The sequence below is a fragment of the Pinus tabuliformis genome, chromosome 1_1 (genome assembly GCF_031772625.1).
Source record: "Pinus tabuliformis cultivar Carrire ecotype Pingquan chromosome 1_1, CPIR1, whole genome shotgun sequence".
Classification (NCBI taxonomy): domain Eukaryota; kingdom Viridiplantae; phylum Streptophyta; class Pinopsida; order Pinales; family Pinaceae; genus Pinus; species Pinus tabuliformis.
The window spans coordinates 691,024,454-691,096,542 of NC_142297.1; the positions used below are offsets into that span (position 1 = coordinate 691,024,454).

General features: G+C 36.9%; 2 protein-coding genes across 2 annotated transcripts; both read left to right on the forward strand.

Moving 5' to 3' along the window:
• Positions 1 to 38,083: 38,083 nt before the first annotated feature.
• LOC149215300 (receptor-like protein 54) lies at positions 38,084 to 38,614 on the forward strand. The gene has a single exon (XM_089389688.1). The coding sequence runs from the start codon at positions 38,084 to 38,086 to the stop codon at positions 38,612 to 38,614; it is 531 nt and encodes a 176-aa protein (XP_089245814.1).
• Positions 38,615 to 46,610: 7,996 nt separating this feature from the next.
• Positions 46,611 to 49,577, forward strand: LOC149215301 (uncharacterized). The gene has a single exon (XM_089391068.1). It carries the CDS (start codon positions 46,616 to 46,618, stop codon positions 49,523 to 49,525), a length of 2,910 nt encoding a protein of 969 aa, XP_089247194.1. The 5' UTR covers positions 46,611 to 46,615; the 3' UTR covers positions 49,526 to 49,577.
• The last annotated feature ends 22,512 nt before the right edge of the window (positions 49,578 to 72,089 follow it).

The window sequence follows — 72,089 nt, forward strand, 5'->3', positions numbered from 1 at the left end:
ATCTGGTCACCCCCTTCCATGCAATCATACACCTTCCATGTTCCGCTGGTACCCCCATCTCGGTTAGTCCATCCCTTGGAAAAGGCTTCCTTGCATTAGAAGATACAAAAAACAAGGCATGTCGCTGCATCAAACCATCATACCAATCATAGCATGCTCATGGAAATAAATGGACACTATTGGGTACCAGTGTCACACAATGACCTTGCTCCTAAATTATTTACCAACATATTGTTGCTTTTTCCAATTCCTTTCATTGTTGTTGCTAGTTCTTGCAGTCGACTTCAACCACCCAACCGAGAATTTCTGTGCTTCTTGTACCAATCCAATAATTTCCATTAGATTTAAAATAAATTCAAATCGTACCTCATTGGTAGCTCATTAATAAGGTACACTTGCAATCCTATATGCATCCTATCACAACAAGTCAAACTAGCATCTTTGACCAAATCATCATGTATAAACATATCACATCAGGTTAGCTCAAAACATAACCATCATAGATCAAAATCATAAATCACATGCAATCATCATAAACCAGAATCATAGATCACATGTAATCAGCATAGACCAGAATCATAAATCTCATGCATAATAAAACTAAACTAAAATACTGATACTTATCCTTTAATTAATCCTTAGCTTCTACCTTTGTCCTTATTTCATACGCACACTAGAAAAACATCCAGTGCCTTCTCCTGGACCATGTGCACATACACATAGTGTGCATCACACACATACAACCACACATGACATACACCACCATGAAATACATGCACCTACACCTGACATACCACACATACATATACACCCAGTGTACAACAAAACACAATATATATGCTTACATCCAATGTATGCCACCACATAATACACACACCTACACCCGATTTACAACACAATACATCATCTATACCCAATGTACAACACCACACAATACATGTACCTACACCTGGCATACAACACAACACAATATATGTACTACATAGAGTACAACACAACGAGTACACATGTCACGATACCACAACTACATAATGCACGTACATAGTATTGCATGCATGCAACATAACATGTATGACATGCACACAATACCACATGTACACCAGTAGCATATGTACAACATGTACACAGTACTACCTATAGAAAGCACCACCTGCACAATGTGTACACAACATCACATGTACACGACACCACTTTCACAACATGTACATAATGCCACATATACATCATACCATCTGTACAACGTGTAAACAAAACCATGAGTACACAACACCACATGCATGACATGTATACGATACCACATGTACACAACACCATATGCACATGTACACAACCCCACCTACACAAAACACCATATGTACAACATGTACATGGCATCACATACTCACAACACTACTTGCAAGATCATGCACAAAATACCATATGTACATATTACCTCTTGTACAACATGCACACAACACCATATGTACATAGCACTGCATATACATATGCACATATCATCATATGTATACAACACCACATATCCAACATGTGCACAACACCATATGCATACAACACCGCATATCCAACACGTACATTGTAAAAAATGTACATAGCACTACATATCAAACTTGTACATAGTGCCATATATACTCAATGCTGCATATGTAATATTCACACAACACTATCTGTACCACCCTGCAAGTAACATTGCAAAAACAACATGTACACACACTATATATAAACAGCACCACATGCGCACAACCTCGCAGATGCAACATGTACAACATATGCACAACATTAGTACCACACATCCAAAACCACACTGTCTCTATCAAGCAACATTTCTTCCAGTATCTTATCCATGCTTCTCCCAGCATGCCGCAACGCACACTGCTTTCATTTCGCTGATGTATCCCTTGGTATAGCCAGTCCATAAGATAGACATAGTATAATCACATAATATCAACTCATAACCACATGATACTAACCTCGTAGATTTGTCAGGACTACTCTCCCACTTGATTCCTCATAAACCAGGAACCTCTTCATGTCATTCACCTGCATAAGCAATCATTCCTCCACGAGAATGATTCCTAACGACCCTGTCAGACACCAACATACATACATACACATATATACATATAAATATTAGCATTAAACAATCATGATATTGTCAGACAACGACATACATACATACACATATATCCATATTAACATCAACATAAAACAATAATGATCTAGTCAGACAATGACACACATACATGTATACATATATAAACATCAACATAATCGTGATCACAACATAATTACCAGATATCATAAGGTCACAGTTAAGAGAACTTCATTTTTTTGTGCACACCATGCATAGCATTGAGAATGATTGTTCCCACATAGCCAACGCATCCAACATCTCAAATCCATTTCCTTTACCTTTCTTGATTACCTTTCCCATGACTTCCCTGCTATCATCCATTTACACTAATGGATCCAACCAGTCTAATTGGTTTTCATACTCTTGTCTTTAATTTCCATTATACATGCACTAAGCTTCATCCAAACCTTACAACGCCTGTCAGGTACCACACAACTCTCCTCGAGCTACATTAAATTCCTCCTTCCTTAACCAATTCCCAAGACTCTTAAAAAAATAAGGAAAGACCGAGAAGGAAACAACAAGATAATAACGTAAAGCCAACAACAATACGACACCACAAACAAAGTGGCATGGTCATGCACAAGACACAAACAAAGTCACAATCAAGCACAACAATTCACCAAAAGACTAAAAGCACAAGACTAGTAACAAACACCATGACTTCATCCCCAAGGTTCCCAAAGCCTCCAAGGGAAAGCTCAACCTGAGCCTTCTTCAAGATTTCATAATCTCTTTTTCCATGCAATCCCCTGCATCATACTACCATAAACATGTAACTGTCAGTGCATAAATAAACATAACAACCTACTAGTTACCTCACCTTGTTGTGCCAAACATGTTGCTTGAAACTGAACACATACACGCCATTTCTCAAGGGACTCCAATTCCCTTGACAGATCCACTTGTAACGAGAGACTAGCTAATATACCTGTCAAGTACATGTTCATGATTATAGCACATATCCACATAATGTCAGACAAGATTAAGGTTAAGAATACTTCTTGTATACAAATCACTCATTCGTTTGGAACTATGGTTTCCAAACATAGCCAAAGGAATTATTGTTCAATTCCTTTCTTTTACCTTTTGACCTTTTTGCAATTGAGGCTTACTATGTATTGTCACATCACCCAACTGTTAGTTATTTAAACACATCAACTATTACCTTGTCATGTTAATACCAAGCATGTTTCCTACAATTCTTCACACATGTCAACCACACGTTCCAAATATCAAGACAATCATATCTATCAATTTGAAATCAACTTTTAATAAGACTAACAATCATGTCATAATCCATAGTCAATTCATAGTCATTAGACATAATGCTACAACTATCACCTATTACACTCAAGTACATATCAACTATCTCAACACATATGTATTAGTACAATCATCCTAAAGCAAGATCATTGGAACATACTCATATTATGCAATTAATCAAACATTCAACCAAATTGCAAACATACCATGTTAAATAAATCAACTAGACCACATAATAGACACCAAACACTCAAACACCAAATAGACGCCATAATAAAAAAATCAAGCACAAAGTAGACAACATAAGAAAGTTCATACCTTAATGTATCTTAGGGGAGGTAATCTTGTCTGCACAATCAATCTAGATTAGCACGATATAACTTCACAACATATCAACTCAACCACAAATAAGGTCATGATATCCATAATAGTCACTAGCTAACATGTCAACATCGAAAGATCTTAAACATTTATCATTCATACATAATAATCACATTTGCACAGTCAGTTTAGATTAGTATGACATAATATCACACCATATTAACTCATACTTGAATGTCATAACCCTAACCATTCACATAGACCAATCCAACTTAGTATGATACATATAACATCAAGATCTTAATGTAATAACCCTAATGATCAAGTTACTAGCATATAACAACAACAAGTTATATATCATGCTCATCAACAACATATAACATAATCATCAAACTAACTATCATATAACAACAACAAGTTATATATCATGTTCATTAACAACATATAACCTAATCAATAATCTAACTATCATATAACAACAACAAGTTAACCCATAACGTTCTCATCAACAACATATAACATAATCATCAAGTTATCTAACATAAAACAACAATAGTAATGCATACAACCACATGTTACTATCATTCATGACTATCTGACATGTGCATATGACTATACTAATAAACTAGCATCTATCTCATATGTAACCATAGAGTCAATAGAATGAAAGACATACACAATCCTTAACCTACATACCTACATGCCAAACATGCAATACCTGTATGACGATCTTCTTTTACCCCAAAGTCTAGTACTAGAAACTCACTTTGATGATCTACATCTCCTTCTCTATATCAACCAGCACATTAGCATCATAACATACCAATAGCATCATGATGACCTAATTTCATACAATGACCTCATGCATACAATCTTCACCATGAAAATGCAATCACATAGACACCGACATGTATAACAAATGCATATACAACCATACACTCATAACGACACATCCCACAACAACACCATCAACCTTCAAATGGAAACATCACTACAACCATGATCAACACCATGAACATGCAACCAGCACATGGACTACAAGAATGAGCAACACATATGCAGCCGATATGAATGTATAACCAACACACCACCCATCCGAGGGGTGAACCATGCTTTGATACCACTCTGTAACACTCTCCTCCCACATCTACCAAAATAACCTGCCAACAGGGGTAAACATGTGACGAGAAGTTACTATGATATGATTCAACCTCCTAAGTCATGTTAAGGAAGTGGAATTGATGGAAACACATCATACAAACCTTCAACATCAGCAATAGGATCCCTAGGAGCCATCCCAACCTTTCTGCTAACTAGCCCCTGGGCCTCATTGAGTTTTTAAGGTATTAAACCTCTGGATGCTCCCATGCTATGGGCATTCTAGTGTCCAGAGAGCTCTGGGTGCTCCCACAACCCTGCATGCCTGCATCGAGGGACTATTTCCAACAGACCTGTGCCAGAGTTCGGGGAATTTAAGGCACTTTTCAAGCCTAGAATTGAGGCCACTGCCTAAAACTTGTTGTAACTTTTGGAATCCGTTAAACACATGCTGAAAAGGCTAATAAACCAAAAACTTACTTCATGAATAGGCATGTCCATCCCCAACTGGGACTGACATTCTGTCAAACACTTGGCATCAATGCAATCTACAGGTTTAAATAACATATCTAAGCATAAGGGTCTCATACTTATTTGAGATTCGCTATAAGGAATTGTTTCCTTATAACATTAGTTGCAGTTTCATCAATTAGGTCATAGATACATTGTTCATTCATTTACAAGTAAAAACATGAGGAGAGCCATACATAGCCATTGTCATAATACATATTCATAACCAACATAATAACAACGGAAATACCAAGGAAACAAAAACCATATAATCCACATATAAACCAGTATAATAATCATGAGATAACAAGGATAAATGACCTCATATTAATTATGCAAAAGCCAACACGATATGGGACTACCATGTTCCACCCAACCATAGACATGGCCGAGCCAAATCTCTCTTCAATCAGTCACCCCACTGCCATATTTCAAGAATGAATGTTGGATCTCATAAAACAAATCAATCAAAACCATCTAGGGCTTCCAGAGGCCAAACCACCTCAACCCATTAAACAATGATTCCACCTCACAATTGGACATCATAAAACCATCATCAAATTGGTCTCTACCTAAGCCTTCTAGGGCTCTAGAGAATTTGTTCCAACCAAGGATTCCAAGACTAGTAACTCAACCCACAACCACCATTGGGCTTCCAAAGCGTTTTTCCAACCAGGGCTTTCAGGCCTAATAAATCAACCCAACAAGGGCTTCCATAGCTTTTGTCCAACCAAGGCTTCCAGGACTAGTAACTCAACCCAAGCTGTTACAGGGATTCCAGAGCATTTTTCCAACCAGGGCTTCTAGGAACTAGTAACTCAACCCAAGCTAAGGAAACATGAGAACCAACTAGAAAAACAAAGAAATGAACCCACAACACCATGGCTATCCAGGAAATAGCAAAGATAGGAAAATACACTGTCAATCTAGGTAATTCTCCATGCCAATGATAGATCATAACAAAGAATCCACATGCATGTGCCATACATGCCAAAACTAATGAGTACAACATACATGCAACTTAGTACCTACAAGAAAAACCCATTGTAGCTTTTGATCCGGATGTCCTATTTTCCTTTCCTGCTCTTCGCATTCCTTCTTGATCCAAAACTCCAAGTATGCCACACTCTCCAAGAGTGCTCGAAGAAAACTCTAAGTGTTAAAGAATGAGAAGGAGAGAGAATAGAGAGAGAGCTCCAAAACTGAATTGACCAAGCTTACACTAACCAAGCCTACCCACTTATCCACAGAAGCATTTTTTATTAATGAGGCCTCTATTTTCTTCATTTTCCACTAGTTTCCTTCAATATTCTCCTCACATGCACCTCGTGACATTTCACCTTCATTTTCTCCTAATTTCCATTATTTTCATAACTAAAATGCCAATAAATGCCTCATGCCTTTCCAAAGCCTTTGCCATTTCCTTTAGCCATAATAATTGAATGAACACCCACTAGTATGTTTTTCCCACCATTCAGCTTGGAATAAGTTTCCCATAAACCGTCGTCTTATACTTTTTTTACATGGATTTTTACCAGGGTTGTTACAACTACTTACCACGTATTTCATTTGAACTCCCTATCAAGTCTCCATGTTTCTCCAAAAATAGGGAAGGATTCATAGGACATGTCCATTTGAAAATTACCACCCACATTGGATGCCCAAGAACGAGAAAGTAACATTATGAACCTTAGTGGTATATCTTTCACCACATCATCCATCACAATACTCTTTGTTGGAATTTGAGTCAAGTTCACAACTTGATCTTTCATCAGCTCTAAACACTGCACCTTTCTTGAATCAAATGAAATAAATCTTTATAAGGTCTAGTGATATCTAGCCCTAGATTATCCATAATAATCTTGGCCGTAAAATTGTGGGAATCCTTTGAATCAAGCATTGCATTATGTAAAACCATATCATGAATTTTAAAGCTAACATAGAAGGGAGACACATCTTCATTTATCTCAATAGCATGAGGACAAATAAGAATGTAGTTGAATTGTCTTGGATATTCAAAGAATCATGATTATTGATATTCAATGTTTGTCAACTCATGAGCCCTTTATCATCTTTATAATATGTTCTTTATACTTCATATTCTTCAACAATTCAACAAAAGGAATTGAGATCTTAACCTTTCCTATCTCATTTTCCAAATTGAAAGAAGGCTGAAAGTTTTCTAAATCCTTGAAATTTCTTTGTTTTTTTCTTTAATCACCCTTCTTAGATGTATCTTTCTTTAATTCCATTGTTTTCTTAGGTTCCTCTGCTTTCTTGGGCCCAATTTGTTTATGCTCAATTGCAACTTTCATTGGAGGAGGTTTCGCGACAAATATATTTTTACCTATGAGGTTATATTGTCTCTGGAAATCAACAACAACATTATTGTACACTTGCTGATATATTTCCGAGTCAAACATCAATTCCTTACTATCCCTTTCTTCTAAACATTCAACAGACCTGTCATTCTCTTCTTTCGTTAGAAATACATGAGTTTCTTCATCATCAAAAAAATTAATTTTTTTTGTTTAGTCTCTTTATTATCTGTCATGAAACCAACTCACAAAAATATAGAAAATTTAGATCAACGCCTTATAAATAAGCCTCTTAGAGGGGGCAACCTCCTTTATATTACAAAAATGAACAATTCTTAGATGATACAAATGACAAGACCTCCTTTCTATATATAGGAGTCTAAGGGGTCATAATATAATTAGAGTCGACATAACAATAATAATGTAAGGGCACAATAATAACAATAGTGGGCTTGTATGGGGCACAATAATAACAATATGGGGACTACATGGGTACACCAATATAATAAGGGGGTTGTACTAATAACAATAAGGGGTAACACTAGTAGTATAGGGGCCTAACATGCCCCTCTCCTTCAAAAAGTGTTGTCCTCAACGCTTGAGTAGTTCTTGATGCTTCTATATAAAATTCTTGTCCTCCCATGTGGAATCTTCAGCGGGTAAGTTCTTCCACTTGATTAGATACTCTGAAATTGATCGATTTCATAGCTGTTGGGTTCTTGTTTCTGTGACTGCCCCAGGTTCCAATATGATTTTTCCTTCCTCTTCAAGTTCTGGCAATATTGTTTGAATTGGGATCTTTTGCAACTTTTGAATCAGTGGCCACACTTCTTCATCCTTCTTCCATTCATCCCTTGCTTCGTTTATCCAATTTGGTTGGATAATAGAAATAGCACAAGACAATGCTTTCACATCCTCATCCTTTCTTGAGAGTGCATTTGCATCAAATTTTTTCTTCCCTTTTCTGTAACCCAACATATTTGTGACCCATTTTTTCTGTTCTTCTAAAGATAATATTTGTTCTAAAAGCATTTAAGACTATCATGATCCATTTTTACCTTGAAGTGTCTTCCCATTGGGTAAGGTCGCCATTTCTTAAGTGCATGTAGTATTGCCAACATTTCCTTCTCATAAATAGCTTGCTTGAGATGTAGCTGTAAAAATACCCAATCACCTACATCAAAACTTTTTTCACCATGGTGTTGATCTACTTGTTGTTTCATTTGATTCTGCACCAAAGTGGTGTTATCCTTTAAAAGTTTAAGAACTTGTTGTTGATGCTCAATGTGATATTTCACTGCTTGAACCTTTTTCTTATTGATATGTCCTTCTATCTTGAGAGTTTGAGGAGTGGTAATTTCTTCCAATGCTTTACAAGATATGGTCGGATTCATTTCTTGATGCTCAATGTGATCTTTCACTTCTTGAACATTTTTCTTCTTGATATGTCCTTCTATCGTGATAGCTTAAGAAGTGCTAATTCTGTCCAATGCATTACAATATATGGTTGGATTCATTTCTTCTTTCTTGATGTGATCATTCACTTCTTGAACCTTTTCTTGATTTCAGGAGCTTGATCTTGAAATGACTGTAACTCTGTACTTTCAGATCTCAAAGTTCTGAAATTATCTCCTGAAGTAGCCCTCTGAGTCCTCTTTCTAACCCCACAAGGCTGATCAAAATTTGATTCTCCAAGAAAGAGTTATGCCTAATCTCCTAAGATGACCTGATTATATACGGTTTTAGTAGAGCGAACTTTCACGACGTGCCACCTGTCACTGTTTCGACCTTCGGATTTGAAAAATATGCACAAAATACTACAGTATGTCCTCTTTCTGTAACTTCTTATGAAATTTCAATTTGTTGCTCAGAGAGAAACTTATGACGATTTTCCCAAGGTCACCTGTTTAGCATGTAATTTGGGAGTCTGCAAAAATCTTAAATTCCTCAGATCATATATCGGAAAATATAGCGAGTCAAGATCTGAAATTCAGACCCAATATTTAGAACGAATTTTTCTCAAATGGGTTTTTTCTTTAGCTTTTGAAACTTTGTAGAGAAAATGTTATAGCGAAAATACCACGATGACCTGTTTTAGATGAAATTATAGAGCTTGCCAAAACCCTAACTTCCTCATATCATATCTCCTACAATATAGCAAGACAAGATCTGAAATTTGGACCCTAGCTTCAACGCGATGTCTTCTCAAATGGGTTTTTTTTTCACTTCTGAAACGTTGCAAAAAAATAGTTATAGCAAAAATACCACGATGACCTATTTGGAGCAAAGAAACCCTAGAATCCAAAACTCTGATGCCAAATGTTATGAAACCGGCTCACAAAAAGATAGAAAAGATAGATCAACGACTTATAAATAAGCCTCTTCGAGGGAGCAACCTCCTTTACATTACACAAATGAACAATTCTTGGATGATACAAATGACAAGACCTCCTTTCTATATATAGGAGTCTAAGGGGTCATAATATAATCAGAGTCGACATAACAATAATAATGTAAGGGCACAATAATACAAATAATGGGCTTGTACGGGGCACAATAATAACAATACGGGGACTACATGAACAATATAATAAGGGGGTTGTACTAATAACAATAAGGGGCTACACTAGTAGTATAGGGGCCTAACATTATCTTCCTCATGAACAAAATTTTCAGGAAATGGAGACCTGACTATTTGTTGTTCATATGGATTCTTTTGGAGACCCTGAGGTCAAGGTGGCCTTCTAAACTTTCGATTTCTAACTTGGGGTTGAGGCTCACCTTTGGAAGGTGTTAACTTGTCAATTGATTTCTACGTTGTCTTTAACACAGTATCAAATTTGGTATTTGCTAAAGAATATGGTTCATCCTTAAATTCTACTCTTCTCTCGGTCTTCATTTTTGCCTTCCTAGAAAACAAAATTGCGTCCACTCCTAAAGCATTCATATCTTCAAATGTAATAGGATTTATTTCTCTGAGTTGATAAGATAACTCAGAATCAAAGCCACCAGGATAGTGAAGTAGGGCTAAATAGTGGTGGAGTGGGGCTTCATATCAGAAAGGATTGAAATGTAAACCCTATTGAACCTAGATAAAAATTGTTTAATAGTTTCCCCTAGGTTTCTCTTCAGATTCTCATATTAAGCCAAGATTTGCAAAGGGTTTTTCTTCACCTCCCATCTATCAAGGAAGAGTTGTTCAAACTATTGAAAATTTGCAATGCTTCCTATTTGCAGTCCTCTAAACCATTTCTTGACCTCCCCTGAGAGACTTTGTGAAAAAAATCTTAGTTTAGCTTCTTTATGATCTACCTCCTCCAAATCTATGAAGTCATTCAATTTATCTACATGTTGTTGAGTTGTAAGGGGCCCTGTACCATCAAACTAAAGTAAATGCTGACCATAATTCAGAGGAAGATCATGTAGTGGATCTTGGAGATTGAGAGGGGCACATCTAGGAGCCATGGTTGTGTGAGGTGAGGTTGAACCAATACTAGGAATCTTGAGTGCAGATGATAGAGGAAGTGAAACTGTTGTTGTAATAATTGATTAAAGGGGTATAACAGATTCAACATAAATAGTTGGAACATAATAGTATGGAATGAAGAATGGAAGTGAAATAGTTGGAGCAGAGAATGGTAGGACATAATACTAAAATGTGGTAGATTTAGAAACAACTACTTGAAATTGATGAACCAAATGCTCTAATTTGTGAAACTTTAACCAAATATATTTTTCTTCTTCTAAAACATTTAATCCTTGAACAAGTATTACTAATATAAGGTTTAAAGTTTGTTTCCTCAAGAACAGTTTATGACAAATTAGACTATGATTTTGACCCGAATAAACTATGCTCAAGTTTTGGATCAAATTAAATGTCTTCAACAAAGTATCTCTTTAGGTAGAGACAAAGACTATTCTAAAAGAATGGTACCTATTTCTTTTGTAGACTTCCTTTTCCTAAAGAGTTTTTCCAGGTTTGCTAGGATCTTTGGTGGATTAGGATTTGTTTTTCTCCTTGTGTGAATCCTTCTATATGTCAGAATTTCTAATAAAATCACCTCAAACTTTGTGTTATGGAGTTGATAAAGAAAATAGAACAACTAATGTTGTTATCTAACCTTATGTTTGCCCTCTGTAAGTAGATCTGATCATTAAAAGGAAAGATATACTTTTGTATCCCCAGTATAGTTTCTAAGATATTATCACTCATAAAGTTTTCTTGGATGTGACAAAGAACTCCCTAAGGTGACCTTTTCAAAAAAAAAATTGTAGATTTAAGGCTAGCCGCTTCAATCCAGAGAGGGCTCTCTTTGACAACCTAATCACTTATCTTAGCAACTAGTTGTGTCTTCAAATAATTGTTAGATCTTCAGTAGGGCTTTTGGATCTTCATTAGGGTAAGGATAAAGCAAATAATCTATTTGGAAATGGAGTCAACCAATTAGGTTTCAGAAGTAGACAACAAGATATTGACTTTATGACTTAAGAGGGACAGAGGCAGGGAAATGGGAGAATGTTGACCTATCAAACAATTTATTAATATTAGTAGAAAAAGAAAACAATCAACTATAGGAGGGAATGAAACATGAATATTGCAAGCTTTAGGAGAAATAATGTATATGACTAAACTATATGAACCATAATATTTACTAATGAATTCTATCACATAATCTCATTGAAATATCAGAAGAAAGAAACTAAATGATATCACATAGAAAAGGGAACTATCATAGTAGAAGAACAGATTGATCACATGATCACAAGAATATATGTATCATGAACATATTCTCCTAATACTCTTGGAACTTAAAAATCAACAAATTGATCACACAACAAAAAGACTATTTTTGTTTCTAAAATCTAACCTTTTTCCCTCCTTTCTGATGTATTATATAGGGAAAATACATAAAGTTTTAGATCCACAAAGTGTGGTTGCATAACTATGAAATATTTACAATATCTTAGAGTTTAATTTACAAAACACTATTAAAATCCTTGCTTTGTATCTATTCAGATCTCTATTTTCCATTTAAACATAGATCAAATCATCTCAAAAAAATTGTATGCATCCTCTTCATTTTTTCTAGGAAAAGGAAGAGTCATCACTGAAGTGTAGGCTTGAAACTATTCACACCCTTGTAGGCTTCATATATGGAATTGTAACTTTTATTCCTACTTGGTAGCAAAATTGAAACATGAACCTGTGAAATCTATTGAAACTGTGCAATTGTCCCGTGTAACTGTTTACTCCTTTTAAGGCTCTTTTCTTTTGTGTTGACTTATATTTTCTTCCCTCCCTTATCCACAAAACCCTTTATGACATATTACAATAGTATATCGAAAATAAACCAACTATCAAATAGATTAAATGAAGCATGCCAAAATACTACAGTAGAATTAGGGTTTTTCAACAAAATTAGGGTTTTGTATATTTCTTTTCCAACAAGCTAATTTGATCATACTTCCATAGCCTCTATAGTCTGAGCAATAAGGTTTAACTTGTCTTGGCTTCTTGTCATTCTTCTAGTACCTTCCTATATGGTTTTGCTAGCTTTTAGGGCTTATTTGCCTTTTCTGCCTACATGCTCTGTTTTTCTCTCTTTGTTGGCCTTCTTTTTTCTCTTTGAAACATTCACAATTACTTCGTCTTCATCAACAATCACTTCCTCCTTTAGCTTAGGTTTGAACTTTTCCTTCAAACTCAGCATTAGTTTATTTTAGGAAGAATATGGGGTTTTCTACATTAAACCCTAGGCTCTGTTTCTATTTTTTCATCCCATGTTTCCCTATTTTGTTTACGTTTTTTACTTTTTCACTTTTTGTTGTTTTATGTTTTTCCTCCTCTTCTTCTAGAATTTTCTTTTGTTGTCTTCTTGTTCTCCTCTCATAGACCCTAACCTTTGGTTCTTTTGTTCGGTTTTCAAAATGTTCTTCAACAGGGATATGACTAGATTCTCCCTCTGTTTCTTAAGCTAGGGTTTTAACATAAATTTTAGTTTGACCTCTCCTTTTCCTTTTGGGTGCAAGGTTTCTAATATTTCTTTGTCTCAGTTGTTCCACCTGCTTGTTCAACTCATGAGTATATAATATCTTTATTAGGTCATGATTACATATGTCATGAGGTAATAACTCAGGTATGGTTCTAGCTTTTGTAGAAATTTTTAGCAGACTTTGATTAAGAAAATAGGACAAATCCATTGTCCTAAAACTTTCTGAATGACACAAAAACCTCATGTGATACAAATAAATTTAAGAGTGCCTGCCTTCATAAGTGAAGAAGTGTCGCACAGTCCTTAGAGAACTAGACCATTCAAGCTTCATCATGTTTTGGGGGACTCCTATATTCTAGCATTGGTATTGACAGTCCTCATTCAAGAGGAAATTTAGGTCCATGTTTTGTAGTCTCTACTTTTCAAACCATCTTTCTCTTTTAGTAGGCAAACATGTGGCCTCTGTAATGGATTCTTTGGTGATTGGAAACTGTAGGGTTCTTATTCGGGTTGTGTTGCCATTAAAATAATATATAAAGTCATGACACCAACTCAGGTTATGTTCATTGAAGTGATTGAAGACTGATTCCCAGCCCACATTTCAGAAAAATGACAATATTTATTTATAAACCTCAAAATACATTCCATCCAACTCAAAACGTTTCACATGACGTGATCTTCCCATCTTGCAAATGCTCTTATGTTGCAAATCCTTCCACAACCTTGAACCCACCTAGCTAGATGTTGTAAACCCTTCCACAACCTTGAATACCCTTGACTGGATTTTTAAACCCTTCCACAACCTTGAATCCCCCTAGTCAGATACTATAAACCCTACTACAAACTTCCTGTGCATTGCAAATGATTTTTTGGGTTTGCTGGAAATTACAGTTTAGGGAAAAGATTTTGTTTTTAGGGTTTGATTTTAGAATTCTTTATTGCGCTTTAAAATGGTGCTAAATGTCAAATTAAGGAGAAAAAAGGTAGAAATTTGTGAAAAACCACTTAGGCATTTGGAATGATAAGGGTAACAAATTGAAAACCAAACTTTAAAGTTTTTCTGTGAGCGCGCTAGTTGTAGGCTTGTGTTAGGCTCATTTCGTTGCAAAAAACTTAGGGAAATATTGGGGTTAGGTGAAATGACTTGCTTTTACATGTATCTAGGTTTATATAGTAATTTACACAAAAAAAAATTTATAGGCCCTTACACCTTGTACAATTGATTGAAAATAATAACTTGTGAACCTTTAGGAAAGTACAAACTTGGTGCTAACAAAATGTATCCAACAAATTAGAGAACTTGATTAAACCCATTTATGAGAAATAAATTTTGGTCATACTATATGTGGTTCAAAAATGACACCATTACCTAATTGGAAGACAGTTCAAAGTAGAAAAATATCATGATAATTTAAAGTACTTCTTGAAACAATGATTATCTTCATATGAAGAAAAAAAGTCGATTACACATATGCTAATTTATGATTTTGATATTATCTACAAAAAAAGGAAAACAAAATATGGCGGAAAATGCACTTTCAAGAAAAGAAGAAGAAATAGAGGGTTTACCATGTGATATTCTATTCCATGATTTCACTAGGTGGAAGAAGCAAGGATAGAATGGAAGAAAGATAAGAATGTATATGATATCATTCCACAACTACAGGAGGGCCTAAGTGCATTAGATAAATTTGTGTGAAAGGATGATATGTTGTTGTATCATGATCACCTATATTTATGTAGGAATTCCCATCTCAAATAAAAGTACATTTTGGATTAGCACGCTTCTCCAATAAGAGGATATTTTCTTGAAAACATACCACATGATCAAGAAGGAACTCTTCTAGGAAGGTCCTAAAAATTATGTTAAATTTTGTATGGAAAATTGCATGGTCGACTAATAGAATAAGGGAGAAAAATTAAGACCTGATGTATCCTACAACCATTAGTTATATGAAGTCAACATTGTAAATAATTTTCAATGGATTTCACTATAGGATTATCCAAATTTGAAAGAAATAATTCCATTATGGTAGCAATGTATTGACTTGCAAAGTATGTCCATTTTTTGCCTCTTTCTCATCCTTTTAAAGAAACTACATTGGAATCAACATTCATGGAAATATTCCAAAAGTGACATGGAATTCATAAGATTATTGTAAGTGATGAAGATCGAATAATAAATGGAAATTTTGGACTAAATTATTTTCTTGTTTGGGTACTCATATGATAAGTGCCTCATAGCTCATCTTATCATCGATCCTCAGTTTGATGGGAAAAATGACAATTTTTATAGATGTTCGGAAGGATATCTTCATTGCTTTATATCTGATAAATAAATAAAATGAGTCAAGTGGTTTCCCTTGCATGAATGGTGGTAGAACACATCCTTCCATACTTCAAAAAAAAATGTCCCCATTTATGACACTTTATGGATATCATCCTCCATCCATCACATCACCCTTGAAATAAGTTTCTAAGGTTTAAGTAGTGTAAAACTACGTAGGACACCAACAAGAGGTTGTCAAACTATTGAATGACAATTTTGTTATAACACAAAAAAGGATGAAACGACAAGCATATCAACGTCATAATTAACAAGAGTTTGAAGTGGGAGATTAGGTGTTTTTTAGGCTATAATCAGATAAATAGAAGTCCCTCGAAAAACAAAACAAGGATAATAAATTAGCACATATGTATTATGGTCCCTATAAGGTGTTGTATATGATTGAAAGTGTGGTTTACAAATTGGATTTTCCTTCATCTTCACATTTACATCCAATCTTCTATGTTTCTTGTTTCAAGGATATAATTTTTGACAAGATCCCAATCCAAACTCTTTTACTAAAAATTAATGAACAAGGGAAGATTATACTAGAACTAGAAACAATCCTCTAAACAAAGATTAAGTAGCTATAAAATCAAGTAATTATTATGTACCACATCAAATAGAAGAATTTGCTAGTAGAAGTGGTGACATGGGAAGATGAGTTATTCATGCAAAAACATCCATAGTAAAGTGTTAAAGGGTTTTTGTTTTTTTTTGGAAGGGGAAGAGCATGTTAAGCACATAAATCTCCCTATTAATCCATAAATATTGAGTTATTACATTTACATTTTTATGTATTTCAAAACCTTTCATTGTGCCCTTTCATTATAATTTACCCTCTGTCTACCATATATACCAAGGAGACCTAGTCTTAGCATCATTTCATATTGTATTTTGTAATATATTCATTGTGAAATGAGGTTTCCCCCTTGAATTTGATTATATTCGTTAACTTTTTTATCATTCTCAAGGCACTTGGATCATAATAAAATATTCCTCCACCCAATTTATAATGACAAGAGAGTCTCAAAGACTTGAATTTTCTGACCTCCTTTTCAGTTGCCAACAAAAGAGTCAATTTTAACTCTATTAACTCCAAAACATTATTGGTTCTTGTCTCGAAACCTACTTTGAATTTCAAATAATGGGAGTATGACAAATAACATATATATCCTACTCCATAAATAATAGGATTTCCTTGAGCAAAACCATCATAGTAAATCTAAATGAATTCTTCGTCAATGACCCTAGGGATTTTAATGGTCATATTTTGTGGAAAGTTATTGAGAATATTCCAATTATATAAACCACAATATGTAGGGATAATGACTCTATCCTCAAATAAGGTAGCATTCCTTGATAACCAAATTCCCCCCAAAACAACAACATGAACATAACCTAGCACAAGACCCAAAGTCCACTCGAAATATTTATATAATAGTGTTAGTGAGACTTCAACCTTGATGGAGGCTCATTAGTGCCTTTACAAATTGGTTAAAAAACCATACTTTTTTTTTGTGTAGTCCCAAAATGGTTGGATTTATTGGTGAGGAGCAAAATTTTTTTCACCAATGGATGAGTTCAATTCCTATGATGGATTCTATTGGAGCCATGGGTCACATTGGAGTGGTGATCAAACATGTGGTTGACCCTAAAGAGATCATATCACATGGTCTCATGTTACACATATGTGGATTAAAGCCCATTTCTATATCCAATAAATTTTTTTAACTCAAAAGGGTCAAATTTGTTGGAGAGGAGGAATGTTCAATTTCCATGAGAGTTTTTCCTAGAGCTTTTAGAGTCACCTAAGGTATTGGTGGGACATGTGGTTAGACTCAAAGAGATTATATTAAATGGTCTCATGACTCATGGATAGATAAGTGGATCAAATCCCACTCCCACATCCTTTAATTTAATCCACATAATTGGATAAAAATTCTTTACATGTCCTTCAATTTTGTTTTCCCAAAGGATTTGGTTCCACTGGCAAAGAACAAGGGGCATTCCACTACTAGGAAAAATTTAATCCCCATGAGGAATTTTCCTGGAGCCGTGGTTCACCTTGAGTTAGCAGCCAAATGTATGGTTGCATTCAAAGCAGTTATATTGAATCATGAGTTGTACACCCATAAGTGGATTAGAGCCCACTTCCATGTCCTTTAATTTTTATTACTGGATCCATTAATGAGTAGCAAGAGTTTCACTATTGGGAAAGTTTCAATTCTCGTGATGGATTTTCTAGATCCATAGGGTCACTTTGAGGTGGTAACCAAACATGTGGTTGCACTGATAGAGATTATATTAAATGGTATTGTGACCCATGCATAAATAAGTGGATCAAAGGTTACTCTCATATCCTTACTTTTTTCTGTTAGATCCATTAGGGAAGAGCAAGCAGTTTATCACCAATGAGAATTGTTCAATGAATTGAAAAGGGATTTTCCTGGAGCGACAGGTTCACCTATAGGTAGGGATTGAATGTGTGGATGCACATAGATATATTATATTAATTCATCTCGTTACCTATGCATAGATAAGTGGATCAAAACCCAATGTCCTTCAATTTGTAAGCACATGAGCTCATGGTTTAAATGTAAAGTAGGTGGAGTAGCTCCACACCCATCGAAGCTCAATTCTCATTGAGGCTAGATACTATAGCAAAGAGTGAGGATGCTCCCTTCCACATCCATGACAATCTCACAATAATTGGCTAAATTTTCATATACTCAAACATGAGGAGTTTGTGCTAAATTACCATAAAAATGTTTATATATATATATATATATAATCAAAATCATTACTTTAAAAGTTCTACATATCATTTGTAAAAAAAAAAACACTCATCTCAATTTAATATATAACCTAAAAAATTTAAAAATAAATAAACCATTTTAATTTATTTAAAATATTTTATTAAGAATAAATTTATTTAAACCATTATAATTATTTATGAATATTAATATAATGTTAATATAAATTATATTTAAAAAATAATTAAAATCAATATTGTTATACAATTAATAACAATATACATAAAATTAAACCAACATTGAATTCGACACAATATCTATTTTCTAGATGGATGCATCTAAACCACTGTTAAATATGCATGTATTTGGTATTATTTGGAATTGTACTCTCGAATACATTGATTTTACCAAAGCATTATAAAAAAGCCTTAGTAAATTCACCGTGCCATAAACCATCACTCATTGTTCAATTGCTCCATCACTTTTTAATTCAATCTTGTTTGGGCCATCCCCAAACTTCTGGCATTTTCAACGACATCACATGCTTCATACCACAAAGCTCTTAAGGTTACCGAGCCAAGGTGGAAGCTCTTCCAACAAAGTCTCTCAACTCATAACTTTCAAATTGCAGAGGTCTCCACTACCTCCTAGCAATTATTTTAAGTCGCTTTCCTTCAATAATAATTCTGCCGAGTGCTATTGATGTGCGATATGGGGAAGCCAATTCTTTCACCTGCCCACAATATCACAATATCAAAGATCCAAGCATTCCAGCGTGGTGATATTTCAAAGTGTTCCGTTGGACATGGTCAAATTGGAGCAACTCCCCAAATCTTAAGGCAGCGACATTCATCTTCCACAGCAGCTGAAATCTTAAGGCATTTCAAGGAGCACGAGTCACAGAAATTTTCCGGCAAAGGCTGCTTCCGAAAATGGATAATATTTGAAATTTTTTCGAGGTGCTTCAGCTCCCCTATGGACTTAGGAATGCCTCCAAGTGCCGGAGAGATGATATTTAGCTCTCGCAACTCAGAGGGGCCTGCCATGTTTGAGCTATAAGAAAGAAGGCAGGAAAGAATATGGACACTTATATCAGCGGGACCATATGACATTTGGTCACCGCGCCCTCCTGAATATCCATTCTAAATAACCATCTTCAATTGCAACAAATTGCAAATTCACAATACCACCACAACCGAAATCCCATCACTCCATCTTTTGTGCGAGGACATCTCTGATCTCATCATCTTGTGTAGATTGGAATAGCCTACTGCGTGATTAACCGTCTTGATTCCGCCGACATCAGTTATTAGAGTTCATTGATGAAAAATATACGTTTTAGAGATTTATCTTTTTCTTGATTCTCAAAGAAACTAAAGATTCATCTCTAAAGGAAAAGGAAAGCTTTAAATGATTGAAGCACTCATACATGACGATCGTTCCAACAAATCATCATCAATGTTTTCTGTCATGTCATGCCAGACGGAAGGGTGTCGATACCCCATATTTTTATTATCATTTCTTTCTTCTCCTATGAAATTATAAGCAATATCTAAGAATAACCAAGAATAACCAGTGATCCAGCTCCTCATCGAGTTTGTCATGACTGATTTAAATCTTTGTTATATCTCCACAAGTAGTGTGTGGTGAAGTCGATCTAATTGCTCCTCCCACTAATTTTCGTCATTTCCTCATAAATAACTGCCCCCATATTTTCAACGACGATGGCAAACCATCACATGCCTTTACAAACAGACCCACCCCATCTTCAATTTCAGGTGGTGGAAGTAGTTTATCGATAAACGTATACAAGCAGAAGAGTTCTTTGGAGTGCAGTGTATTCAGTCCCACTAAATTATAAATTGACGATCCTAACAGTCCTGAGCTCTTGGGACCTCATATTTACAATATTTTTAATTGGCAAAAGCATATCTAGCTGTTCGGCATTATCTACATCTTCTACAATGATAATAGCGTGATAATATGAGAGATGCCTTTCAAGTATCCATATACGTTGGCTACTACTCTCAATTTTGACGCCTATACCTTTCAAGTCCTCAATAACCTAGCTCTGCACAGAGTTTAGAGACATTCGAGCTGCCCTTTCTCTAAGATCAAATATAAAGATGCATTCATTAGAGGATTTATTGTAACATGATCTCCTACAATTGAACAATTTTTTTGTTGGGGATTTTTCTGATAAAATCCCAAAAACAAAAAAATAAACTCCACAGAGGCAATGCTCTGTTTCACCTCCACACGATCTTTTGTGCACAGGGAAGCTTTTAAAAAAAATTACTGAGGAACAGAGTATTTCACCACCATAAAAACATTTCTATTCATTAAAATATATTCCTGATACATATTCATCCTCTTTGCTGAGAGGGATTTACCACAAAAAAAAACATTCAGCCATCAAACAACGAACTCTGTCTCCTCCTGAGTATTTACACTACTGGTGTGTAAAAACCCATTTACATTTACTGATGTAAAACTAATTTACTCATACTACAAAAAAAAATTTATATATGAAGCTCAAAACATTATATGTTTGCTTCACTCCCCACGCTGCTGTGCATTTCCTTTTGCAAAAATCAAGAAAGTTCACCTCATGGAAAATACATGCGCTCCACCCTCTGTCTTCATGCACTGCTGTGCAAAACTATATTTCTTCAGAAAAGTCAACACAAACTTTTCGCTTCAGCCACACACCTTTTGTTTCTTTGTTGCAACAAAAATTACGGAGCACATTTTTTTTACTTGGCTCGTAATATATATGAGAAACTTAAAAAAACACAACATATATTTCAAAACATACAACGAACATAATTAAATGCTTTACGTGCCCTATATAAAAAAAACTTAACTATTCACCTAAGCTTATGACACTGCATTAATGAAAGGTGTGATCAACCAAGCTTTTATTTTACTCCATGCAATCCTTGATTTGATGTGGGCCCGTATGCAGCTTCAGGCGATCGACGGCGGAGAGCGCGGGAGCAGATCGGACGGCGGAGATCAATTTCAAAAGCCAATTTTGGGTTTAACTTTACCTCCCGAAATATTACGTTGGCTGACGTATGGGGAGAGCCACGCGTCAACTCGAAATTTTATCGGGCCCTTGTGTACGGAAACCACTCCATACCAAAGAGCGGTCTGATATGCCTCAAACGGGTTTGTGGTTTTGCTGCGGTGGTTTTGGGGAGCGCAGTTGAAATTAGATTTCAACACTCCCCTTTAATTTCAACTGCTGGGCATTCGGTCATACCCAGACACTTTCTCAAAAATTCAAAGCTTTTCTGATCCAATGGCTTTGTCAAGATGTCTGCAACCTGTTCTTGAGTCCTGCAATGTTCTAGGACAATTTCTCCATTGTTCACCAATTCTCTGATGTAGTGAAACCTTGTATCAATGTGTTTCGTTCTCTTATGAAACACTGAATTCTTTGACAATGCAATAGCTGAGCTATTGTCACAAAAGATCACTGTCGCTTTTGCCTGCTCTTGGACTAAGCTTCTCAACATTCTTCTCATCCACACTGCTTGACATGCTGCTGCTGTAGCTGCCACATATTGAGCATCTGCTGTAGACAATGCTACAATGGACTGCTTCTTAGAAGCCCATGAAATGGCTCCTGAACCCATATGAAAAACATAACTGGAAGTGCTTTTCCGATCATCTACACTTCCAGCCTAATCACTATCTGTGTATCCAACCAAATCTGAATGTTCTGAGACATTATATAAAATTCCAAACATTTTGGTACCTTTGACATACCTCAAAATTCTTTTTGCTGCTTGCCAATGTGCCTCCTTTGGCCTCTCCATGAATCTGGAAATTAAACTAACAGCATACATAATTTCAGGCCTAGTAACTGTTAAATACATAAGGCTGCCAACAATACTCTTGTACAAACTAGGATCAAAATCCTTGTTGTTGTCCTCTCTGCTGAGTTTTAATCCCATTACTGTGGGAGTGATCGCTGCCTTGCACTCTTGCATGTTAAATCTGCCTAATACTTGATTTACATATCTTGCTTGTGAGATAAAAATTCCTTTTTAATTTTGATCTACTTCTATGCCTAAGAAGTATCTCAAGAAACCCATGTCAGTCATTTCAAATTCCTCTTTCATGACTGATTTAAAATTCTCAATGCGCTGATCATCATTCCCTGTGAAAATCACATCATCAACATATAAGACAACAATTAAAATTTTACCATCTTTTTCTTTGACGTAGACGGTGGGTTCTCCTTCACACTTGTCAAATTCATTATCCAATAGATAAGAATCTATCCTGCTGTACCATGATCTTGGCGCTTGCTTCAGCCCATAAAGAGATTTTTTCAATCTGCACACTTTGTGCTCTTCACCTTTCTTCTCATAGCCGAGAGGTTGTTCAATGTACACCTCTTCTTTTAACACTCCATTTAGGAATGCTGACTTCACGTCCATTTGGTAGACTTTCCATTTGTTTTGTACTGCTATGGACAACACTGCTCTCACAGTTTCCATTCTTGCAACCGGGGCGAAAGTCTCCTCATAATCTCTCCCATACTGCTGTTTGTACCCCTTGACAACCAGCCTTGCCTTGTGCCTTTCTATCTTGCCTTCAGCATTGATTTTGGTCTTATAGACCCATTTCACTCCAATAACTTCTTTACCTTTTGGTAGCTCAACCAAATCCCATGTTTTGTTTCTCTCTATGGCATTAATCTCCTCATCCATAGCTTCTATCCATTTCTTATCTTTAATTGCATCCTCGAAATGAATAGGATCATCAACATGAAAATACAAGGCAAATAAGGAATTCATTCCTTCATCATAAATGTCACTTAGATTTCTAAACTTCTTACCTCTTTCATTTGGTGTGCAAGTGCTTGAAGACGCACTTGAATTTCCTCCTTGTGGTGTGCTTGGAGAAGCACTTTAATTTATCCTCAATGATGTCCCTTGCTGTCCTTGTGTTGGCGCTGCTGTTTGGGGATGCATTTCAGCTACCTCCTCATCATCTTCATCATGAGACAAACAGTTCTTGACATTCACTGTTTTCTCTATGCTTCCATCCCAAGCTTCCTCTTCAATGAATTGAACATCTCTGCTGACAAAAAACTTCTTGGTAGATGGGATATACAACCTGTAGGCTTTGGATTCCTCACTGTATCCAATGAAGATACATTTCTCCCCTTTGCTGTCCAACTTCCTCCTTAGCTGATCTGGAATGTGTGCATAGGCCACACATCCAAAAACTCTCATGTGGGTGACTCCTTGCTTTCTCTCACTCCATGCCTCTTCCGGCACTTTGTTCATCATTGCTTTTGTAGGACACCTGTTCAAAATATACACTACACAATTTACAGCTTCAGCCCAATAGTCATTTGACAAACGCTTTGCCTTCAGCATGCTCCTCGCCATATCCATGATGGTCTTGTTCTTCCTTTCAGCAACTCCATTTTGTTGCGGAGTGTACCTTGCTGTAAATTGTTTGTGAATTCCATTTTCTCTACAAAATCTTAGGAATTCCTTGGAGATATACTCACCTCCTCTATCAGTTCTCAAAACTTTTATATGCAGCCCGCTTTGGTTTTCCACAAATGCCTTGAAGTTTTGGAATTTCTCAAACACTTCACTTTTTTTTTAAGGAAATATACCCAAGTTTTTCTTGTAAAGTCATCAATGAATGTTAGGAAATATTGGCTGCCTGCTAATGATGGAGCTTGCATTGGTCCACATAAATCTGAGTGGATGATCTCTAAGGGTGCTTTTGCCCTTATGCTCTTCCCTGATGGAAAACTTTCTCTATGTTGTTTTCCCAAAATGCAGCCTTCACAAAGGCTGTCTGGTTTCTCTATCAGTGGTAATCCTTTTACCATTCCTTTCCTACTCAACAAATTTAGACCTCCAAAATTGAGATGTCCAAATCTCAAGTGCCACAACCAATTTTCATCCTTTGGCACGCTTTGGAAAGCCTCTTGGGTAACTGCTGCAATTTCATTTTGTTTTTTTAAATCTGCCCTTATTCTAAGAGGGAACATCCTATTCCTTGTCATCTTCACTTCAGCAATGCATCTTTTGCTGGGTGCTATATCCATGATGGTGCATACATCATTTTTAAAGAAAACATTGTACCCCTTATGAACAAGCTGTCCAATACTCAAGAGGTTACATCTCATTCCGGGGACATAGTAGACATCTGCTATGGTTTTCCTTTCTCCTTGCTTTGTGAATATTTTTACCTCTCCTTTTCCCATAACAAAAATTTTGCTATCAGTTCCTAGTGTGACTTCTGATTTCACATTTTTATCTAGGGCAGAAAAGAAGGCTATGTTTCCTGTCATATGGTTGCTGCAACCTAAGTCTAAAAACCATATGTCTTCACTGTTTGTTTCAGCCATGTTACAAGCTAACAACACATTATTTTGGCTGATGTTTTCTCTAGTGACATTTGCATTTTTTCTATTAATCATATCATGCTGCTTCTTCCTACATTCACTGGCATAATGCCCATATTTTTTACAGTAATAGCATTGGACATTGGATTTTTCATACCTTTGTCCTTGAGCATGATGTTGTCCTCCTTGTTGGCTGCTGCCTTGGCCTTGGTTCTGATTTGGATTGCTACCTCTTCCTTGAGCATTTGCTGGGCTGTTCCTTCCACCTCTGTTCTGGCTTCTGCCTCTTCCTCTATTGTTCCCTCTGCCTTAACCTCTTCCTCTTCCAAAGGACATCTGGGTCTTGAAGGCTTGCTCTAGAGATGAGTTTTCATTCCTACTCAACCTTTGCTCATGTGTTATCAGTGATGCATGAAGCTCATCAACTAAAAATTTTGAGAGATCCTTTGTCTCTTCAATGGTGGTGACAATTGCATCAAACTTTGAGGGTAAGACCTTTAATATTTTCTCCACAATCCTCCTATCTTCAAAGGTTTCTCCATGAGTCCTTATCTGTGTGACCAAACCAAATACATGTATGAAGAATGAGTCAATGTTGTCTGACTCCTTCATGCACAGATTCTCAAAATCCTTCCTCAGCAATTGTAGTTTTGTTGTCTTCACTCTCTCCATGCCTTGATAGGTTGTATTGAGGGTTTTCCATGCTTCATTGGATGTCTTAGCTGTTGCTAACCTTGGAAACATGCTTCCATGCACTGCTTGATACAAGAAGAAAAGGGCTTTTGAATCCTTCTTCTTGTAGCTCTTTAATAGATCCTTCTCTCCTTGAGTTAATGCATTAAACTCATTTTCATCTGCTGGTTGTTCAAAACCTTCCTCAACTATTTCACATAAGTCTTGGGAAGCAAACAAGGCTTTCATTGTTATTGCCCAATAGTCATAGTTTTTACCATCAAATAATGGGAGTTGCATACCCATGCTATTACTGGTGCTTGTGCTAGCCATTCTTGCAGCCTCAACTATGCTTCAATTTCTTGACTGTGTATTTTAAAACTGACTGACTGCTTCTTCAGCAACACATAAAAAAGCTTTGTGAAATACTTGGAGAAATTCACCGGCAAGAACAACTTTGCTCTTTAGAAACTGAAAGATAGGGATTTGTTGGTGCAACAAGGGTTGTACAAAGCTTTGGACAAGGCAAATAAGAAACCTTTTAGCGTGAAAGATTCGGACTGGGAGGACTTAGATGCCTGAGCTCTCAGTACCATCAAGTTATGCCTGGTGGATGAAGTTCTCTTCAACATTGTTGAAAAGAGTATAGCTTCAGGCTTATGGGAAAAACTGGGAAAACGATATATGACAAAGTTGTTAACCAATAAAATTTATTTGAAAAGACAATTGTACAGTATTCGAATGAAGGAGGGTTCAAAAGCTGCAGAGCATTTAAATATTTTTAATACACCTATATGCCAATTATCAGATATGAAAGTTAAAATTCAGGGAGAAGACAAAGCTATAACCTTCTTGTGTTGTCTTCTTGAGTCATGGGACCACTTCGCAACTTTAATCCGTTTGAGCACCTCTGATTCTTTCAAATTTGAATCAGTTGTGAGAGCCCTTTTGTTTGAAGAAGTACGAAGGAAATCTAGCACTGAAATAGCTGCACCAAAAGCCATGATAGCTAGAGGATGGTCAAAGGAAAGAGAAGAAAAAACAAGGCGATCTTCCATATCTAAATCAAAGGGAAAGAAGTATAAGGAAAAATGTTGGCACTGCAACAAAATTGGACACCTTAAGAAAGACTATTGGAAACAAAAAGAGTCTGATAAACCGAAGAAGGAAACAAATCAAGTTGATTCATGTATGACAGACGAAGTTTTATCTGCTGAAGAAATATGTATGATAGATGAAAATTTACCTGTATGTAATGTCTCTCAGGGTTTTGAAAGTTCATTGTTAGACTCTGGTGCTTCTCATCACATGTGTCCACACAAAAATTGGTTTACTTCATATGAAGATGTAAATGGTAGTTCTATGTTTATGGGTAATAATGTATCATGTCAGACTATTGGGATGGGAAATATCAAGATTAAAATGTATGATAACACAGTTAGAACATTAACTAGTGTTATACATGTACTTGAATTGAAGAAAAATTTGATTTTTTTGGGAGTGTTGGATTCGGATGGTTATAAGTTTACAGGTCATAATTGAGTGTTGAAAGTCTCTAAAGGCACCTAGTTGTTATGAAAGCAGAAAAGGTTGGAAATCTTTACACGCTCAAAGGAAGTACTCAGGTCAGTGAAGCAACGATTGTGTCAAAAAAAGAAGAAGAACGTACTCGCCTATGGCATCAACAATTGGGTCACATGAGCGAGAAAGGTCTTCAAGTACTGATGAAACGTAAATCACTTCCTAATCTGAAATATTTGAAGTTGGATTTCTATAAACATTGTGTGTATGAAAAATAGTGTACACAAAGATTTAAAATTGGAAATCATAATAGTAAAGATATTTTAGACTACATTCATTCTGATCTGTGGGGACCATCTCCTGTTATATCATATGGAGGTGCTCTATATTTTTTAGTGTTTATTGATGATTTCTCCCGTAAAGTTTGGGACTTCATGCTGAAAAAGAAAGCTGATGTATCCAATATATTTAAACAATTTCAAGCACGATAGAGAAAAGAACAGACAACTCAATTAAATGTTTAAGAACTGACAATGGTGGTGAATTTACTTCAATAGAATTTGAACAATACTGTAACGATGAAGGAATTGTTAGACACAAAACTGTTGTTTATACTCCTTAGCAAAGTGGTGTTGCTAGACATATGAATCAGACTCTTATGGAAAGAGTTAGAAGCATGATCAACAATGCTAACCTGCAAAAGGAGTGGGCGGAAGTACTATCCACTGCTTGTTATTTAGTTAACAAATCACCTTCAGTAGCAATTAAATGTAAAATTCCTGAAGAAGTTTGGTTAGGTTAGTGTTGTGATTATTCACATTTAAGGATATTTGGCTATGATGCTTATGCTCTTATTCCTAAAAATCAGCGTTCAAAATTAGATCCAAAATCGAAATGTTATGTCTTTTTTGGGTATGACTATGTGGTGAAAGGATACAGGTTGTGGGATCCTACATCACGGAAGATAGTCATCAATAGAGATGTAACATTTGATGAATCTTCTTTTTTAAAATCAAATGTTGAAATAATTGAATAGGAACAGGTATTGCCAAATCAACAAATTCAGTTGGAGGCTAGACCTTTCGGTCACAGTCAAAAGGAAGAAGAAACTTTTAGAGAAAAAGGTGTTGAAGATACAGAGGATGTTGTTGAAGTTTCTAAACAATGGTTCAGCAACCAGTCACTCTAAGAAGGTCTACAAGGGAAAAAAAACTCCCAAAAGGTATGAAGATTCTGCTTCATCTTTTGATTTGATTACTGAAGATGGGAACCTTCTTGTTATCTGGAAGCAGTAGATGATACGGATAGAAAAAAATGGAAAACGATTATGGAAGAAGAAATGGATTCCTTAGCCAAGAACAATACCTGGGATCTTGTAGAACTTCTTAAAGGGAGAAGTGTTGTTAGATGCAAAAGGGTCTTCAAACTCAAACAGAAAGTTGATGGAAGTATCGAAAAGCATAAGGGGAGACTGGTAGCAAAAAGGTATTCTCAGGTTGAGGGTATCGACTTTCATGAGATTTTTTCACTAGTTGTAAAACTTGTTTCTATTCGCACTATGTTGGCACTTACTGCATTACTTAACCTTGAGTTAGAATAGTTAGATGTTAAAAAAAAATTTCTACATGGTGATTTGAATGAAGAGTTATATATGGAACAACTAGAAGGTTTTTTACAAGGTCGCAACAGAAGATTAATTTGCAAGCTCAGGAAATCATTGTATGGTCTAAGGCAGCCTCCCAGACAATGGTACAAGAAGTTTGACTCCTTCAGGTGAGCCAAAAATTTATTAGAAGTGAGTATGATCATTGTGCATACTTCAAGAGTTTCAATGGCATATTCATTGTCTTAGCTTTGTATGTTGACGATATGCTTATTGTAAGCAAAAGCATGGAAGAGATCAATAGGTTAAAGGCTCAGCTCTCTAGGACGTTTGATATGAAGGATCTTGACGCAGAAAAACATATCTTGGGCATGGAGATACACAGAGACAAGAAAAATGGTAAGCTTTGGTTATCACAACAGAAGTATGTGGAGAAAGTACTTGAAAAGTTCTGTATGAACAATGTGAAACCTGTTAATGTTCTATTAGCTTCCCATTTTAAGCTTTATTCGGTTTTGAGTCTTAGAACTGATGAAGAAAAGTAAATATGTCTCATGTACCATATGCAAATGTTGTAGGCAACTTAATGTATGCGATGGTATCTACAAGACCTGACATTTCACATGCAGTTGGAGTTGTCAGCTGGTTCATGGCAAATCCAAGTGAAGAACATTGGCGAGTAGTGAAATGGGTGCTTTGATATCTAAGAAGCACAAGTGACCATTGCATCATCTTTAATGGTAGTGAAGGATCAGTTTGCGGATATGTAGATGTTGATTATGCAGGTGATTTGGACAAAAGAAGATCTACTATAGGTTATGTCTTTACTCTTGCAGGTGGAGCAATTAGTTGGATATCAAAGCTTCAAGAAACAGTTGCGTTTTTCACTACTAAAGTAGAATATATAGTTGCTTTAGATGCCAGTAAAGAAACAATCTAGTTAAAGGGTCTACTTGATGAGATTGGAAGGACGCAGGAGAAAGTGAATGTACTTTGTGACAGTGAGAGTGTTATTCACTTGGTTACAAATCCTGCTTATCATAGTAGAACCAAGCACATTGATGTAAGGTATCATTTTTTGAGACATGTGATTGGTGGCGGAAAAGGAGCTCTTCAAAAGGTCCATACATGGAAAAATTGTGCAAACATATTCACAAAGGCAGTGACAGTAGAGAAGCTATGATGGTGTTTAACTTCTCTTGGCTTGTAGAATAGATGATGAATGGGCATGGGCAAGGGATTGAGAAAATTGTTGTCAAGGTAGAGTTTGTTGGAAATTGACAATTAATTAATGTAAATTTGGGTAAAATTGTATTAGTTATTGACAAGTTAGTTTTATACCGAAACAACAGTTATGTAATTGAGGAGGTTCATATAAAACTGATGAATGCCCGAACTATTGTAATGGAGAATCATTTATTGATTGAATAGAAATTCCAATCCCTTGCCTCGTGGATGTTTCATTGACACCTTGTCAGGGTTTTACCACGTAAATCTTGAATTTTTACTTTTTTGGTTGTATTCAGTTTCATTTTCTTTCTTGTTTAGTAACCTCTTGTAACTAAAAATATGCTCTTGTCGTGATGGAAGATAACCGGCCATGAAAATTACAAATTGCAACAATATTTAAAAAATTTATTTGGCGACCATTCGTACCGAATTGAATTTTAGTGAATTATTGACCGAATCGAAACAAACCGAACCGCCAAATTTCCCAGTTCTTCAGGCCGATTCGGCCAAATTTGATAACTATGATTCCATATTACCACTTTGGAGTTGAAACTTTGAAACTAATGTGACGTAGTTGTGTGTATGTAGAGAGTAGCCTAATCTTGTAGTATCGAGGGTATTTTTTAAAGCTTACATGGAAAAGGGACGGATGGCAATGGCGCAGGTGGGTTGTTAGGTTTTTTTCCACTGGAATTTGGATTTGAATGGAAGACTAGGAACTACAATAACATCAAGCAGAATGTCCGTGTCTTCAAAGATGCGCTCACCAGTTGGTACAGTGAAAGAAAACAAATCTTTATGCCCAACTCTATGATGTGGGTATTCATGGTCACGATGCGTGGAAGATTCAGTTCACAACTTAGACATTTTTTATTAGCTGCATTTTCTATATTACAAATAATTTATTTTGATTAATTAATTACATGCCTCTCGCAGAATTTTCATGCTTTTTATTGAAAATTTACGCATATTTACGCCTATTTTTTCATGCATACTTAAGCCGAAGGCGTTTTTCAAATAGAGGTTGTACAGCGGCCTTTCGTCTGTCGATATCCACTTGAAATCTACCACGAACTTTTCATTTAATCTAGTACAATTTGTTACGGGTGAGGACGGCATTGCGTTAAGTTTGTGGCACTACACTGAGAAATTCGATACCCTGCGAGTCTCACCTCACAGGCCAAGGACCAACGCGGGGAAATTTTCTTTTTCAGGAAGATAAAGACGACAACGCCGGGAATTATCACATCCTGCTCATTCATTGTCCTTACCATTGCAGCACAAAACGTAGCACCCATTGCCCATTAAATGGTTGTTTATACCATGTCATGTCATGCCACTATATTACCCTTATGAATGTCATTGTTTTATTTTTTGAACGATTTTGTGTGTTCATAAAACACTCCAAACTTCCATTTGTGACATAAGCAAGAAGTGATCAAATAATGATTCTACGATTTTAAAACTATATTTTTATTTTATTACAATTTATAAAAAAAAAAAAAAAAAACTCAAAAATAACGGTGAGTTAAATATTTAATTAACAATGTGGTTAATATATTTTATAAGTCTATATTAATATATATTTATTAGGAATGTGGTCGTTGCATTATATAATCTTGCGAAACCTTAAAACAAAAATCACCAATGTAGTGCATAAGATTATTCTTGAGTGTCAATTGCTTGTCTGTGAACACAATTCAACGATATACCTGTTTGTGAACGCAATTCAACATGCACATAATCTTGTTTGTCATAAGTCCTTACCAAGTGCCAATGCTTGAGGTATAGGGTGTCGCCATTAAAAATATTAAGATATTTTAGGAAATTACCTTGGTATGTATTGTTTGATAGACTCTATTATTAATGGTAGAGGAAGCAACACACATAACTTCAACCCCACCATATTCTAATTCCATCAAATGATCAGAGTACAAAATAAGATGTTCAAACATGTTTGTCCACACCAGAACGACTAAACCTATAAATCATATATTTACTGAAGGGAACACCTCACCATTTGATTCTTTAATCACCAGAGCTTTAATGCAAAAACATTCGTTACCGGAAAATCGCAGACTTTGGAATGAACCCATAGATCTTATAATTATTGAAGGGAACCCCTTAACTGATTCTCCAATCGTCGAAGTTTGTAAATAAAACATCCAACAACGTACAGATCTCTGCAACATTCTTGTTAAAGCAGTTGAGAATGGTGAAGCCCATGTGGGAGGACATTTCACAAGCCTAGTGAAGTCTAGGTCCTTGTAAATAAAACATCCAACAACATACAGATCTCTGCAACAACTTGGTTAAAGAAGTTGAGAATGGTGAAGCCCATGTGGGAGGATGTTTCACAAGCCCAACAATGTTGAGTCCAAGTGAAAACATTGAGATCTGAAATGCAAAGGGCATTCTTAACATAGGTGAAATGTTGGAAAAGTTTGAATTCCTCTTTAAAAAATATTTCTAATGCATGGTAACGCACAAGAGGAGAAGGGTTCATAAAATCACAACCATCCAACTACTTCTCAAATGAAGAATATTCATTTGCAATCCAATCCTATCCATCCAGTTTAAAGAAAAAAATTTGCAAGCCTGTATCCACACTAAGTTGAAATAGATATGCCTATGGGTGTAATAAATAAATAGGTAAATTTAATTTTTAATTTAGTATTTTAAAAATTAAATGTTAGTCAATTAATTTATTTATTATTTTCTATAATAAAAATTTTAAAATTTAAATTAATATATTTTATTGAAGATTTTAAATCTATTTACTCATTTATTAAAAAAAAAATTATAAATAAATAAATAAATTCAAATCATTAATTTATATTATGTTCTCAAATAATGTATTACTTAGAAATTTCCACATATATTAGATAAATAAAGCATTGTTCAGGCAAACTCAGTTTCAATCTGTCACTACAAAACTAGATTTGTTGACCATGTGGATTTTCATATGTATTCTAGTTGATAAGTACTTCTAATGATGTTCATTTTATCCTATTGTATTGACATTCATCATTAAGCAATTACATAGAAGATCTTCAACAGTGGAAGAAAATTGTCACTAGGATCATAAAGAGATAGCTAAACAAGAAACACAAACATTTTACCATAGGAAAACCCACATGGGGAAAAACCCAACAACATTTTCCTTAGAGAAATTCTTCATTTAAACAATAGATACATCTAATTCAAATACAATGATAAACTAATCTGCATAGAAAAACTCATACCCGCTGTCGACAGGTGCCTAGAAATTCCACACATGCTAAACTACAAAGAGGGAAGGATGCCATGCCACACATGTGAGGACAAACAGGAGAGAGAAAAACTCATTCAACTGCTAGAGAATTGCGACCTTATTCTTATTAGTCCTCTTCATCTAGATGAGTAGAAAACATATTTTTGTGAGATATCCAAATTTCCGAAGAGAAGGAGGTCGAATGGCATATATATAGTGATTCTAGATAATCGAATGGGTGTCTCTTCAACTAGGCCAATTTGATCTCATGGTCGGACGACTTGACTATATTTGGAGCAAAAAATTCAAATTTAGAAATTCAAAATGTTTCTTTTGAAAATGACATGAAGAACATTTCTTACATGTTTCTTTATATACATTTTAAAGGCTAAAATAAAATGACATGAAGAAAATGTCTTACATAATTCAAGGGCCAAAATATTAATTATGAAGACTGACCATAGCTACAAAATTCAATAGAACATATGGTTAAATCCATAGAGTTTATGTTAAATGGTTTCATGACTTGTGGACAGATAAGTGGATTAAATTCCACCCAAGAATCCTTAATTTAATTGACATAATTGAATCAAAACTCCTTTCCATGTCCTTCAATTTTATTTCCCCAAAAGAATTAGTTCCATTGGTGGGGAACAAGGGCCATTTCAGTAATGGGGAAGGTTTAATTCCCATTAGGAATTTTCCTAGAGCCATAGTTCACCTTGAGGTAGTGGCCAAATGTATGCTTGCATTCAAATAAATTATATTGAATCATGAGTTGTACACACATAAGTGGATCATAGCCCACTCCCATGTCCCCTGAATTTTTATTGGATCCATTAGTGAGAAGCAAGAAGTTTTCACCACTCAGAAAGTTTCAATTCTCATGAGGGCTTTTCTTGAGCCATAGAGTCACCTTGGGTGACAACCGAACATGTGGTTTCACTCATGGAGATTATATTAAATGGTCATTTGACCCATGCACACATAAGTGGACCAAAGGCTACTTCCATGTCCTTAATTTTTTTTGTTAGATCTATTAGGTAAGAGCAAGGATTTTTTCACCAATGAGAAAGTTTCAGTTCCCAAAAGGAATGTTCATGGAGCGATCAGTTCACCTAAAGGTAGTGATTGAATATGTGGATGTACTCAGAGATATTATATTAATTCATATTTTTACCTATGCATAGATATGTGGATCAAAATACACCCCATGTCCTTCAATTTCTAAGCACATGAGCGCATGCTTTGTTTGTAAAGTAGGTAGAGTAAATCTATGACCATCCAGGTTCAATTCTCATTGAGGCTAAATACTATGGCAAAGAGCACGGGTTCTCCCATCCACATTCATGGTAATCCCACAATGATGCACATATTTAACCATCAGATCCATGGACTTTCTTGGATGATGTCTATTGTTTACTAGACAAACATGATTGTGTTTCTAGACAAAGAACAAAAACTAACTAAAAAATCATCGAATTAAATGTGAGGAGTTTTTGCTAAATCACCATAAAAATGAATGTTTACTAATTACACATATATACATACACACATTAAACAATACACGTATTTTATTTTATTTTAATTATAAATTAAATATTTTATTTTAATTATAAATTAAATATATAAAATATAAGTATATTATTACCTAAAAACTATATATATCTTTTGAAAAAAACAACTCATATATTAATTTGATATATAACTTAAAATAAACTCTAAAATTAAATTCTTAGTATAATAATAGATATTTTAAAATACATTACTATTTAAATATTATTCAAAATAATTTATATATAATAATTTAATCTTCCAAATAAAATTATTTAAAGCATTATAGTAATTTCATATTTGTAATTAAATATAAATATCAACATAAACTATAAAAATTATGTTAAAAGCAACATTTTTTTACAATCAATAAAAAAACTAAATCAATTCAAAAATTATGTTTAAAACGATATCTTTGTACAATCAACAACAATTTACATGAAACTAAATCAATGTTAGACATTGAATTAATTTAAAAATTATGTTTAAAACAATATCGTTAAACCATCAATAACAATTTACATGAAACTAAATCAATGTTAGATTTGACCATCACAAATTATTTTACATGAAACTAAATCAATGTTAGATTTGACCATCACAAATTATTTTATATATAAATTCTTAAAGGGAAAATAAGATAAACTTTTGAAGGTTGTTTTTCCGAGATGGACGCATCTATTTAATATTGGAGATGGTACTCTCCATTACATTGATTTTTCCAAAGAATTATACAAAAAGCTCGAGTAAATTCACTTGGCCATGAACTAGGATTGATACTTCTAACACTCCTTTAATCCACTTTAGTTTGGGCCAGCCATCCCCAAACATTAAGCTCATTTAAGGACATTAGGTGTTTTATGTTAAAAAATGAAGAATGCAAATGTGGAGAAGACGATTGATTTTTTGAATATTATAAATCAGTTAAATAAAATTATATTGGAGACATTAGTAACAAATGATTGCAGTAACACTGAATTAAATTAGACTAACTGAAACTGAACGAGGACACCTAGATGAATGAGGACACTTGGATGGATAGATTTGACACCTAGTAGATGGTTGAAATTAGGTTCTCCAACACTCCCCCTTAATTACAACAACATAAAAGTTCAATTAAGATGTCTATTGGTCTATGTCTCAATGAGGCTTACAATTTCTTTTTCTTTTTCTTTTCTTCCAAAAAAATTTACAATTTCCATTTCTTTTTCTTTAACTGAACTAGGACACTTGGATGGACGGTTTTGACACCTAGTAGATGGTTGGAATTAGGTTGTCCAACACTCCCCCTTAATTTTTTCTTTCTAAGTAAGATTGTTCTATTAATATAATACAAAAAAAGTAGTTACAGAGAGGCCTGGCCTCAAAAGTACTAAACATCATTCATCACACAATAAGACTGTCTATCCTTGACTGCCCCAACAGAGGGGAAACCAGTCAAAGAAATCAAAGGAGCCCACATAGGGGTTATCAGTTTTGACCAAAAATCAACAAAACATTTTAGACATTGCAGAGTCGTAACCAAAAAACACACAAACTTAACCGAAATTGCCCAGCCATCAAGAAAAAACATCCACCTGGCAAAAAGCAACACCTGATTGCCAATTGTCGAGACTAGAGATTGTCCGGGGCCAGTTCTTCCACAATTGGACACACATAATTGTTTGAATCGTCGTCCTCGTCTGACATGCCACTACCATGTGCTGGATGGACTCCCTCAATGCTACCTGCGCCCACACACGTTCCAGACTTGTCACCCCATCGACTGCCTGAGGCCTGCGTGTCACAAAGCTTGTCTTCCGCAGCTTGCTGGTTGCCAGCCAACGCTTTACCATACAGGGTGGCTCTATCTTCGTCTGCTTGCTGTTTTCTAGGGTAGCAAATGCTCCTATTGCTTGGTTCTGCCCTGTTCGGCTCAACACTGTGCTCAGGCAGAGGTGCTGGGGGGTCAATTTCTTCAGTGAAAGTGATTGTAATGGTGGCTATGATTACAGGACGATTCAGGGTGCTTCGAAACCGGAATTGCGTGGTATGGGGAGCTGGATGCAGAGGTAGGGGAAAATTGGCAGTGTGAACTGCCGCATCTCCCCTTCCTATGCCTGACTGATCTATCTTCTGAGAGAGGTAATGATTTGTTTCGTCTTCTTCACATAACAGGCTTCACCCAATTAGTTTATTCAAAACAGAGGCTTCTTCTACTCCTCGACTTTTTGGGCTCTATTGTTTACTCTGGAGTCTTGTGTGATTTCGCTGATCATCTTTCTGCTAATTCCATGGAGTTTTACGCAGCCTAAGCTCCGATACCATGTTAAGAAATAAAGAATAAAAACAGTTCCAATACCATAATTCTCTAAGTACTGACCCAACCTTTCTATGCTTTCTATCTTGTCACTCTCTAGAATCCTCAACAACTCGAACGATATCAACGATTAAAAAAGGACAACTATTTAACTTTGTTACATTTGATAATGGTGAGAGATTTAAGTTTTCCCAAACTACAAAACCGTCTGATCTGCCTCAATTTCGTAAAAACACAAAAGTTCAAGGAAGGATTCCATACGTAGGACAATTGGACACGTTTGGAGTACCCTCGTTCTCTGGTAACCCGGGGCTGTGCGGTTCTCCACTTCTTTGAGCAGACGATTGACCATGCAATACTTTCATGTCACTGACAGGTTTATGCACTGTTTAATGGAAGCGTCGGCCATAAAACAGGAGTTGCCGCAAGCCATTTTGATTTAGATTTTCCAAAATATTTTAGATTTTATTTAGATTTTAGGAGATATTGTAGAATTTATGAATAAGAGTGAAGTGAGTTTTATCTTATCAAATCAACAATAACTTTAAATTCACTTTAGTCTTTCTCATAACAGTTTGAACGAACCAATCTCAGGGTCACACTTTCACAATAACTTTAAATTCACTTTAGGCTTTCTCACAACAATTTGAACGAACCAATTTTAGAGTCACAGTCTGAAAAATCTAAAATATCTTCACCTCTACAAGAACAAATTGTCCTTCAATATTACCTCCAACTGGAACGCACCATTTCAGTTAAGATGCGTTGAGATTATCTTTTCCTGAGGACTCAAAATTGCATGAAGACATTGGCTCTCTCTAATAACGCCCTCAAGGGACAAATGTCTTCATGGTTGTGGAATCTTCCCATGGTTGAGGAAATAGACCTTTCCCACAATCAGTTGGAAGAGCCAATACCACCTCAGCTGTATAACTCGTCGACTTCATTGAAGGAGGTGGAGCTGCGAGGTGATCAGTTGAATGACAGCCTTCCCAATCTATCAAGTACTGTGGCTGTCTTTCCTTGGGAACTTGCTCTGTCAATTAATAACATTACTGGTTCAGTCCCCCAAGAATTCTGCAGGATGTTACATGCTTCGAATTTCTTATCTTTAGCATCGAATAAACTAGGAATTCCTTGTTGCATTTGTGAGCAAATAGAGCATCTAGCAGCTCTGGATCTTTCGGACAACCTGTTATCTGGCAAACTGCCATCCCATTTAGGTGACTTCTCTTTTCTCAAGGTATTGAATCTAGCACATAATAAATTCCATGGACAGATACAAATGGAACTGGAAAATTTGAAGAAACTTCAGGTACTGCACATCAATAGTAACAAGTTAAGTCGAATTATTCCCGAGTCAAAATTGTAAAAATAAGAAATTTTGGATTTGAGCAGAAACAGGCTCTCAGGCATGGATTTCTTGGGTTCTAGTTCCTAGAATTCATTTCTATAATTTCCCCACATTACAGGGTGATATCTACGCAACCTTCTTTTCTAGCGAATTTCTCCTTTCTTGGCATTTATCTATGGTATTTTAATTGTCATCTATTTTCAAATTTAGCCAGGTGGCTCTTTGTTTTCTACTAGCCCAAAAAATGAGCATCCAATTTTATTTGGGTTTCCATGTGTTCGCCTTTTAAATTTCGGTTTCAAGAATTTCTACGATATTTTGTAGTATTATTGTTTTGTTTATGGAGTTGGATTTTCTTTTTGTCAAAGTGGTTCGATTTCGACGATGTTATATTCAAACATGAATGAAATTTATACAGAAACACAAAAGATTCGTCCAGCTCTTTTCAAAAGCCTATCTAATGCAATAAAACCCCACTTCTTAATAGCTTCCAAGGTGCATGAAAATTAACAACATTGTACCTCACAAAATGAAACAATAGTGGGTATCTCAATTTAACATAAGAAATAAATAGTCTCTAGAAATAAAATATAAAATGCTACAAAATATTCTCATCAAGCTCAATAATAGTTCTCATTACATAGCTTCAAATCATAAAATATCAACTATCTCAAATCATAACATATCAATTAACTCACTCTAAGAAGATTTTAAGGAAAATAAACAATGAAACAATGCACCAACAAAAAAAAATGATAGAGAAACAGAATGACATAGTCCTCCTTCGTTGAATGAAGGTTGAGAGGAAGCTATAAGTGTTTGGCATTCTTTGTTAATTTCTATGTTTCTTAAAGTAAAATAGAATATGTGTTTTTTTTGAAGAAGTACATCTTCACGGACACTTTGGATGTAATATCTCAAGATCTTTGAAAACTTTTCTCTGTGGATGGTGAAAACTCTAAATTTTATAAGTTTATTTTTTAGTTATGTTATAATGTTTTTTAATATATTATTTATTGGTTTTAATTTAAAATTAATATAATATTTATTCATTTTAATTAAAAAAATTTAGCAATTTGTATGTCATACACCTATCTTGTAATGTTGTAGTGGAGCAAAAAAGTAATCAAAGAAATTTTCAATGTTGTAGTGGAGTAGAGAATAATATATGGCTATACTAGAAAAAAAAATAAGCTATTGGTTGTTTTGAGTTATTAATCTAGTAAAAATGAAAAATACAAATGTTTTATAGTTTTAGTTATGTTTATTTATTTAGTGTTAGGTGGAAGAAAAAAACATAGTGAGTTAACTTTGATTTTTAATTATGAAAAATTTCTCAAATATTATAAAGTATATTGTAACCATTTAATTGTTAAATAACATATTGAATAAGCTTTTAAAAATAGAGTTTTTTTTTAGTTTTAAAAGTTTTTTCTAAATTATTATATTTATATAATATGTTTATAACTAATTTTTTTTTTTAATGTTTTACATTTTTTCATAAATATTTTTTTTTTAACACAAATATAAATAAATAAATAAAAACCAACTATAACATATATAATAAAACATAAATAATAATGAAAATACAAATCGGGCTTTACAATTTATTTTTTTTCAATCGAGGAATTTCTGAGTGGTCCTATGGCTAGTCAAAATGTCAGAGCCACATGGGAGGGTGTAACATCCTATCCACAGTCCAAAGGTTTTTCGTCAACTTGCTTTATTTTCTTCACTCACAATTTTGCAGTTTAGGATTTGGTCTTTAGAGGAGGACTTCTCAGAGCTTAGAAGGGGACCATGGAAGACTGCTACGGAAATGCAGAAGCCTTTGTCGACCTTGATCCTAACCCAAATAATATTTTGGTGGTGTGGGGCTTGGAGCCCACTCAGTAGAACCTGACAAAGGTAATTTTTCTAGCTAGATTGAGGCCTTGCATTTTTGGGTGTGGCATCAACTTCGATGGTGTTGGATAGGGATGATGGCTTCTTGGTGGCGCGACAGGTGGAACGTAAATTTGTCCGTCTTGGCGAGTAGCTTTAGAGGGATGAAACTTCTTGTTGGTTTTCAGCATCAGTGCATAGGGATGAATTCTCTTCGTTTTGTTTGGATCAAGGTATCCTAAAGGGACCAACTCTTGATGTTCTAGAAGGAAAGAAATCCTTAACCATCGAAGAAACAAAAACCTAGTTTGTTGTGGTGGAGACAACAACCTTAGTGCAGATGTGATCCTGGCTACCTTAGTGCAGATTTGATCCTGGCTACCTCTTTTCATGTTAGCACAAGACCCTCATTTCCTATAGGGTCGGAGGTTTAGTTTGCTCAACAATCAAGAGGGCTCAAAGACATAATCCATAACAGTGTCAGGGTAAGATCTAATATCTTTAATCCTTCTAATCCTTCATGGGTAGGGTCAAGCTCCAACATTTTATCTTCAGGCATCGAGCATTTCTCACTTGGACAGAAATTACTCGAAGCAGCTAAGCTCCCAAAGCCTTGAGTTGTTTTTCTCTAGCAGATTTTTAGAGAAGGGAGTTTCACTTGTCTGTGGTTGGGAAATTTTGGATGGTCAGGGAACACTCAATTTTGGCCTCAGGGAGGAGGCTCTACTAAGAGGGTCGGTAAGAAACCCATCAGGGTTTGGGTTAGGGTATGTCCCGAAAAATATTTATAGCATTTGAGAGGGTAAAATGTGCCTATTTGTGAGGTGTTGAGGGAGGACACCTCAAAAGAGCATAAACAAAATATAGGATTAGTTTTGTGGGAAGTTTTCATAGAGAAAGGGTTAGTTGATCCTCATAATATCAATTCGAGGAGGCCATAATATCCAGATCTAGGCCATGCAGGGCGCAAGCCTTTTCGACAGGTGATGGATAGGGTCATTGGAATTGAGGAAGGGGAAGATATTAAGGTAGGAGTGAAACTGACAAAAAAGGAAGTTCATACAAACCAATTCCAATGACAAGCACCTAGTGTTAGGGAAAGATATACAACTAGATTCATCCATGGAGGTGGCAAAGCACATTCTGGTTGGGAGGGCATCAAAAAGACACTTTAAAGCAAAACAAATAGATGGGTGGATTTATGCTTCATGGGACGATACTCCAGGGAGAGAAGCCGAGGTAATTATCCTTACAAGTGGTTGGTTCATGTTGAAATTTGGGTCAACAGTCCTGTTAAAATGATGGAACCCTCTCTTTGACGCGAAGAGGGAGCATGTGGAAGAGGTACCAATTTGGGTAATATTACCAACTCTTTCCCCTTAGCTTTGGACAAAAGATGTGTTTCATGCAATCGATAATAAACTGGGGGTTTTCCTGGAGGCTGATATGTCTTTTAATACATCCATAACCAGAACTATATCTAGAATCCTTGACAAATTGGATCTCAAAGAGGAGTTATTGCCCAACATCATGCTAAATTTCAAAGGATGCAATTATAGCCAACAAGTTGACTACGAGGATTTACCCTTCTGCTATTGTCAAGGTCTTACTCAGGATTTACCCTTCTGCTATTTGTCAAGGTCTTTAATCCTTCTAATCCTTCAAAATGTGAAAGCTAAAGTGGGTAATGGAAAAATCAGACCTGTCTAAAGCTTATGACCAAATCAACTAGATTTTCATTTACATGAGTCTTACTCATCTAGGATTTAATGTGCCATTTATTAATTGGGTTATGGGGTATATAACTAATTTCTCCTTTGTTGTCCTAATAAATGGTTCAACCTCCCACTTTTTTTTATGGTTAGCGAGGTCAGATACAGGGTTGTCCCCTGTCCCCCCTCTGATTTCTATTGGAAGTTGAAGGGCTAAGTATACTTCTGCTGGAAGAAAAAAGGCGAGGAGAGATAAATGGAATCAAAGTGGCATTAAACTTATTCATCACCCACTTACTTTTTGTTGATGACTTTCAATTTTTTGCAATGGCTCTCGATAGGACTTCGAATCCATAAAACAAACCCTCACTCTTTTTTAGAAAGCCACAGGTATGGTAATAAATGTTTAGAAATTAATACTATCAGTGACAGGGTTGTCTCAATTCAAGGTGAGAAGGGTGCAAAAAAAAAATCCCTTTAGAATCATCCCCAAAGGGATAGTCTCAAGTGCCTAGGTTTCCTTTTAAAACCAAACTCTTACCAGAAAAATGATTGGTTGGGGTTACTAGCCAAGGTGGAAAAAATACTTCAACACTAGAGCTTCAAGTGGTTGATGAGAGTTGGAAGATTAGTCCTTATTAAATTTGTGTTGGAGGCCATACCAGTTTATTGGATGGCCCTCGCATGGGTCCCAAAAGAAATTTTATTCTCAATATGGAAACTATGTGGTAGATTCTTATGGGTTAGATCAAAGAAAGAATATGTCCATCATTGGGTAGCATGGAAAAAGGTGGCCCTCCCAAAATCCTAGGGATAATGGGGCCTTAAGGACATTCTTATGTTTGCAAAGACTCTTTTTGTGAAAGTTAGTTAGAGGCTCCTATCTACATATAGTCTATAGACAACGGTGGTAACAAGGAAATATATCTTCCCCCTCTCAATTGATGACTGGATTAGAAGACAAGATAAAATGATACCAAATTCATTAGTCATATGGAAGGCAGACAATGAATCTTTTAATATCATTGGAAGCGACCTACTGTGGAGGGTGGGAAATGGAGAAAAAATGAGAATTGGGCTAGACCCTTGGACAGGCTGTTCAAAAATCTTCAAATTTTTGGATGAAATGGTGACTCTTCTAAATGGTCAGGGTTTCATTCATCTACACCAAATAAGGGACGAAACACAAAATACCTTCTTGTCAGCACGTTGGAAATCAACAACTCAACTAAATCTTCGTGATGATCATGTTAGCATATCGCTTGATTATATCGATGTACTGAAGAGGTCGCATATTAGACTTAGAGACAGAGAATATACGTTATGTTGGGTACACAGTCCATTCAGGATTTACGCTACAAAATAGGTTATAGTCATCATATTGAAGATAGATTAAGGGTGATCAACATTGAATGGTGATGGAAACCCTTATGGAACCTTACATTCCTAGCTGAGATGCAGATTTTAATGTGGTGTATCATTATAAACAAAGTGCCAACTTGGGATAATCTCCAAAAGAGCCTAAAATAAGGGCCAGGATGGTGCACTCTATGTAGACATGTTGAAGAATCAATTCTTCGTTTGTTCTTAGTTTTCCCTTTCCCACAAAGCATCTAGGATAAGAGTAGACAAATGTTGGGATTTAATATGGAATGGAGAGGGGCAAGTCTATTTGAGGCTTGGAGAAGCTAGTGGGAATCATCTCGGGATGAAACTCTCTGAAATATCCCCCCTCATATATGTTGGGGAGTATGGTTGGCTAGAAACAAGGCTACTTTTAGGGAAACGCCACTTATCCCAAATCTTATTGCAACTGAAGTTGGAGAAATCTATGCTATGTTACCTAAGCAAGAACCTATTGAAATGCCTCACATGATCATTGAAGAAGAAATAAATTCCCAAATGCCATGGTCATATTTTGATGGGGCATCAAATGAAGAAAGCATATGTGGGGGTGGCCCAGTCCTTCACCTAAGTACCCAATGTGTCCTAAAATAAAAAAAATTGGACTAGGCAGGGGTTTAACAATTACGCAAAGCTTCTTTCCTTAAAACATCTAATGTGCTAGGTCCTGGAACATGATTGCAAATCTCTTCAAGTATTTGGAGATTCTATAAATCTCATTAATTGGTTCAACAACTCACAAAGATGACACAATCACACACAAATTCCTATTCTTGAAGAAATTTTACAACTAAAGCAAGCTTTTAATTATATTTATTGTTTCCATATACACGAGGAAGGGAATTTTGAAGTAGATTCCCTATCCAAAGAAGGCACTTGACATGCTCTTAGACATTGGTACAACACTTAACCCATAAATGGGACAAAGTGTCACTCTTAGCATACATCTTTTGTTGCAATTTAATAACTGTCTAAGCTTATTAATTTTTCATCATAGACATATTTTAGTTATAGCTAAGGAGAGTCTAGACTCTTTCCCTCCTTTTTATGGTTATCATGTTGTTAGTTTCTATTTATGTACCATACATGCAATGTATGTGTAACCATTTTGATCAATATGCCAATGAACATAAACAATCTTTTATATATAGTTTTGTGCTGGTTTTTATTCAAAACAACTAGATTTCTTTTTAGCCTTTTAACGAGAGGACTAATTGCTAATGTAACTTTTTATTTCTATTATTAATATGAAGTTACAATTTTTTCTCAAGAAAAATATAAAATACAAATCATTTTAACCTTCATATAATAAAAAAGTAAGTAATGAATATGAAATCTAAAATTTTAATTCATAATCACCGCCATCTTTATATAATAATAAAGTTAGAAATCAAATGAGTGATGGTTAATTGGAAGTATCGTCTTTTTTTTAATTATGTCCCGGGAAGGAAAAAAAAAATTAGAATTTCAATTTAATAATTAATAATTAATAATTATTAGGTGAATAGAAAGAATTTAATTTGGATAGAGTATTTTTGTAGAATTTCCATAAAAATATAGACACATCAAAAATTAAGATTTATGTCTTTTTGTGTTTTAATTAAATAAGTTAATTTTAAAAAAATCTCATATAAACAAGTGTCATATAAAGTGAGTTATAGTTTTTGAAGATGTAGTATTGATAAGCATTGATATTTGCTAGTGATATTGTAACAAAGTCTCTTTACAAATTAATACTTTACATAATAAGGTTGGGATAAATCTCCATATTTAAGAATCTTATTCTATATATTTGTTTCACAGTCTTATATTAAGTATTTTTATAATTATTATTAATAATAATTTAAATTAAATTAAAGTTTTTAAATATTGAGGAGTCTTCCCAATGCATTATATTAGATATCATTTTTCCGGATTCAACTGCGTTAAGTAAGTCATTCATCTATGACCATTTCCATGAGGTAGTCGTAACTAACTAATTTCTCATGATTTTTGAATAGTCCACTTAGCACTTATTGGTCATGCTTTGCTCACAAGGTTGAAGAAGTGGGATTGAAACTAGTGAAATGAATCACATAGCCTCAATGATCACTTAAATTTCTCATGATTTTTGAATAGTCCACTTAGCACTCATTGGTGATGCTCACAAGGGTGAAGAAGTGGGATTGAAATCACATAATTTAATTAGATTTTATGATTTTTATTTTATTTTAGGAATCTGAAATGTAAATTAATGTAAATGTTTTAATGTTTATTATATAGTAATGCTTCTATGAATGTTTGTTAGCCATATATATATGTTTTACAATAATATATTAATTCTTTTTATAATTAATAATAATAATTTAAATTGAAATAATATTCTAATTTAGTTAGATTTTATGATTTTTATTTTATTTTAGCAATGCCAAAAGTGTTTTAAAGTAAATATTTTGATGTTTATTATATAGTGGTTTTTATATGAATGTTTAAGAGTCTAGGGAGTTGTCTATGGATGTCACAAATTCGCTTGTATGACATATTTCTTGTGGGAATCGGGAAAAAGAAATTCAAAAAATCAGAATGCTCTAGTATTTGAATTGTATTGTGAATGTTGAAATGGGTTCAGTACCATTAATAACCCCTAAGGCACTCAAAATACTGAAATTCACAACTATAACTAGGATTTTAAAAAATTTCTGCCGGATTTTATCATAATTTTGCCAAAATTTCCATTATTTTTTGAGCTGGACTCTTTAGACTAAACTATTTAAAAGTAAAAATTTTGATATTTATTATATAATAATGTTTATGTGAACTTTATGTAATTTATATGGCTGACTTAATTTATAATATTGTTATTATTTTTATAAATAAGCCAAATTTTTTTGGTTAAAAAAATAATTTTTTATTCTGTGATACATTCTCTTTGAATATCCTTTTTCGTGAAGAATAAAAGAGTACAATCTTAATTAGTGTTGTTAAAGCTGATAGTTGAGAACCCTAGTTGAGGTCATCCCGGCGCCCAGAAAAAATGATTATGATGTCGAAAATAGGCAGCCTGCAACACTGCAGAAGCAGACCCTTGAAACAAGAATGGCGTCTGACAGGTATCATGCGAAAGAGCTTGTTCAGTTTTGTTACCCGGGTGTTCATTTGTTGCATAATTTTCCTGGTTATATTGAAGTCTGTTTACTGCGACACTGGTTGTTTGAATCAAGAAATTCATTCTCTCTTGAATTTTAAAAACCATCTACATGATTCTGTTGGACGATTGGCTTCATGGAATATTGCTTCAATTAACTGTTGCGAGTGGGATGGCGTGTCTTGCGACGGACGGACCGGTCATGTGGTTGGTGTGGATGTGCATAATTGCAGTCTGAATGGTGAGTTCCGTCCTGCACTATTCTTTCTTTCTCAATTAAGGGATTTGGAGAGTTTGAATGTCGGCTCCAATAATTTTAAGGGCCAACTTATTCCCCAAGAGCTGGGCCTGTTGAAGAAATTAGCATACCTTAACCTCTCTAAAGCGGGATTTTCAGGCACCATTCCGCGGCAGCTGGGAAACCTCTCTAGCTTGACAGTACTCGATCTCTCTTCCTCTGCTTTTACGCTGGAAAGTCCCGACCACTCATGGCTTACAAATCTCACAGCCTTGAAACACCTTTCTCTTGACAGAGTCGACCTCTCAGCGATGTCTTCCGCATGGGGACGGTCAGTAGGTCGCCTTTCTCAGCTCAGGAACCTTTCATTGTCGAACTGTGGCCTGACGGGTGCCATTCCCCCTTCGCTGCAAAACCTTACAGCCATAGAAATTCTACATCTTGATAGCAACCCATTTCACACTGAATTCCCCAGTTGGTTAAGCAATATGACTAGTTTGATTTCCTTGCAGATGTCCAATTCAAGTCTCAGCGGATCTCTTCCGTTTGAACTCTCTCAGATGCCTCGCCTAAGAAGAATTTACTTGGACAACAATATAATATCTGGCAATGTTTCTCAGATTTTTCAGGGCCAGTGGAAGACCCTGACCCTTTTCCATATGCAAAACAATAGTTTGAAGGGATCCTTGCCATCTTCTATAGGAAAACTATCGGCCTTGGCTCAGCTAGATCTGAAACACAACAAATTGAAGGGAAAGATTCCATTTTCATTAGGCTTTCTCCGCTCGCTTACTGTACTAGACCTGGGCTACAACCTTTTATCGGGATCAATCCCTATCTCCCTAGGACGGCTGTCCAAACTGACCAATATTAGTCTTTCTCACAACAGTTTGAGCGGAACGATCTCAGAGACACACTTTCACAGTCTGAAGAATCTAATACATCTTGACCTGTACAAGAACAAATTGTCCTTCAATATCACCTCCAACTGGAACCCACCATTTCAGTTAGATGTGTTGAGATTATCTTATTGTGAAGTAGAGAGCTTTCCTCTTTTCCTGAGGGCTCAAAATTCTATGACGACATTGGCTCTATCTGGGAACGGCCTCAAGGGAGAAATTCCTTCATGGTTGTGGAATCTTCCCATGCTTGAGCAAATAGACCTCTCGTACAATCAGCTGGAAGGGCCAATACCATCTCAGCTGTATAACTCGTCGACTTCATTGAAGCAGGTGGAGTTACGAGGGAATCAGTTCCATGGCAGCCTTCCCCATCTATCAAGTTCGGTGGCTGCCTTTCCTTGGGCACTTGATCTGTCAATTAATAACATTACAGGTCCAATCCCCTCAGAAATCTGCACGATGCTTCATACTTCAAGATTCTTATCTTTGGCGTCAAATAAGCTCAAGGGGCAGATTCCTCCTTGCATTTGTGAGCAATCAGTGTATCTAGAGGCTCTGGATCTTTCAGACAATAGGCTCTCTGGCAAACTGCCTTCACATTTGGGTAACTGCTCTTCTCTCCAGGTATTGAATCTAGCAGATAATAAGTTCGAAGGACAGATACCGGTGGAACTGGGAAAACTGAAGAAACTTCAGGTATTGCACATCAATAGTAACAATTTAAGTGGAAATATTCCCGAGTCTCTGCAAAATTGTAAAAAATTAGAAATTTTGGATTTAAGCAGAAACAGGCTCTCAGGCAAAGTGCCCGAATGGATTGTGGAACTTTCTGAACTCCGCATACTTGTTCTCAGATCAAACAATTTGGAAGGTAGAATACCCATCCAAATCGGATGCCTTCAGCAGCTCCAAATTCTTGATCTAGGAATGAACCGTCTGTCAGGTACGATACCGCCACATCTTTCAAACATATCAGTAATGATCGACAAAAATTTCCCCAATTACAGACACGCTAAGCCTGAGCTGAGGTATGGACAGTACTATAAAGATGTAGTTAACGTGACTGACAAGGGTCAGGAAATGGCGTATGAATTCTTCCTCACGTCTGTCACTTCTCTGGATCTTTCGGGAAACATCCTTTCTGGTGACATCCCCGTGGAAATTGGAGATCTGCGGGGTCTGCAGACTTTGAATCTGTCCCATAATCATCTTATGGGAAACATTCCAGAAAAAATTGGGAGAATGGTAAATTTAGAAAGTTTAGATATGTCATGCAACCAGTTAGAGGGAAGAATACCTGCTACACTTGCAAAGCTTAGCTTCCTCGGTGCTTTTAACCTATCAAATAACAACCTATCAGGAAGGATTCCATATGTAGGACAATTGGACACATTTGGGGTACCCTCGTTCTCTGGTAACCCGGAGCTGTGCGGTTCTCCGCTTCAGAGAAACTGCAGCGATCAAGCATCAGGTGAGCCTGACCATAGTCATGAGCGGACACTTGTTCGTTGGTGGGAATCGTGGAAAGCTGGAATGGGTTTTGGAATCGCAATTGGGTTTGGCAGTGTGATCGGTGCATTAGCTCTGAGCAGACGATCGGCCATGCAATACTTTCATGTTGCTGACAGGTTTATAAACTGTTTAACGGAAGCGTGCGGCATATGACAGGAGTTGCTGTTAGCCGTTTTTATCTATATTCTCTATCGTAGATTTCGGAAATTTTATAGAATATATGAATAACTCTATAGTGTAAAAATTATCCATTGTCATATCTAAATAACCATAAAGTTGTACAAGCTGGCTTTCTGCGTTTGTTGCGAAGATTAAAACAGTTATCTAGCTAAATTGTACAAGCTGGCTTTCTGCATTTGTTGCGAAGATTAAAACAGTTATTTAGCTAAATCATACGAAGATTAAATCAATTTTCTTATGGCAACCTTTTCTGTTTCGATTTTCTAAACAGAAAATCCCTTGGAGTTCCCCTCTAAGGCTATGCTGCTTAGCATGAGCATAGGAATCGTGGATTAGTCTCTCTATGTATTTTATTTAAGCAGTTGGAGCTTTCGAATTCAACCATTATTGTTTGATGATCTTTTTCGGCAATGCTATTTCTAAAGTAGTACAGCTTATCTTCGCTTTAATAGCAAGGTGTTGTTTCTGAATTTAATTTATCAAATCTATTATGCAAATGATAGATTTGTTAAAGGAATATATCATTTCAATGTTTTCATAAATAATCTCCATTTATTTGTATGTTCTTCACTTATTACCATCCTGAAATATTTTTATTGATGTTTATGGTTTTTAGTCTTTGTTTGAATCATATTTAGGTTTGGGTAGAAGTCGTGTTGGATAGTGGCAGCTGGCATGTTAGCAACATGCCATGTGTCATAGTTTTGTATCTTGTCTGAACAGATTGAAGATCAGAAGCTACCAACAACAACTTCATTATTATTCACCAATTTTTCAATTCCCCTTTATCGTAAACATTACTGGTATGTTTGAAAGTGTAACGTTTAAGGTTTTTTTTTGGACGTTAGTTAAGTGAGTTGAACAGAAATCATGCATGGTGGTGATCAAGGAGAGCCAAAAGGAGAGCCAAGAGAGAAAGTACATAAGTATTTTTTTTAAGTTGATTGTAGGATGGTAAAAGAGCAAACAAAGGTTTTCAAAGGAGTTGAAGTTTGTTTTCTGTTTGGTACATGGAGTGGTAGGTTAATATATACATCAATAATTTTATCAGTAAAAATATATTATATATATTTGAAAGATATAAATATAAAGATTTTAAAATTTATATTAAAAACAATATTAGATAATGTATTTTGAGATCAACAATTACTTAGTCAAAGGGTTAGTTAGGTCCTTTGGTGACCTAAATCTATAATTGGGTTAAAGATGATTTGACATATAATTCCATTTCATCTTCTCAAAGAATTTGATAGAAATGAATAAACATAAGAGATATGTGAGAAGACAATGGTTTTCTTTTAGACTAACAAATTTTAGTACTTCAAAAGTTGTACATGCTTCCCAATTGGTTTAAATTTGAAGCTATAATTGTATCCAAAATCTCTTAATTTGTTTGGTCCCTATCCATTACACATGAGACATTTTAAAGTTGTCGTCATGTTCCTTTTGATATTTCATTTCATTGTGCATCATGCTTTGTGTTCATCCTTTGCTCTCACATATTGTGTTCCTTAATCCAATCTCTTCCATTATTATGCTTTATTATGTAGTTGTGTTCCTCTTTTTCTCCACACCGTTGACTTTTTTTTACATTTCAAATTAACCCATCTTGTAATCTTGTTTTAGAAAGACATGGAAAATCCACTCCACTTCCTCATTGTTAAGATATCAATTCTCCATAATAAATTACTCAATCAATCATAACCAACTATGAATTCAAACAAAGTCAACACAAAATCCTTGTCATGTTCCAATTCCTTCTCTATATTTTCAATCCATTAATAAACAAGTGCCATCATCATATTTCAAGTAATTTGTGTTAGTTTGTGCATGTCTAAAAATATGAGTTGAATGAAATAAGATGCATCAATAAGGAAACTTTTCAAATTTTTCTATCCCCACATGTTGATTGATTAGATTGATATTGAGAACTTTGGCATACACATTTCTCTAAAATCAGGTTATCCCCTTCTAACTTAGATATATTGCACTTGCAATAGTTACTATAAAGAATGTAAATGTAAAGGTAAAAGATAAATAATGCATTCACATCATAATTTTCTTTTTTAATGTTTGTTTCCACTAATGGTTTTTTCCACCCATGTCATCAGATCTTTAATTATTATTTGCCATTTAGAAGCCTCTTTCCTCTCTGATAATATGATAATGATGGGGAAACCATGGGGAAACTATCTGTTTCAATTTTTATCTTTCAACTCAAATTTAAAGATAGAAAAATATAGGTTTTAATAATAATAGAGTGAAAAACTCTTATTTTTTGTTATCTAAAATTTAAGATAATTTTGCTTCTTTTGTGTGTAGGAGAAGATGAATTTGTGATTTTTTTTTTAAAGACATATATAGCTCTCTCTAACATGGCTTAATAGATATTTAAAGTGCAATTACCATTTTAGATAATTCAATTGTTTTGGTTTTATTTTCTTAAGAAAACAAAACATGACCATGTGGCAAAGATGCTTCTAGGCTTGTAATGCCAAGCGTTCTAGTGTCCAAATAACCTAGAAAATTGATAATTAAATGTTATTTGAAATGGGACCTATTTTTTAAATAAGAATTACTAAAGAAGAGGGGCTGGTTCTCTGACCTTGGAACAACATCAACGCACCTCCTGTTATGGTTTTTTGTCTCTCAAGCAAGGTTGCGGTGGACCTTACGTTTCTCCCGACAATGTGACCTTGGTTAAGGGCTGAACCTAGCATGGAGGGGGCGGGTAAATCATCGATCCCCCTCTCCTTTGAGACCAACAGAACCTCGCACCGCACCGTGTCACTCCCAGGTCACTCTGCTGCTCCTAGGTGCCCGATGTCATCCTCTATCTTCGCTCTTGGTAGAACTCATCCATCTACCGCCCATACCTCCACTGTTCATCTTGAAGACGACCCTGGGTTGGATTGCCCTCCTCTTTCCTCGGCTACGCTGAATCTTTTGGGCTCCTACTTACTGGCATATCCATCTTTCGACGCACCACTCCCACAACTACCTCTCATCTCTGCCCCTCCTGGTTTCGCTCCCATCCCCGGTTCACGACCAGAAAACCCTAACCCTAACCCTTACCCCCCGGTAGCTCATCCATCCCTATTGTCCCTAACCCTAACCCTAACACTCCTATATGCTCTAGCTGCTTTAGCTCCCCCATTCCCACCCCTAAATCCACCCCCTCCACTCTGCAGACAGTCAACCAAGGGATCCATGGACTACTGAAGGATTTCCCAACGGCCAGGCACTTAGACAAGCAAAAAAAGGGCAGGTGCCTTAGGGCTGGTGACAAAGACATTAAGCTTGCCCTGGGAGAGGACCTATTGATGGGAGAAGTGGACAACACAGCCAAGAAGGTTCTGGTCGGGCGCGTCTAAGGGAGGAATTAATTTGTTGAACGACTAAAGCTTTGGATGGAGGAAATCTAGGGCTCCCTCCTCAAAGAGCTCCCCATCATCCATGTACTCGCAAGGGGTTGGTTCGCCCTTCGTTTCCACCAGGAGGAATACACGGACTGGATCCTCTCCAGATTTTGGCATATCGAGTTAGCGCCAGTTTTGTTGAAGCGTTGGGACCCCTTGTTTGATCCAGAGTGTGAACATCTTGGAGCTGGTCCAATATGGGTTCGACTACCGGGCCTTCCTCTACAATACTGGACTCCCTCAATCTTCAAGAGAATTGGGGATGCCCTGGGAACCTACCTGGATCATGATCAATCCTTTGAATCATTTGGGATCATGACCATGGCCCGAATTCCGATGCATCTGTATACCAGAGCTGGACTTGAGGAGAATATTACACTTCTCTGGAGACATTACACTCGCAGGCAAAACCTGGACTACGAGGGGGTACCTTTTTGATGTCGCCATTATCATAAATTTGGACACCTTTACAAGGACTGCCCTTCTCTCGAAAACAATCTCAGCTGTAATGGGTCCATCGCAAAGGCATTCAGAAGAGCCGATGGTTGATGTGCATCACCCAAGTCTAGATCTCACTAAGGATGATGCTGGGAACAATGTCCAAACTTCCAGTGCCTCCCAGATGCCGCCTCCATCTCCTCCCAAGACCAGATCCAGATCTGCGGTGAAAGCAGCTCCGTCTTCAGGTACTGTCTCTACACCCTTCTACTCTGTCTTTTAATTTGATCATTTATCTATCCCTATGGCATCACTTCCTTCTTCCACCAGCTTCATTTCAGACCCTATTAAGTGCTCCTTGAATCAACCCTAGACTATTTACTCCACTACCCCTCCATTGATTACGGGCTTGGTGAACCACCCTTCACCTAAAAAATCTCCCAAGGGCCTACATGCTTATAACCTTTGGCCTCGCAGACCTTCCACACCTGAGTCCCTGGGACTGGGTATCATTCATGCCCCCTCCGACCATAAGCCGGCACGAGGGCGGCCCTTCAAACTCACCAAAGCTATCAAAATTATCAGGGTCAACGTTGCCTAGGGCTGTCAAAACACTATTGAATGGTTGCTTAGAGTAGCAGACTCCCCCTCCGTGGTTTCCCGATGAAATGGCTCTCCTTCAACTGTAGAGGCCTGGTCAGCCCTTAAAAGAAACTGGCACTCAAGAGTCTCATATCATGCGAACCCTGTGATATTATTTTCCTACAAGAAACTCTGGGGTCCTTAGAATGAACTGTAAAAATTCTTTTGAGTATTCTACCTGGATGGCATTTTCAAGCCATGGATGCAGCTGGTAGATTTGGGGGCCTTACCCTCGGGATAAATCCTCAGAGCATCAAAGTGATTGCATCTTGGGGTGGTCTCGGCTTTCTTGGTATGGGTCCCTTCACCACAGGACTGAGCAAACATATCCGTATCATTAATATATATGCTCCCTATCAACATAGACTGGATTTCTGGAATCATCTTTTGGATGGGCCTTTGACCAACCCTTCCACTATTTTGGGAGGTAACCTTAATTTCTCCATAGGCAACGAAGAATCATGGGGTCACCACTCTCAACTCGATCCTCTCTCGGATCAGCTGAGCTCCATATTTGACCGAAAGGTCTCATTGACGTCCCTATGAATAAAAACAAGCCAACCTAGCATAATAGAAGAACTGGAGAGGCTGCCTTAGGAAGAAAACTGGATTGTTTCCTGATCCATGAAAAGCTACTGATGACATTAAACAGCTATAGGAAATGGGTGGGCTCGGGTGGCATATCGGATCACTCACCTATTTACCTCGAAATAGCGGTTGCATCAGCCAAAACTTGGGGCCCATATAAGTTCAACTTGTCCTGGCTCTTGGATCCTAACTATCACAAGATGGTCAAGGATTTCTGGAATTCACATCCCCTCCCTGCCGAGCGATGGAAGGCCGTGGGGTTCTGCAATAACATATACAAACTTAAACGAATTTCAATTGAATGGGCCAAACAGAAGAAAGTCAAGGAGGAACGGGCCATCTCTGAGTTAGAATCTTTGATTGCCAATCTCATGGATGAAAGGGCAGGGTTTATCACTCCATAGATACCCAATTGCAGCTAGTGGAGATTGAAGCTCAGAGAGATAAGATTCTTCTGGCTCGGAAAGAGTCTTGGAGACTTAGAAGCAGGGCCATATGGCTTCAAGCGGGGGACGATAACACAAAATTCTTCGATAAATTTGCAAATGGAAGAAAGGCCAGCAACACGATCTGGCAGCTCCCATCAGAGGATGGTGGGTTGGCCATCTTTCATGCTCATCTCTCTAACTTGGGTATCCCGCATTTCAAACAGTTGTACAAATCCCCTCCTGGAGCTACGCTACTTGATATCATTCGTCTTGCTGAGCATTTCCCTCGATTCCTCGAGCCTGATATCTTGGACGACCTCACTAAACCTGTGAGTTTGGGGGAGTTGGAAAGCACCCTCAAATGGTTCAAAAGAGACAGGAGCCTGAGTCCAGACGGCTGGCCAGTGGAAATTTACCTTACCTTTTTCAACACTCTTGGACATGACCTTCTTGTTGTGGTTGAAGAATGCCGAGTCCAGGGTTGATTACATGGTCCCATCAACTCCACATTCATTGCCCTTATCCACAAATCGGACTCCCCCTCATCTTCTAATGACTTCAGGCCTATATCCCTCTACAATTGTCTCTACAAGATCATCACCAAGATCATAGCCAACCACATTAAACCCAGCCTATCGAAGCATATCTCCCCGGAGCAGTTTGCCTTCCTACAAAACCAGAAATTCATGAGGCCATTGGCACTACACAAGAAGCTCTACACTCCATCAAGATGAAAAATATTAAAGGATTGATGCTCAAAATCGACCTCTCCAAGGCATTTGATAAGGTTAGTTGGCTATATATGAAAATGATACTCATCCACTTGGGCTTCCCTCTGACCTTCATCCGATGGATCATTTGCTACATTAATTCAATATCCTTTTCCATCCTTATCAATGGCTCTACCACCCACTCCTTCTGGGCTGAGAGGGGACTCAGACAAGGTTGCCCTCTTTCCCCCCTCCTTTTCCTCTTGGTTATGGAAGGAATCAACAGAAGGATCGCCGTAGAGAAGGATGCTAGGAACATCAAAGGACTAAAAATCATAGACTAATGCTCTCTAACCCATCTACTATTTGTAGACGACATCCTCATATTCTTGGATGGAGGGATTCATCACATTACCACCTTCTCAGGGACTCTGAGCCTCTTTAGCTCTGCCACTGGGATGGATTGCAACCAGATCAAATCTACCATATCCTTTTCTAAATGTTCTCAACAAGAAATCAACCTCACACTGAGAAATTTCCCATTCCAAAATTTGGCCATTAAGGATGGGATGAAGTATCTGGGCTTCAGGATAAAACCAGATGGATACAAGATAGTGGACTGGATCTGGTTAATCACTAAGATCTAAAGAAGACTCAATCTATGGAGCCATCGGCTACCGTCTAGAGCTGGTCGGTTGGTACTCATTAAATCGGTCCTTGAAGTAACACTAATATACTGGATGTCCCTGGCCTAGATCCCGCAAGGAATCATCCATAGGATTTAGAGAATCTGCTGCAATTTCTTATGGAAAGGAAACAAAGAGGGTAGGTTATTTTCTTGGGTAAAATGGAGTAGCATTGCCCTGCCAAAAAAGTGGGGTGGGTGGGGTCTAAAACATCTATCTGCCTTTGCCCAGGCACTTGCCGCAAAGCTGGGATGGATGCTTCTTAAGCATAGGAGCTTGTAACCCGATGTGATCTTTTGCAAGTCCATATGGCCGACTCCACTATTGGACTAGATTAGACTTCTTATCTGAAACCGAAAGAACATTTCGGTCATCTGGAGAGCTGTTCTGAACACCCTCCACAGAATCAGGGAAGGACTCACTTGGTGGATAGGTAATGGCGAGGAGGCCCGCATCGATGTTGATCCTTTGATTGGATGTGGGAATGCACATCTACTTCCATAAGCCCTTATAGAAATTCTAAATCAGAGAGAAATCTTTTTCTTTGCACAGATTGGGGACTAACAAAACACATATGTTTTCAAGCAAGCTTCGTTAATAGGGGAGATCTTAGAAATCCCTGATAGATGGCTCGAGGACTGGGGGACATACTTGCAAGCATTATCCGAATCTCATGTCAGATTAAGGGATGAGCTTGATGAGCTGATTTGAGGGCTGGCACAAAATGGAAATATTCCGCAAAAGCGGGGTACATAATCATACATGCAAGGCACAAACCTCATGTCATAGAAAACTAGTGGAGGGACCTAAGGAAACTTCAGAGCCCCTCCTCCCAAACTAGACTGCTAATGTGGAACATTATAGAAAACAAAATTCCGAAAGGCAACAACCTCAAAAAACGGGCCTTCTCTGGACCAACATGGTGCGTTCTTTGCAAGAATGAGGAGGAATCCACTAATCACCTCTTTCTTAACTGTGCGACAACTCAGAATGTCTAGACACATGTACTCCAAATTCTTAATATAACACATACATGGTCTGGGGGAAACATCTCTACTGCTTGGAAAAATTGGTGGAACAATGGCTTGCCCTTGAAATCTAGGAATCTGTCGTTGATTGTGTCCTGGCACATTTGGATCAACAGAAATATCATTATCTTCCATGGGAAATACGTCAACTGGGACTTGATCATCCCAAAAATCTGCACGAACTACCTTGAGATCCCAGAGGAGCCATTGAATAACAGGACACGGCACATTACATCGGAAATCATAGATCGAAGGAACCCCTGGGCATATTTTGATGGCACAGCACAAGGCCGGGGGTGTGGTGGTGGCATTATCCTACACATATCAGATTCTCACTACTTCCATGTCAGTTTGGGGCTGGGAAATGGCACCAACAACTATGTAGAGCTTATGACCTTGTGCCAATTACTATACTTTTCCACTACCAAAAAATGTCGACAACTACAGATTTATGGGGACTCAAAGATGGTCATAAATTGGTTCAATTTCAAATACACATGCATACGTATTCTCTCAGAACAATTTTGGATGATGTTTTATATTTAAAATCACATTTTGACTTGGTTACTTGCTCTCATATATACAGGGAATGAAATGCAGCCATGGACAGTTTGTCGAAAGAGGCAACGAATCATCCTCGAGGAGAATGGTTAATCAGAGAACATACTCAGGCACAGGTCTATCAATACTACCACTAACCGTACATAGACCAAGTTTTTCGAAGGGCAGATGAGCCCTAGTTACAGTCATTTTTTTATTATAGTGCACATCTATTTGAATATGTAAATATATAAGCATTTGAACAATCAGACTACCCAACAGGGGTTTTATGTAAATTTTGTTACAAGTTCTACAACTATACTGTTGACCACGGTCATCTTACTGATTATGCCATGGGCATTTACAACATGTAATTTTCTTGATAATGGAAATTACGATTTTTCTTTCGAGGAAAAGAAAGAATTACTAAAGAAGAGGCAAACAATAGGAAAAAATAATTCAACCCTCCATCACTTGGAGAAACAACCTTAGTTCTCAAAGATGGTTCACTCTTTCTTGAAAATGTTATTGATCCATACTTTCAAATAATTGAATAAAAGTGTGTGGACATATATTAAGCCCTATATAAGCCTTGTGTTAACCCCAAAACCCATTATAAATCCCTAGATATCAAGTTGTTACATATCTATTGAAATATTATTATGCTCTCTAGAACCTTTCATTGTAGTGTTTCACTATAATTTTATGTTTGTCTCCTATATATATACTAAGTAGACCTAATCTTAGGATCATCAAATTTTGTCTTATACATTGTATTTGTTATAAAAGGAGGCTTCCCCTTCTATGTGGATTGTGATTATTGGTTCCTTTTCATTTCTAAAGTGAAAGATTCATAACATTTGGTATTGGAGTTATTATCCTATATTTTTGCTAATTCAAATGAGTCATCTTGGAATTTTCATTATGATATTTTTTTGAGATACTTCAGATCGTGAGAATTTGAGTATATTGAAGAGAGTTTGTGGGGAATATCTAGTTAAAATTTTAAATTGGTTTGCTATACATTAAGAGATATACAGTATGGAAGTTAGGGTTTTTTAGTTGGTCCTTAAATCTATTTCAAATGAGTCATCTCGACATTTCACTATAATTCTTTTTATGGGATGTTTCAGACCATGAAATTTGGAAAAGATCAAGAATAAATCTCAAGGTATGTTTGGTAAAAGTCATGTTTCTCTATAATTTTGGAGATATACCAAATGAGAGCTAGGGTTCGTAAATGGTCTTGAGATCAATTTTAAGCAAATGAACTTTAAACTTTTCTGTAATTCTCTTTTTGTGAAGAATCAGAGTGTGAAACTTCTAGCATATTGATAAAACAAATCAAGGTATGTCTGATAAAAAACTATATTCCAATTCACTATAATTTCATAGATATACCATGTGGCATTAGGGTTTGTGAATGGTTCTGAAATTAATTTCAAAAGAGTGATAATGGCATTTTCGCTATAATTTTTTTAGGACATTTCAGACTATGAAATTTTCATGAGTAGACAAACATGAGTGACTCAGATAAAAATTTCACAATCACATATAAATAATTGAATGCATGATATGATATATAAATTTTCTCTTGGGAAGAAGCCAAAAAAATAAATAAATTTGGGAATATTACCATAACATTCACTTGGCACATGAAATTTTGGTCATAGCTTTGGAATTGCATAAAAGACACACCATAGTATTACAGGACAAAATTTCATATTTAGAAGGGATGAAATCTCATAGTTATATTAAGAGAAAGGTCAGTCATTCAAAGATTTTCCAGATTAAGTTTTTTAAGGTACATAAATTATAATGAAGTAATTTTGATTAGAATATATGTTTTTTGGGTGATTGAAAGCTATGATAAAAAGGAGTACTATTAATATTTTCTCACAAGGATCTAAAGAAAGATATAAAAGCTACTACAATAATTAAATCTCCTAAAAGCTCATCCATGATGCATGAAGAAATAGAAGATATATATTATTGAGTAACAAAGTTGGAATATCAGTTATCACAAATGCAAGGATCGATAAAGAATGTGGAACAAAATATGGTGAAAACCAAGGAAGTAATCCAACATGAGGTGCATCTCTTTGAACCATTCTCCTTGCCACAAATCGACAAGATTGACACCTCAACACATGGATGAATGATGATCAAAGGGACTATGTTTTAACTATGAAAATATAGTAAGGGGAAGAAATGTGGCAAGAGGAATTTTTTTTCAATAGGTTGTGAAGATGAAGACGCTCAATAAGTGAAACCATCACAATATTTAGAGCTAGAAGAGACTACTCCAACAACGTATTATCATTCATTGATTGGCATTAGTACTCCAAGAACCCTTGAGATAGAAGGATATTTCATGAGGAAAAAGGTAACAACATTGATCAATTTAGGTAGTAACAATAACTTCGTTAATTACAAATTGGCAAAGCTTCTTAAATGTATTGTATTTCCATCACTATAATTTCAAGAAATGATTGCATATGGAGGTACCATAAATTGTTCAGGGAAGTTCCATAATATTAAGCTTAATATGGGCGAGTATTTATTTGATAGTCCCATTATTTCAATCCAAATGGGTGGTGCTAATGTTGTGTGATAAGTCTAACGGTTAAAATCACTGGGAACAATGACCGTCAATTTTCAAGATCTTTTCATGAGATTTTAAAGGAAATATATCTTAGAGGTATCCAAGGGAAATCCTCCAAAGTGGTAAGCTCTAATAACATGACAAATTTTATTAAAAACAGGACGCCATTGTATAATTGCACAATTGTTTTCATTGGAAGTTCTAACATCTATATGCTCTACTCTAGTGTATATCCAAAAAGTTGTCAACCATCATTCCAAGGTTTTTGGAATTCTACCTAAGGGTCTTCCACTTGCTCAAGATATTTTCATGAGATTTTCCCTAAAAGGAAAATTGTTCTTACAGGTATCCAAGGGGAACTCTATAAGTGATAATCTCTAACATCATGAAAAAATTACTCAAAAATGGATACCATGGCATAAATGTGCAAATGTGTTCATTAGATGTTCAAAAATCTATATCCTTTATTCCCTTGGATCTTCAAAAAGTTATCAACAATAAAGGTATTTGGAGATATTCCTAAGGTTATTCCACTTGCTCAGTATCATGCCCATGTTACTATAATTCAACTTTGAAGTGTAACATCTAAAATTAGACCTTAATGGTATCCATATACAGGTGAAAGCATGGAGTTGGGTTACACTTTATGGTGAAAGAGGGCTTGTTTAGGTGGAAAATATAATGGCTCGATCGAGCTCCTTGGGTGCTAAAAAGGTAGCTCGATCGAGCTATTTGAACTTGAAGTTAGGTTCTTGAACGAATTTAAGCACTTTATCGAGCCTCCTAAGTCCTAAAATCCACAATTTCAGCACCCCTTTTCCAAAATTTCCTGCAATACCATTTTTTACCTATCATATTTAGGGCTAAATTTGTCCTTAGGTGGTGGATTTGATCACATTGGATTCATGAAGGAATCCTATATTCAATGGCATATGAGTTTCACATTTTCAAATTGATATGGTATTTTTCATCTAATTTATTATAAACATAATGCTTGAAATTTTTTTGAATTGTTTTAAAGAGGTTGACTAAAAAAACAATATCATAAAATATATAGAATGAAAAAAATCAAAAAAAGCCACTATCTTCGTTTACGAATCCTCTTCAACAGGGTACTTTTGGTTTTTCAGTTTATTTAAATAGTTGAAAAAAATCTTATGTAAATGCACGTGGTTGAAAAATGCAAGTGAAATATTACTTCATCAACTTCAAATAATAATAATAATAAATTGCATAAAAAATAATTTTTTAATATGAAAAACTTAGCTCTCTCCATGCAGATCATGCTCTCTCACACACACACATATTAAAAATTACACATTTTAGACTAAGTTATGTTATGTGAACACACACATACCTCTTAAGATGTGTGAAAATTTGCAAGGACAAGCATTTCATTAATCGAAAATTGACATATCATACAACACTAAATATTTTTTCAAAAAATATCATTAGGACAACAACATAATTCTCCACAGTTTGTCTTTTTACTCTGAATAAAAATTCACAATGATTATATGAATTTTGAGGGCTTCAAGTCGATAATAGAGGAAAAACATGAAATTTCATTGCCACATTTGGCCCTAACCCATATCCATGTTTTCGCCCATGCATAAAATAGTGAGATTAAGTGTTTGATTCAAGAAATGCCATAGGACAACATCATTCAACCTAGCCAAATTTCTTTATGTTGACCAGTGATGATGGTTATCGAAAATAATGGTTCATGGTGTATATTTCTAGACTGTGGAAAACTCAACAAAATCACCATCCAATCTAAGCTTCATATTCCTTTCATTCATGAATTGCATGGAGTAGTTTTATTTACTAAGTTGGATCCTCATTTGGGATATCATTAAATCATAATGAGGCAAGAAGACATCCTCAAAACATCCTTTGGAACACATGAAGGTCATCATGAGCTTTTGGTTATGCCATTTGGACTTACCAATGCACGTTCTAAATTTCAAATATTGATGAATTCTATTTTTAAACCCTTCCTTAAAAAATTGTGTTAGTATTTTTTGATGGCATATTAATCTATAACAAATCTTGTGAATAACATGTAAAACACATAGGCATGGTCTTAAAACTATTGTGAGAGTGATTGTTAGCTCTGCTATGTGTCTTGACATTTGGAGGACCAAATACAAGCTTGGCCGTGTGTTTATGCTCAGAGGCAGCTCGCATCAGTCTGTTTCTTTCTTCTCCTTCATTCTCCTTACACTCTCATAACCCCCCGCTATCTCTGTTTTCCTCCAAAACTCGGCATAAGCCCCTGTTTCGTCAAGCCCCTAGGCGCTAATTTTTAAACTCATATAACCGCGCGCTTTTACAAAACCCCTAACCTGTCGTTTCCCTGTCACATCAAACGAAACTTGTGCGATCAAAACCCCGTCGTCCGATCATCTTCACCTCGATCGGACGACGTTCGCTCCTCCCGCGCCCGCAAACCAATCACGCGTTAACTCGCGATCAAAGCGATTTCCGTCACGTCCTGTTTGCCACGCGTCACACGTTGGCTGGCATCGCTCGCCCATGTACCTTTATCGCTTTCTCCCCAACGACAGTGCAATCAATACCGCTTACTGCCCGTTCGCCCGTCCCCACTCGTTATCTCCCGTGCATCTCTCCTGCCTGATGGCCATCGGATCTGTTCGCCCGGGATCTGACGGCTCACATTTGTCTGCTCCCGCTTCCGCCTGATTCCTCCCGCTAAGAGATCTCTGTCGTCTATTCACTTGATCCAACGGCTGATATTTGTTCCCGTCATGCTCATGTGTCCGCTATGTAGTCATCTCGTCCATAGCCTGTCCCATGCATCCGAAGGACAAAGGTGGCCAGTGTCCAATACTCGGCGTAATAAATCCTCAACAACCGCATTCAACAGAAGGGATTGCCAAGAAGAAAAGGACATGCCTCGAGCAGTTAAATACATTTAGCAGTTATGGAACTTCATCCATATGACACTTCACCTGCTCGAGGAGTACAACAGAGCACTAGAGAACGTCAAATTCATTCATTAAAGTAAGCAGATTACATCAGAGACTCTATCAGACAATTAAAGCGGTTGGTGGTCAATTATGACCCCTCCACGCCTAGAATAACAAAACATTTTTGTAAAGAAACTCTATATATACCCAGAAAACAGATGTAATCAGGGTTGATGGTTGTTGTTTTGATGTAAGGTTCAACTTCTGGAGACTGTAACTACTGTGATATTTGCAGCATCTCGTCTTCATTTTCAGCTAATACAAGCTTCTTTTGTTGTTAATTGCTCACTTTTCACTTCTATTATGTTCTAGGTTGTGCCTGTTATACAATTTTATTGAACTCTTGATATTTAGCATTAGAGGAGTTGTCATCCTGCCTCTGTGTTAAGATCTTGTATGTATCATTGAATGTGTTATTCAGGTTTTTGTTTACTTAGTGCCAGAGAGCTGTCATCCTGTCTGTGCATTAGGGAATAGATTTGCAGACCTCTTTACTGGTTCCAGCTGACCATCACATGGTCTTGTGCATCTGCTGGTGTGGTCAGTATTCTCCATAGTCACCCAATCCTTAAACTGTGAGTAATTGGTGGTCTAAAGCCTTGTAGTCTGGGGGTGTTCACGCATGTCTGGAGTTAAGCATAGTAGAAGTGGTTATCTGGCTTGAACAAGCATCATTCCTTCCACTCATCCATTTCCAACATTAAGTTGAGTTTGTAATGTTCCTGAGCATCTCCGAGCTACAACCTAGGAGAGTTTCTTGGGGTGATAACATTAATTGGCACCGTTGCCGGGGAGAGGAGGTTGAAGCTCAGCTTCCCTGGGAAACGACACAGTTCCAACTTTGATGATAGACAAAGTCTGGACATATTTCTGGTTGTAATCATCTATCTGGCGACTCCACTGGAGGAAGACCAACCTTTGGCGACTCCACATTACAGTCCTGGCTCAGTTTGTGAGGCATACTCGAAGAAACCCTCATAAATCACCAGCTGACCCAGTGCCTGACCCTGATAAGAGTGCTAAGCAGAAGAAAACATTGCAGAAAGGAGCATCAGGATCAGGTAAGCCCAAGAAAGCTTATGTATCTCTGCAAGAGGAGGTTTTAGTTGAGAATACACAGTTTGGGGATCTAGAACCTAGTATTGCTAGTGAAGAATCAACTTTAGAGATTCATAAAGCTCCTTGTCCATTTAGTTCCCCTTTGGATCTCAGTCCAAAGAAAGTATCCCATACAGTCCATCGCATTCCTTTGTCTCTGTCATCCATTGCATTGTTCCTCACTGCTCAAACCACCAGTATCCTTTCTCCTACCCCAGTCATGGCAGGCCAGCAAGCACCCACGAAGATGGAAAGAAACATAGCTGCCAGGTATGGACCCCTGGTCTTGCCTGTTCCTTTGAATGCCATGCCTGCAGGAGAATATCAAAAATACATGCCTAAGTTTATTGGTACAGAGGGAGTAACAATAGAAGAACATCTTGAGTCTTTTTATAATTATGCTGATAACTTAGACATTAGTGAAAATGATGTGTGGATGAGAGTTTTTGTCCAGAGCCTTGATGGAGAGGCTAGAAAGTGGTTCAGAGAATTGATCCCTAGGTCTATTGCTGACATTGAAGCTTTAGATGATGCATTTTTGAAGCAATGGGGAGATAAGAAGGACCTGCTATACTATCATACTGAGTTTGGAAACCTGAAGAGGGAAAATGGGGAATCATTGCCTGATTTTAATAAAAGATTCAATTGTATGTATAGTAAGATACCTACTGAAGTAAAGCCTACTCCCACCTCGGCCAAACTTACCTATGACAATGCTTTTGACTCTGATTTCTGCCTATTATTAAGAGAAAGAAGATGTGCCACTCTGGCAGATATGCAAGATGCAGCCCTAGAAGTAGAGTCTAATATCATGGCTGCAGAAAAGCTCAAAAGTCATGCTGACAGAAGGAGGTAGAGAGGTGAGGCTTCTTCTTCCTCTGCCTCATCTTCCGAGCCAAAATTGGATAAAATGACTAGAATGATAGAGTCATTAGCTGCTGAGATATCTAAGCTAAAGGTTGAGCAGAACTCTGGGAAGGCTAGGCTTCCAAACACATTTGCTCCAAGAAACCCTAATCCATTCAGAAGAGCAAATGAATAGTTGCAAATCATTCAGAGGGGTAAAGAAGCAAATGAAGAACAAAGAGTTAAAGCTCCTTTCCAAAATGTAGTCATGGAGGAGGAACAGTTTGTAGATGAGGATGAAATTCATTGCATGGAAGATAAAGGCAGTGCTGCCTTTTTGACACTGGCTGCATATGAAGAGCATTTGCTGCAGGACCAAAACAGTCAAAGGTGGGACAGAGAGGCTGTTCTGCAAACTGAGGAGCAGCAAAGATATAATCTGAGGTCAAAAGCAAACAATGTCAAGGAGAATTCTGCCCAAAGAGCTGTTGTCCAAACAGAGTCTCAGAATATCAGACAGAGAAGACCAGCAGCTGACCCAATCATCCTCAAAGCACCAGTTCAAGAGGTAAGAGGTTCTGACAAGTTACCTCCCTCTTTCAGCTTTGAATCAGAAGTTCAGAAGCTAAAAATAACTGTGCCTCTGATAGAACTTGTAAAGATTGAAGTGTTTAGAAAGCCGATCCTTGAAGCTCTTGAGCTGAGATCCACATAAACCTCCACTGATTCTGTCAATTTGCAAGATGATAGGCCTGCAGTTGTGCTTAACCCAATGACTGAACCTGCTGATGATAATGCTCCATCATTTTATGTCTCATTGACCATTCATGACAAAATCCTCCACAACTGCCTACTAGATACAGGGGCCAGCCACAATCTGATGCCTAAAGCTGTCATGGAAGAGTTAGGCCTTGACATCACCAGACCATATCATGATTTATTCTCATTTGATTCAAGAAAGGTGAAATGTCTGGGGTTGATTAAAGATCTAGCCATTACCCTAACTCAGCTGCCCATGAAGAGCATGATGATGGATATAGTGGTGGCAGATGTTCCTCCCAAGTTTGGCATGCTGTTGTCCAGAGGGTGGATAAAGAGACTAGGTGGGACATTGCAGAATGATCTATCTTATGCCACTGTCCCGATTTTTGGAGGAGAAAGCAGGAGATTATACAGAGAAGCACAGTTGGCATACATCATCAGTGATGAGAAGAATCCTTCTAATCATCCTATTTATGCTGTGGACACTGATTTTGGAGCATGTATCCTCCAAATTGAAGAATCCCAGAAGGCCGCAATGCAGCTCAAGAAACCAACAAATCAGGCCGAGGAAGAGCAAGGAAGTCAGGTTTGGGAGATGTTCTTTGATGGAGCATGTTCCAGGGAGACTGCAGGAGCAGGGGTGGTGTTGATATCTCCAAAACAAGAAAGCACACATCTGTCTTTTAAGCTGGCTTTTTAAGTCACTAATAACATAGCAGAGTATGAGGCTCTGATATTGGGCCTTAACGCAGCCAAAGATAGAGAAGTTAGAAGCATAAAGGTGTTTGGAGATGCTGATTTGATCATTCAGCAAGTAAATAGAACATTTCAAGCAAATCACCCAAGGCTGAAAGCATACAGAGATGAGGTATGGAGACTCAAAGACTCTTTTGATAATTTCTGTATCTCATATATCCCTAGAGCCAAAAATCAGCTTGCTGATTCCCTTGCTGTGTCTGCTAGCATGTTTATCCCTCCCATGCCTCCCAGACTAGTTTATGAAGTCCAAATGAAATATAGACCATCCTTGCCTGATAATGTCCATCATTGGAAAGTTTTTGAGGATGATGATGAAGTAAATAGGTTTCTGCAAGTCATTGATGAATTTGCTGAAATGCAAATTGACCAAGAAAATGAAGCCTTCGAAGAAAGCCCCCAATCCCAGCTTAGAAACAAAATTGGTAAAGATAGCATTGTCCAACTTCCCAGCAATCATATACCTAAGGGTCTAATTCCTCTTGAAAGACTATTTGACCAGAATGATGTGCCTTATAAGGCTGCTCAAAAAGAAGATCATTCTGCAGTCTGTAAGCATGATATAGGAAGTCTAGGTCAGCCAAGATATATAAATATGTCCACCCATCTGTTTGCTTACCAATGTTCTGAATACTGCAATTTAATGAAGCAATTTGCTGATGTCTTTGCCTGGGAATATAATGACCTGAAAACATATGACAAAAAGATCATCCAGCATAAAATTCCTCTAGAGAAAGACACCATCCCTTTCAAACAAAAGCTGAGACCAATAAATCCTTTTCTCCTTCCTCTGACTGAAAAGGAAATCAAGAAATTACTGGCTGCCAAAATCATAGTTCCGCGCAGATATTCAAAGTGGGTAGCCAATTTGGTAGTGGTGAGGAAGAAAAGTGGAGAAATCAGGCTCTATGTTGATTTCAGAAACTTGAACAAATGCTCCAAGAAAAACAATTACCCTCTACCCAAGATGGAGCATTTGCTGCAAAAGGTCTCAGGAGCCAAAGTGATGTCTTTCCTGGATGGATTTTCAGGGTTTAATCAAGTTGCTGTGCATCCAGATGATCAAGAGAAGACTGCATTTACCACTCGTTGGGGCACTTTTATGTATTCCAAGATGCCTTTTGGCTTGATGAATGCTGGAGCCACCTTTCAGAGAGCTATGGATATAACATTTGTGGGAGAGAAGGATAAGTTTGTCCTTATCTACCTTGATGATATAACAGTATACTCTAGCAGCCATTTTGATCATTTGCAGCATTTGAAGAAGGTGTTCCTGAAGTGCAGAAGGTTTGGGATTTCAGTCAATCCTAAAAAGTCACAGTTTGCTTTAGAAGAAGGCAAGCTGTTAGGACATGTGGTTTCTGCTGCAGGAGTCCGGATTGAAAGAGTAAAAGCAATACAGACCTTGTCTGTCCCGAGATCAAAAAAGGATATCCAGTCCTTTCTGGGCAAAATAAATTTTGTGAGGAGGTTTATCCCAAAATTTGCAGAACTTGTGAAGCATATTACCTCCATGTTGAAAAAGGGGTCAGAGATAAAATGGACTGATGAAGCAAGAAGATCTTTTGAGTCCATTAAGAAAGCTATTATGGAAGCTCCTACTTTAATCAGCCCAGATTACAGCAAAGAGTTCCACATATTTTCATTTGCCTCTAATGACACCCTTGCAGCAGTTTTATTGCAAGCAGATGAAGAAGGTTCAGAGTATCCAGTGGAATTCTTCAGCAAAACCTTAAGGGATGTGGAACTGAGGTATGATATCATTGAGAAACAAGCATATGCTCTTATCAAGTCTTTGAAAGCTTTCAGAGTTTATATTTTTCATTCCAAGATAATTGCATATGTGCCTTCTGCTTCAATAAAAGATGTCCTAACGCAGCCTGATGCTGATGGAAGAAGGGTTAAATGGATTGCAAAGTTAATTGAATTTAATATAGAACTGAAGCCCACCAAACTTGTTAGAGGTCAGGGTCTTGCCAGACTATTAGCTGAAGAAAATTGCAGAAAATTGAACATAAACCTAATGGGCACAATTTCAGAAGATGGTCAAACAAAAGAAGAGGAAGCAGCTGAACCAGGAGAAAAGCAGTCATTGACAAAAAATCTAGCTTCTTGTGATTGGTACTCTGCAATAGCTCAATTCTTGCTGAAGCTAGAAATCCCTCCAGGCCTTACTCAAAGTCAAGCCAGATCTGTTAAACTCAGGGCAGCAAAATATTGCATCCATGAAAATCTGCTCTATTGGAGGGATCCATCTGGAATGCTTTTGAGGTGTCTGGACAAAGAATAATCAATGGAGGTTATGCAACAATTTCATTCTAGCATGTGTGGAGGACACCATTATTGGAAAACCACTGCCCACAAGATCCTCAGAGCTGGGTACTATTGGCCCACCTTATTTTCTAATGTCTTTTCATTTGTTAAATCTTGTGATAGGTGCCAAAGATTTGAAGGGAAACAACAATTGAAATCCCTGCCCTTAAAACCAATACATGCAAAAGGCCCTTTTCAGCAGTGGGGCTTGGATTTCATTGGTGAGATCAATCCACATTTCAGTGGCCAACACAGATGGATATTAGTAGCCACTGATTATTTCACTAAGTGGATTGAAGCAATCCCTACCAGGAAAGCTGATCATAATGTGGTCATGAAGTTTTTGACAGAGCATATCTTTACCAGATTTGGTTGTCCACATAAGTTAGTCACAGACAATGGAGCAGCCTTCAGGGCAAAAGAATTGGTGGATATGTGCGATTCAATGGGCATTAAATTGGTTCATTCCACCTCATATTATCCTTAAGGAAATGGTCTAGCAGAATCTTCAAACAAAAGCCTGATTAGGATAATTAAAAAGCTGCTGGAAGACAAGAAAAAGAATTGGGACTCTAAGCTAAGATATGCACTATGGGCTGATAGAGTGACCATCAAGAAATCCACAGGGAATTCTCCATTCAGGCTGGTGTATGGCACTGAGGCTATATTCCCCATTCAGTTAACACTTCCCGTGGCTAAGTTCCTGCAAGAAGCGCAAAATGAGGAAGAAGGCATGGCAAAAAGGATCACTGATTTAACAGAGGTACACCAAATCAGAGAACAGTTGGTTGAAAAGTCTGCAGCACATCAAAAGAAGATCAAGGAAGTCTTTGACAAAAGGACAAAATCAGATGATTTTCAGGTTGGAGACTTGGTTCTGAAGTGGGACGTACTAAAAGAAAAGAAAGGCAACCATGGGAAGTTTGATTCTTTCTGGACAGGGCCTTTTATCATTTCTCAGATTCAAGGGAACAATACCTTCATGCTGAAAAGTATGGGAGGAGAAGCAGTTTTTGATGGCCTAGTTAATGGGCATTTTTTGAAAATTTATGTTATTTAAGGTCTTTTAGCCTTAAAATTGCAAATAAGTTGTTTTATCAGTTTTAGAGTGTAATCTCAAGTAGACTCCATGCCCAATGGAACACTAGGAATTTTGCTAAATTTGTTTTCATTGGAAAGGCATTGGTCTGCAGGTTCTTGAGACCTCATAGGGAGGATCTCATCCCTAAAAGGAGCCAATGTTAGCTCTACTATGTGTCTTGACATTTGGAGGACCAAATACAAGCTTGGCCGTGTGTTTATGCTCAGAGGCAGCTCGCATCAGTCTGTTTCTTTCTTCTCTTTCATTCTCCTTACACTCTCATAACCCCCCGCTATCTCTATTTTCCTCCAAAGCTCGGCATAAGCCCCTATTTCGTCAAGCCCCTAGGCGCTAAGTTTTAAACTCATATAACCGTGCGCTTTTACAAAACCCCTAACCTGCCATTTCCCTGTCACATCAAACGAAACTTGTGCGATCAAAACCCCGCCGTCCGATCATCTCCGCCTTGATCAGACGACGTTCGCTCTTCCCGCGCCCGCAAACCAACCACGTGTTAACTCGCGATCAAAGAGGTTTCCGTCACGTCCTGTCTGCCACGCGTCACACGTTGATTGGCATCGCTCGCCCATGTACCTTTACCGCTTTCTCCCCAACGGCGGTGCGATCAATACCGCTTACCGCTTGTTCCCCCATCCCCGCTCGTTATCTCCCGTGCATCTCTCTCGCCCAATGGCCATCGGATCTGTCCGGCCGGGATCTGACGGCTCACGTTTGTCTTCTCCCACTTCCGCTCGATTCCTCCCGCCAAGAGATCTCTGCCGTCTATTCACTTGATTCAACGGCTAATATCTGTTCCCGTCATGCTCATGCGTCCGCTATGTAGTCATCTCGTCCATAGCCTGTCCCATGCATTCGAAGGACAAAGGTGGCCAACGTCCAATACTTGGCGTAATAAATCCTCAATAGCTGCATTCAACAGAAGGGATCGCCAAGAAGAAAAGGACATGCCTCGAGAAGTTAAATACATTTAGCAATTTTGGAACTTCATCCATATGACACTTCACCTGCTCGAGGAGTACAACAGAGCACCAGAGAACGTCAAATTCATTCATTAAAGCAAGCAGATTGCACCAGAGACTCTATCAGACAGTTAAAGCAGTTGGTGGTCAATTATGACCCCTCCACACCTAGAATAGCAGAACATTTTTGTAAAGAAACTCTATATATACCCAGAAAACAGATGTAATCAGGGTTAATGGTTGTTGTTTTGATGTAAGGTTCAACTTCTAGAGACTGTAACTACTATGATACTTGCAGCGTCTCGTCTTCATTTTCAGCTAATACAAGCTTCTTTTGCTGTTAATTGCTCACTTTTCACTTCTATTCTATTCCAGGCTGTGCCTGTTATATAGTTTTCTTGAACTCTTGATATTTAGCATTAGAGGAGCTATCATCCTGCCTCTGTGTTAAGATCTTGTATGTATCATTGAATGTGTTATTCAGGTTTTTGTTTACTTAGTGCCAGAGAGCTGTCATCCTGTCTATGCATTAGGGAATAGATTTGCAGACCTCTTTATTGGTTGCAGCTGGCCATCACATGGTCTTGTGCATCTGCTGGTGTGGTCAGTATTCTCCATAGTAAC

Bases quoted from the DNA above. Each gene is read 5' to 3' on its own strand.
- LOC149215300 (XM_089389688.1), top strand. From the start codon at position 38,084: ATGTCTTCATGGTTGTGGAATCTTCCCATGGTTGAGGAAATAGACCTT.
- LOC149215301 (XM_089391068.1), top strand. From the start codon at position 46,616: ATGATGTCGAAAATAGGCAGCCTGCAACACTGCAGAAGCAGACCCTTG.